The sequence below is a fragment of the Furipterus horrens genome, unplaced genomic scaffold (genome assembly GCF_987537825.1).
Source record: "Furipterus horrens unplaced genomic scaffold, mFurHor1.1.pri manual_scaffold_13, whole genome shotgun sequence".
In the NCBI taxonomy this organism is placed as follows: Eukaryota; Metazoa; Chordata; class Mammalia; order Chiroptera; family Furipteridae; genus Furipterus; species Furipterus horrens.
Genome location: NW_028327183.1, coordinates 58,787,256 through 58,858,017, shown reverse-complemented (window position 1 = coordinate 58,858,017; position 70,762 = coordinate 58,787,256). Strand labels below are relative to the sequence as shown.

General features: G+C 46.8%; 4 protein-coding genes across 11 annotated transcripts in view; all 4 read right to left on the bottom strand.

Annotated features, from left to right (window-relative positions):
- The window catches only part of LOC149995650 (zinc finger protein 671-like), a 5,025-nt gene extending 1,021 nt beyond the window's left edge, over nucleotides 1-4,004 (bottom strand). The window contains exons 1-4 of one of the 8 annotated variants that reach the window (XR_016507833.1): nucleotides 3,034-4,004; nucleotides 2,492-2,621; nucleotides 1,213-1,308; nucleotides 1-910 (exon numbers count right to left, since the gene is read on the bottom strand). The exon at nucleotides 1-910 is cut by the window's left edge and continues 1,021 nt beyond it. Coding sequence is in view for 1 of the 8 variants with exons in the window: in XM_090260977.1 (XP_090117103.1) it covers nucleotides 1,265-1,308; nucleotides 2,492-2,621; nucleotides 3,034-3,225 (366 nt within the window). In the remaining 7 variants the exon portion in view is untranslated. Of the gene's footprint in view, nucleotides 911-1,134; nucleotides 1,309-2,491; nucleotides 2,622-3,033 lie in introns of those variants that run through there. The other 7 variants (XR_016507834.1, XR_016507835.1, XR_016507836.1 and 4 more) reach the window with 7 other exon arrangements.
- Nucleotides 4,005-28,637: 24,633 nt separating this feature from the next.
- Nucleotides 28,638-44,220, bottom strand: LOC149995649 (uncharacterized). The gene is made up of 4 exons (XM_090260714.1): nucleotides 43,958-44,220; nucleotides 42,212-42,338; nucleotides 37,508-37,603; nucleotides 28,638-32,629 (listed from the first exon to the last, which is right to left on the bottom strand). The coding sequence occupies exons 1-4, from the start codon at nucleotides 43,985-43,987 to the stop codon at nucleotides 30,999-31,001; spliced, it is 1,884 nt and encodes a 627-aa protein (XP_090116840.1). The 5' UTR covers nucleotides 43,988-44,220; the 3' UTR covers nucleotides 28,638-30,998.
- Nucleotides 44,221-46,900: 2,680 nt separating this feature from the next.
- AURKC (aurora kinase C) lies at nucleotides 46,901-53,955 on the bottom strand. Its single transcript, XM_090260713.1, has 5 exons — nucleotides 53,835-53,955; nucleotides 52,913-53,051; nucleotides 51,421-51,569; nucleotides 47,603-47,777; nucleotides 46,901-47,198 (listed from the first exon to the last, which is right to left on the bottom strand). Exons 1-5 carry the CDS (start codon nucleotides 53,879-53,881, stop codon nucleotides 47,028-47,030), a joined length of 681 nt encoding a protein of 226 aa, XP_090116839.1. The 5' UTR covers nucleotides 53,882-53,955; the 3' UTR covers nucleotides 46,901-47,027.
- Nucleotides 53,956-62,390: 8,435 nt separating this feature from the next.
- The window catches only part of LOC149995647 (uncharacterized), a 15,413-nt gene continuing 7,041 nt past the window's right edge, over nucleotides 62,391-70,762 (bottom strand). The window contains exons 3-4 of the mRNA XM_090260711.1: nucleotides 67,944-68,039; nucleotides 62,391-64,335 (exon numbers count right to left, since the gene is read on the bottom strand). Of these exons, the coding sequence (XP_090116837.1) occupies nucleotides 62,705-64,335; nucleotides 67,944-68,039 (1,727 nt within the window). The 3' untranslated portion in view covers nucleotides 62,391-62,704. The remainder of the gene's footprint in view (nucleotides 64,336-67,943; nucleotides 68,040-70,762) is intronic.

Genomic DNA, 70,762 nt, shown 5'->3' with positions numbered 1-70,762 from the left:
TGTTGACATCCTTCCCGGCGTGGATCATGGATGTGTTACCTGGTCCACATGACTTCTGTTCACGGAAAGCATGTCATGGAGTCCTGCTCCGTAAAAATTCTTGAGTGCAGGTTATCATCGTCCTCACACCATTGTGTTCAGAGGTCATTTTCCTAGGGAGACTTTCCTGGGAAACTGTCCCTGGGCTTCCTGAGTTTCTGATGGCCCTCACTGTTCCCTGGCTCCCCGCACTGGGAGTCCCTGGACACTACCCAAGTCAACTGACCCTAAAGTAAGGCTCTCTCCAATTGGGGTGGCTGAGAAAAGGCAGACGTTACCACCTCAGGCTGTGCTTTCTCGCCTAACAGGAATCTGAGACATACACAGACTTATCAGTGATGTCAGCACAGAAAGTCCTCCCTCCGCTGTGCTCCTGTGCGCCCCCTCCCCCAGGGGCCTGGTGATGGACAAGCCTGGGGCTGGCCAGAAGTTCTGACCCTCCCCGCAAAGGAAGGCCTTCTCTACCACATGGGATCTGCAGCTCTTCACAAACGAGGTATGGCCATTTCACTTCTAAAGAATTTCTCTCCACACCACTGCTTCTGCCTCTGATCAAGGTTTACACTGAACCTTATGTGACTCACATGTCACTGCATGGTCAATGACCAGATGGGGTTCTTTGTAGCTCACCCAGGTGCAAATATGTCTTTCCAGGCTGGACCATGCATGTCACAGGAGTGAGCCTTTTGGGTGGAAGGAGTTGCCTTGGGAGCTATCATCTGCGACACTCTTTCAGATACACGCAGCCTCATCCTCCACTCCGTGCCAGCAGTCTGGAGGAGCTAAACGCTGGTGAAGTGCATGGTTAATGGGGACAAGTGGCATCCTGTAACAAACGTGGTCTGATGCAACCAGGGGCTGGTCCATGGGACTGCGGACAGAACATGCGTTCTAGAATCAGGATGAGGAAGGGCCAGGCACCTCAAAGGTAAGAGAATGGAGACTTCACAGGAGAGAAGACTGAGTACCAATAGGTGAGACATAGGACTGGAATGGTGGGGGACCAAGAGGTACTGAGGTCAGGGTAGAAATGAAAAGTGAGCAAAGCATCAAAAACGGAAGTAAAAGTGGCATGAGTTAGCCACCGTGGCAGAAAAATGCTCGTAGACACAGCACAGACTGCTCAGGTAACATGAAGCCAGCCCTGATGTCACCATTCAAACAGCTTCTCGCCAGGGCCAGGCCTCCTTCTGGTCTTCTTTCTGCTCATGGAGCGTCTATCTTCTCAGGAACCCTGGGTAACCACATGGGACCTAGAAACGGCAAGTCCTGAAGGGAAAGAAGAGCCGGTGAGTGGCCAGAAGTGACCCAGGGTGACCCTCTCCACAGAGAAGAAAATTAAATACTGGTCTACATATCCTGGAACAGGCAAGTCCCAGGAAATGTCAGTTAGAGGAAGGGGGAAGACTCTAGGAACAGAGACAGCAAGAATATAGGTAGTCACCCCCAAAGGTAGAGCCAGGCCATGGGATCTATTGGGAAGACTGCAAGACTCATGACACCCAAATCCATTCTTTCTTCCAAAGCTTTGGGCAGATGTTCAGGCTCTTCTGAAAGAGGAGGACACAGTGCCCACTGCCCAGCCTTGGTACCCACACTACCTACTCTGGGGAGTAGCAGCAGTACCCTGATAGAACCACAAGACAGAGAGCTGCCCCTTGGGAAAAAATGGGAAGAATGAATCCCAGCCCAGGGCACTGGGAATCACACCACTCCCTGGCATCCATGCCCTTGTTAAGCACTTTCAACCGAGTGTGGGCTGGACCTACAAAACCATTTTGTAATCAACAAAATATGGCAAAAATGATGGGACTTCTGAGAACAGGTTACAAAAATACCAAATTCTATCTTGGATGTTGTCTCTTGCTCATGGAAATCGACTGCCTTGTTCCCTGCTTACAAAGACGACAACATGTTTAGAAACTGAGGAAGGACTCTGACCAACAGCCAGCAAGAATAATTAGCCCAACAGCCTTCTGCTCGTGTGCGTGACCTGGAAAGGGGATTCATCTCCATTTAAGGTCATGCCTGGAGGTGAGACAGCAGCCCTGGACAGTGTGACAAGCAAGGTCACAAAAGGCCTTGAGCTACAGCTACCCAAGTAGGATATGCCTGACTCATTTTTAAAAAAAAGACTTTATTTATTATTAGAGAGAGAAGAAGGGAGGAAGAAAAAGAGGGAGGAAAACACTGAGAAAAGCTTGTGTTGGGTACCTCTCGCACATGCCCCAAGCCAGGACCAAACCAACCTAGGCATGTGCCCTGACTGGGAACAGAACTAGTGACCCTTTGGTTTGAGGGAATGACACCCAACCAACTAAGCTACACCGGCCAGGGCGATATGCCTAATTCTTGACCCACAGAAACTGTGAGATAACAAATGTGTGTTTTCAACTTCCTAAGCTTTGGGTAGCCTGTCACGTAGCAACAGATAACTGAACCAGGGACTCACCCAGTGAGGACACGAGGGCAAAGTTCTCCAGCATCACATCACGGTACAGGCGCCTCTGAGCCTCATCAAGGAGCCCCCACTCCTCCCGGGAGAAGTACACGAACACGTCCTCGAAGGTCACACAGCCCTGCTGTGAAGGCGACAGGTGAGCCCACGGGCCGCACAGCACCTCTCCCCACACCTCACTGCTCACACAAGCACTCCCGGGTCCATGTCCCCCGAGTCTCCAACGCAGAGATACCAGGCCTGGGGCCACTAGTGCCTGCCACCTCCTTACATCCAATCAGAGTCCAGCCCTGAGCAGAACCAGGCAGGTAGGCCGACAGGTACTGCGTAAGCTACAGTGGCAGGAGGGGCCCCAAACACCCTCCTGCCAGCCGGTTCTGGTGTCGTCCAGACCAGGCCTCCCAGACATCTCCAGACTTCCATATAAGCTCCAGTGCCGGGGCCTGCAGGCTGACAGTTCACACTGCCCCCTGGTCTCCCTCCCACAGTCTCCACTCTGCAGCCAGAGGGAACCCGCGGAATGGAACGTTTGTTACATCACCAGGTCTCTGCTCCAGACTCTCAGAACGGAAGCGCAGCTCCTCAGGCGCCATTCCAGGCCCGACTTCCGCCCAGTGCTGCAGGTTCCCATAGACACGATGGAGACCCTGATCACTTCCCATTCGGTCCCACCTCCAAGCCTTCGCACATGCCTGTTCCCGGGCCTGGGACGCCATTCCCAGCGTCATTCCGTGTATGTAATCCGCGGCCTAGATTCAGGACCTTGGGCCAAAGTGACCTGCACCCAGGGACTCCACGACCGAGGAACCGGAGGAAAGGCAGAGCCCAGGACACTACCATCCGCCTAAGGAGTGGCGACGACCGTAAAGGTGTGACAGGCGGAGACCCGGAGGGGCCGTCCACTCACCTGCGCGGGATTCATCAGCGTTGCCGCCCCAACCACGGAGCCGGATGGGCTGCGAGGGGCCCTGCCAGGCGGGCGACTCGGGAGGGACACCCGCTACTTGCTGCACCCCGAGGGTCACTATAAAATGGCGTAAAACTCTCACTAGCCCCGGCCGCAGCCTTCGGCGGTGGTGCGCTGGAGACGGAGCCAAACCTAGACCTTGTGTCACAATCGCACAGGCGCGGGGGCTCCCAGCGACGTCACTCGCCTTCCTCACTTAACCTCAGAGAGATGCCCGCGCGCGCACTGGAGCCACGTGGGCCTACTCCGACCAGCAACAGCCCACGGAAGTGCTCCAGGAACGCGCAGGAACTCCCGCCCCATCCGGCAGGAAACGCCCCTCCCTTGAGCAGTCATTGGCCCACGACCAGGCAAGAGACCAGCTGCCGCTTCTCAGTGAGGCAAGCGCTTCCGCGTCTGGGCGCATGCGCCGTTGCCCTTTCCCATGGCAACCCACCCTTGACGACGCTGGGAAAACAGACCGGAAGATCCTGATTTCCAATTACGGAGGCGGGGTTTCACTTTCTCTTACAAACATCGGTAGCTCCCTGGGCCCGGAGGCAGTCCTTGCCCTCATGATCCGTGGGACTTGGAAACGTCGGAAATGCAAGCTCTGTGGCCACGCCCGTACCTAGGGAATCGGAAATGTGGGGCAGGGCGCGACATTCTGCTTTCGCTGCTTCGGGAGCCCTGTGATGCTCACTGCAGTGTGAGGACCTCCAGGGCCACCCTGACTGCAGTGGTAAACACGGAGGCCTCGCATGAGGGGCGCCGATCGCATCGTCCGTGCGCCATAAGTAAGAACCCTTGCGGGTGGTGTTGCTTTCCGCAGTTCGTCACCCGTGGTCACCCGCCTTCTGGAACTGTTACATGGAGAAGCCCAGAAATCATTCATAAATTACATTGCACTGTGAAATCTAGCCCCGTCCTGCTCCAGCTCACCTGGAACACGAAGCATGTTTGTACCCACTACATACTTCTGTGTGTGTTTCTGTACAGGATAAAACATATACTGTACAGGATTCAGTGCTCTTCTTCACTTCAGGCTTTCAAAGGGGGTCTCGAAAGCATCCCCTGTGGATAAGGGGGGAATACTGTATTCATATTACTGACATTAGCGTTAACCTCACAATGCTTTCCTATATTTGGCTGTGGGAGGTGACATTAGGGATGCTTCTTTGCAGAATCCTTGGTATTATTTATTTTAAAAATCCCCACCACCACCAACAAAAAACGACTTCCTTTGATTACAAGTTTCATATAAAAAGACACATTATACTATTTGGTTTATTTAGTTATTTCTTAAACAGCGGAGCAGGAGGGTTTCTTAAACTATAGGTAGGCATGTTGCCCAAGAGATACGTTACTGCAGGCCACACAATTTGGATTTTGGGAAAATCAGGATTAACTGCCCTCAGGTCTACATTACATGGTTTCAAGTTTGTGACATGGGACAACATCATCTAGTTCACAGTAACCAGGACCTTCCTCTCCCCTTCTGACCTTCAAGGCAGGTAGACCCAGGTACAAATATGTGATCATGAGATGGCCCAGCTGAGGCTTCAGGTCATCAGACCCTGTCCTCATCAAAACACCATCACCATCCATATATTACCTGAACCTGCAGCCTCCAAGAAAGTACTAAATCCTGGGGAAGTGTAAAATCTAGAACCACTGAGGATATCCCAAGGGTGGTGCACAAATGCGAGAACAAGACAGAATTCACAATCACTTCTGCCAACAGTCTGCAACTCTTAAATGGTTCCAAAGGAGGAAAGTTGGGACATGCTATCTTAACAGGTCAGAAAGAGAAAATGGGTTTGATAAGCATCCAGTCAGTTTATCACAACCCATCAGTTTGCTCACCTGATATATATTTTATTATTTCCCCTGTGCATTCTACACTGTAACCCAACAACTAAAACCCCTAGAGTTACTGAGCTCATCTCATTGTGAACAATCTCTAGGGTGTGCAGCTCCTTACCACCAGGAAATTATCAACACAAATTGTCCCCACCCATACGCAATATATAATGGGTGAGAGGTACGCAGAAGATGCTGAAGAAATCATCAACATAGATTTCATTTTTTTTTTAAATTAATGTCTGATCTCTTTATTTATATTACTTTATCTGTTTTTAGAGAGAGGGGAAAGGAGAAAGAGAGGGAGAGAAATATCAATGTGTGGTTGCCTCTCACGCGCCCCCAACTGGGGACCTGACGTGCAACCTAGTCATGTGCCCTGACTGGGAATTGAACCCGCGACACTTGCTTTGCAGGCTGACGCTAAATCCACTGAGCCACAGCAGCCAGGGCGTTAGATTTCTATTCTCAACAACAGTGTTTCAAGAAGGAGCACAGGTACCCAAAAGTGAAAAATGTAATAGAAAACTAACTCCCAGGAAATGAATGCTAAATGTTACATTCATTTAAGGTCAAAGGAAAGTGATACGGGTGAAAGGTCTGCAGCAACAGCAGTAATAAAGATCCAAGATAAGGATACAACTGTGCATTAATACAATTGATCATTATCTGCATAAAACGTATTATCTACTATTTGAGTGCAATAACAGAATTACCATGCAATCCCCAATAATATCTCTTATATTGTGCAAGAAGAAGGTAAAGGTATGAATTCTATGCTCATTTACATTAAGGTGTTATAATTTTAGCTTAAATGTTAAAAAACAGGAGTAGGCCAACTAAAAGCAAAGTTTAGAGTGTAAATAATCTGTACAAACTTTTAAAAAATAACAAGAAACAGAGCTGCAGCAAAGATAAGCACAAAACAAAAAGATGCATTTAAACACAAATATACCACCTAGCGCATGAAATAACTGTTTGAATTAATAGTAACTTTGGTAGGTTGAAAAAATATCCAGCAATATTCAGTTTGTAAGTCACACTTCTAAGACATAATTTTACAGAAACAGATGAAATAACACCAAGACTGACTTCCAGTCAAGATGGCAGCAGAGGCAGACAGGACTCAATTCGTCACTCAACCACACCAAAATTACAACTAAAATATAGAACAACCATCACTCAGAACTGTCAGAAATAGTGTTGACAACTACAGAATTAAAGAAGCCACATCCATTTATAAGGGTAGGAGGGGCGCAGAGGTGGGATGTGCTGGTCCCACACTCACACATGGTGGATAAAAATTCAGGAGGGATCTCTCAGGAGCCAGGAGTCCCAGACCCACACCAGGCGCCCCACCCCAGGGTTCCAGTGCCAGGAAGATAAGTTCTCACAACTTCTGGCTGCAAAGACCAGCAGGGATGAGTTGCTGGAATAAAGTGCTGGAGCCCCAAGCAGTTCCTCTGAAAGAACCCACACACAGACTCACCTACTCAGACTCACTCCCTCTGAGCTTCGGTGCCAGGGTGGCAGCTTAGAAGGTACCAGTTGTGTGCTGGGGGAAACCGAGTTGTCCGGCATCAAGATGAGCAGAGCCAATTGTCCCTTTCCTGTGCCCTCCTCTCACAGAGCCATAGAGACACAACCTGGTGCCATATCTGAGGCTCCATCAATCTGGCTAACACTTTGACCCACCTTGGCGATCCCCAGACTCTGCCCCACCCAACTTACAGGTCCACCCAAGCTGCTTTTCCATATGAATGATTGGTCTAGGCTCATGCTTCACAACTTCCTAAATCTTCTTAAACAATCAACAGTTAGCCTCCGTGAGCCCCAGGCCCAGCATTAGCAGCAGAGAGCCTAGATTCACAGCTTGGCCTTGCCTGCGAATCTCCAATCCCAGCAAAAGTAGCTCAGGCAGGGTGGCCCCCCAAAAAACACAGGTGGAGGCTAACCTTGGCCTGCACTACCTGGAAAACCCCAGGGCCAGGGCACCCTGTGGACAGCCACAGACCATGCTGGAGCACCACCACCCTGCCCCTGCACAGCTTATTCATCACAGAGGGCAGAGGTTGGTGCTAAGCGGTCAAAGGCAATCCACGCAGCTGACTGGCCTGAGTAAATCTCTCCCATTGATCTGCCAACAGCAACCAAGGCTCAACTACAAGAGGAGGGTGTACTCAGCCCATACTAAGGGCGCACCTCAAGTACCCAGCTTGGGTGATAGGGAAGGCTGTGTCACTGGACCCTACAGGACACCTACTACATTAGGTCACATTACCAAGACATGGAATCAAAGCAGCTCTACCTGATACATACAAATGCAGGAAGGCTGCTGAAACGAGGAGACAAAGAAACATGACCCAAATGAAAGAACAGATCAAAATTCCAGAAAAAGAGCTAAATGAGATGGAAACAAGTAATCTATCAGATGCAGAGTTCCAAACACTGGTTATAAGGATGCTCATGGGACTTAGTGAGGACCTCAGCAGAATAAAAAAGATCCAGTCAGAAACAAAGGATACACTAAATGAAATAAAGAACAATTTACAGGGGAATAAGAGTAGAGTGGATGAAGTCGAGGATCAAGTCCATGATCTGGAAGAAAGCAAAAACAACCATGCAGAACAAGAAAAAAAAAATCCCCCCAAATGAGGATAGTATAAACAGCCTCTGGGACAACTTAAAGAGGTCCAACATTCACCTCATAGGGGTGCCAGAAGAAGAGAAAGAGCAAGAAATTGGAAATGTATTTGCAAAAATAATGAAAGAAAACTTCCCTAATTTGATTAAGGAAATAGACACACAAGTCCAGGAAGCAAAGAGAGTCCCAAACAAGATGGATACAAAGAGACATACTTCAAGACACATCATAATTACAATGCTAAAGGTTAATTATAAAGAGAGAATCTTAAAAGCAGCAAGAAAAAGAAGTTATTCACCTACACAGGAGTTCCCATAAGACTGTCAGCTGATTTATCACACAAACCAAACCAAACCAAACCAAAACAAAAACATTGCAGGCTAGAAGGGACTGGCAAGAAATATTAAAAGTCATGAAAAGCAAGGACCTACAACCAAGATTACTTTATCCAGCAAAGCTATTATTTAGAAGGGAAGGGCAGATAAAGACCTTCCCAAACAAGAGAAAAACTAAAGGAGTTCATCATCACCAAACCATTATTATATGAAATGTTAAAGGAACTTACTTAAGAAAAAGATCAAAACTATGAATAATAAAATGGCAAAAATACATATCTATCAATAAATGAATATAAAAAACAAACTAAGAAAACAAGAATAACAGACAGAATCTTCGGTATGGAGAGCATTTTGAGGGCTCCCAGATGGGAGGGGGTGTGGGGTAATGGGTGAAGAGGTGAGGAGATTAAGAAGTACAAGTAGGTAGTTATAGAATAGCCATGGGGATGTAAAATACAGTATAGGAAATGGAGTAGCCAAAGAACTTATATCCATGATCCATGGATATGAACAATGATGGAGGTCTTGCCTGAGGGAGTAGGGGTGCTGGGTGGAGGGGGCAAAGGGGGAAAAATCAGGACAAGTGTAATAGCGTAACCAATAAAATATAATAAAAAATAATAATAACACCAAGTCTACAAAAACTCATTGAGAAATAAAGGGGGAAGAAAAGGAGGAACATCTCCCAATTCATTTTGGGAGGACAGTATTACTCAGACACCAACATCAGCACACACACAAAAAATTAAGTATTTACCAAAATGCTCATGATGTCACACAAAATTCCTCAACAAAATTCTAGCAAACAGAACGCTGTAATACAGATACAATAAAATAATTGTGTTCCATGACTTGGTGGGGTTTATTGCAAGAATGCAAGGCTGGTTCAACGTTCAACACCCAGTCAATGCAAGGCATCATATCAATAGGCTACATAGTAAAAATGACATGATTACATTAATTGAAGAAAAAAAACATTTGACAAAATTCAACACTCATCCATAATGAAAGCTCTTAGCAACCTAGAAGGAAAACTTTCCAAACAGAAGAACATCTATATGAAAAACCCAGTTATCATCATATTTAATGATCAACACTGAATGCTTTCTCCCTAACATTAAGAAGGCAAGCATGTCCTCTTCCACCACTTCTATTCAACACTACACTGGAATTTCTACGTGGTACAATAAAGATAGAAAGGATATGAGCCCTGGTTTGGGTGTCTCAGTGGATTGAGCACCAGACTGTGAATTGAAAGGTCACTGGTTCAATTAACAGACCGGGCACATGCCTGGGTTGTGGGCCAGGTCCCCAGTTGGGGGCATGTGAGAGGCAACCAATCGATGCATATATTGCAGATTGATGTTTTTCTCCCTTCCCCTCTCTCTAAAAACAGTAAGTAAATAAAATCTTTAAAAAAGGATATGAAAAGGCTACAGATAGGGAAAAGAAACAAAATGTTTGCTATTTGCTGATGACATACTGTTTATGAAGAAAATTTTGAAAAATCTACCCCCCCAAAGCTGCTGTAACTATTAAGTGAATCCATCAAAGTTAACATATACAACTTAATATTTCTCTATAACAGTAATGATCGTGTACAAACATATTAAAAACTCAATACCACATATGATGACACAAAAAAGTACCTACACAGAAATCTAACAATATGTTCAGGATCCACAGGCTGAAAGTTACAAAACACTACTGAAATAAATCAAAGATCTAAATAAATGGAAAGACATACCATGTTCATGGAATAAAATACCAACATAATAAACATTCAAAATCTCACCAAAATTACCCACAAATTGATTTCTAGCAAAATCCCAGCAAGAGGTTTTATAAATACACACAAGAACATGATAAAATTTTAATGGAAAGCCAAAGGTAAAAATGGTATGGAAAGCTAAATCGATGTTTAAAAATAAAGGTAGAGAAATCACTATCCAATTTTAAGATCTAGTGATAGCTACAGTAATCAAGATGGTGTGATACTGGCAGAGGTTAAGACACACAGACCAATTGGATAATATAGATAACTCAGAAACTGACCAGCATAAATATGCCCAAGTGACTTTTCACTAAGGAGTAAAGGCATTTCAATGGAGGCATGAGAGTCTTTTCAAGAAATAAATAGCTGGACCCACAGAACATAGTTAGGCAAAAACATTAGAAAGAAAACCTAAACCTCATAGAGTAACACAAAAATTAACTCAACATGGATCAAATATTTAAATGTAAAAGTTCACAGTATTAAACTTTTAGGAGAAAATATTCAGGACCTAGAGGTGGCTGAAGAGGATGAAGAGGTGCCTTCACAATTATGCCATTAATTAAGACATTATAAGTGGCTTGGCCTACAATGGCAATACAAATCTACAGTCATTTAAAAGTCCCTGAGGAGGGTTCAGAGAGAAGACATGATTATTTTTATATTTTCCTGGACAGTATGTTTCTTAATGTGATGTAATACTATCACATATAGCTAAAAAAGAAGAAAAAAAAGCCAAAGGAAAAATTCCAAAATACCCTGAGGAAAGGTACTTATTAGTTTTTATACTGGGACTAACCCCATGGTGACAACACTGGAATTCCGACATACCCACATGTGCATATGTCCACTTCATGTTAAAATTCTAATTTATTTGACAGTGAATTTTCACACAATCTTTTGTAAGATTAAAAATGAGATGTGTCCTGGTCAGTGTTGCTCAGTTCATTGGACCACTGGACCATAAACTGAAAGGTTGCAGGTTCGATTCCTGGCCAGGGCACATGTCTAGGTTGTGGGTTCGGTCCTGGTCAGGATGCATGAGAGGCAACCCATGGATGTTTCTCTCTTATATCAATAGTTCTCCTTTTCTCCCTCCCTTCTCCTCTCTAGAACCAATGCACATGTCCTCGGATGAGGATTTAAAAAAAAAAAAAAAAGATGAATTTTCTGTTTTCTGACTTCATCACATTCTTTAACTTAATTCAGCCACATGTTTTGTTATGGCTCTAATTCAACCCATAGAAAATTGCTGAGATGGAAGCCTCTCTAAGGAAGACTGAAGGTTAGAAATCTGCCAGGGGCATAATTAGGATTCATCTGGAGAGGTCACTCAGTGACACTGTAACAGAACCCCTGGGCTGCTCCGATTTAAACATAACCCACGGGCTGTTCAGTTAGGGGCCCGATTGCCCGCCGCCAGAATCATAACTCTCAATACCAGAGTTTGGTGAAAAGAAAAAGAACTGTTTATTTACACAAAGTCCTGCCTCCCCCTCCCTTCCTGGCCAGTCTTAGGAAAGTCAGAGACACCCTTTCCCTACTTTCCAAACACAGTTCAGCTTTACCAGCAGCTGCCAATCACTCAGTTCCGATTGGGGAGGTCCTTTCTGTGCTGTGGTGCCCGCCAGCTCTCAATGCAGGACCGCCTGGATTCTCAGCCTCCTTGCAAACTGCCTTCTTCCTGCAAACCACGTGGATCTCCTCTCCTTCTCCAAGCAGCCTGGCAAGAGCCTCTTCTTAAAGCCGCCTGGAGACCCCTGCTCCAAGCCAGATGGAGGGAGCCCACAAGAGACAGAGAGTGAGGGCGTGAGGGCCAGAGAGAGCCTCCTAGAACCAGAGCCAGCCCAAAATGTCCGCAGCTGCTTCTCTCTTCCTCCTGCTTCCTCTCTCCCCCTGCGTCCTCTCACGCAGTGGGTGTAGTAAACCGTTCTGACCATTCACAGAACCCTCCGTAGGCTCTGTCTGCTTCTTCCGTACCAGCCCACAGTCCAAGATCCCTCCCATCTTCCTGAGTCTTAGAAGTAAAGCTGATCTTTGCAACAATGTTTCCAGCCACTAGCTCCAGGCATGCAAGGGCATCCTGAAAGCTGCTTCCTGCTGCCTATCTCCCAGCCGCAAACTCTGGGGTTTGTTTTTGGACTTCACTGTTTCTGTAACAACACTGCCATCCTCACCCCACAGAAAAAGAGAAAAAAAAAGTAGATGAAGATGAAGTTTTGGGTGGTTAAAGACATGAAGAAACAGGATGTTTATTGAAAATCTGCATTCACACATACATCTTATTTTAAGGTTTATGTTTGTCATTTTCAAAAGGAAATTTAATAGTCTGGCTTCTTCTGTTTCATACACACACCTTTATCTCAATATAAAAGCATTTCATGACAAGCCTTCCTATTCCTCATAGTCTCATGTTGCTCATGGGTAGGGACAATGTTGTAGAACAAAGGCTTTCGACTGGTGTTTTCAAACATATCCTCAACAGTCTAACTCTTAATTCTGGACAGAAGTTAACGTACACACAGGACAAATAACGGATCAATGTCCTCTGATCTCTGAAAGAAGGTGTGCTTCCATGTCTTCTCACTTCCATGTTTCCTCTTGCTTTATTTAAATACCCGCGAGATAATTTTGCAGTGTAAACGAAGGAAAAAGATGTGGCTGAAGGCTTTGCTCTGTGCTCCATAAAGACTGGATCACAATTCTGGATGAATTCTCAGACGCAGAGATTCTAGACTGAGTCAATTTCTAACATGGCTCATTAGATGACAGCTGGTATCCTGCAGTAGGTTTTCTCACAGGGAAGAAAATGGGGGGGGGGTGCTCATTGGTACAAATGGTCAGACTCTGGCAAAAAATTTCCAGTTGTTTACATTCAAACCGTCTTTCCTGAACAGGAGTTCTTGGAGGTTGACTGAGGACTGTCCACTCGTGAAGGGTCTTCCACTTCTGTTCTACTTCACAGGGTTTCTCCCAGTGTGAACCCTTTTATGCCGACTGAGGGATGAGCTGCGAACAAACGCCTTCCCACACTCACTGCACTCACAGGGCTTCTCTCCGCTGTGAATCCGCTGGTGCCGCGTGAGGCCTGACCTGCGGTTAAAGGCCTTCCCGCACTCACTGCACTCATAGGGCTTCTCCCCAGTGTGGATGCTGACGTGTCGGATGAGGCCTGCCCAACTGCTGAAGGCTCTCTGACATTCTTTACATTTAAAAGGTTTCTCTCCAGTGTGGGTCCTCTTGTGCAAGGTGAAAGTGAACCAGTAAGCGAAGGCCTTCCCACACTCACTGCACACGTACGGCTTCTCTCCGGTGTGGATCCGCCGGTGCTGCTTGAGGGATGACTGGCAGCTGAAGGCTTTCCCGCAATCCAGGCACTCAAAGGGCCTCTCCCCTGTGTGGATCAAGTAGTGATGCAGGAGGTAGTCGCGCCTGGTAAAGGTCTTCCCACACTCTGTACATCTGTAGGGCTTCATTCCAGTGTGAACTTGCCTATGTCGGTCCAGGTAGGATTTCTTCTTGAACACTTTCCTGCATTCTTCACACGTGTAGAGCTGTTTTCCTTCACAAATTAAAGAACTTTTCACTGGTCTGTGTGAGTCTTGTTCAGAGAGAGCATCTCCTGGAGACAAAGGTTCCTGGATAGTCCATGAGTGGAGACCACTGCCTCTCCCTATACTGTCACATTCAGGACTCAGTTTCCCAGGGAGCTCCTCCTTTGGGGGATCTGTCCCTGGTCTTGGGTGGCCGTCCTGAACTTCTGATGGTTCATCTTGTTCTCTGCCTTGCCCCAGCTGGGCACCCCCTGAGTCTTGCTGAGTTGGTCGCTCCTGGGGTGAGAGGTCTTCAGAAAAGGCCTGGTGGGAAGGGTGGGACTCTGTGGTCTTGGGTTTTGCGCTGTCACCTGAAGGGAATTAAGAATTGAACACACAAAAGGGCTTACGAATGTTCAAAATGAAGAAGAAACAAAATCACCATTTCAGTTTGACCAAGATGAGTATGGTGGTCTGAAGCTGCTGTGCTTTCATATCTGACTCAGGTTCTTGGACTCTTGAAATCTTTCGAGGGGAGACCCAGAGGAGGGGAAAGGACAGACAGGGGACAGAGTCTTTGGAGACCAGGGGCAGGTGCAGACTAATGAAGACACTCTGTATGGTGAGTTTTCTGAAAGCAAGAACATCTCAAGGTGCTACAAGGGGCCAATGACGGGGCACTTGTACAGCCGAGATGAGTCAGAAAGGTCAAGGAGACTCCCTAGATGATGTGTGTGCCTTATGAGCTGAGTCCCACCAGGGCAGTACAAGTGGCCATACAGAGAAAGTGGGAAGCCCACCTTACCCTTAGGACACAGAATGAAAATCTGTTTTCTCAGAATCAGAGAACAACAGTGCCTAAGAGGATGGAGTTGGTGAAAGTGGAGCCCCTTGACAGGATTAGTTTCCTTACAATAGGAGTCAGAGAATAGTTTGCTTTTTCTTTCTGCCATGTGAAGACAGAGCAAGACTACGACCACCTGCAAACCAGGACACGGGCCCTCACCAGGTCTGCCAGCCTGTTGATCTTGGACTTCCAAGCCTCCAGAACTGTCTATGGCACCCTTGTTATAACAGCCCAGAATAAGACAGTAGGCTTTGAGTAATGTTCCCACTCTTGAGTTTGGTGATGTTAAGTCTATTATTTTCAAAAAGAAATGAATCAGCAAATAAACAATTTAATTAATGGGCCAATCAGTCAAGGTCTTTCATGAACCAGGGATGACAATGGGTCATAAACCAAGGTTTATGATTATTCAAGCTCTAAACCTGAGTTCCACCCAAAAAAGTTAGAGGTCACACGGGTACTGTGGTTAAGATCACGGTCTCTGATCACAAAAACCCTAGGCTCCAGTTCCTGAAGAACTCGGTATTAGCTCTGTGTGCCTGGTAAGGGACTCTAAAGTCCATAAGCCTTTATTTCCTCTTCTAAATAATAAAGCTAAAAATAGAGCCTACCTTGTAGAACTGTGGGCTGGATGAGATAAAACATTGCATATGCCATGTTTGATATGGTGCCAGACACCGAGCCAAAAAAAAAAAAAAAAAAAAAGTCAATGCACATTAGCTTTAATATTTCATTATGGGTTAGTCACAGAACATACCTCTGGACCTAGCTGGGAAACGTAGGAATGTGTGAGCTAATGGTGGAGAGTATTAACAGTAAAAGAATGGCCACAAGATGTTAAATGAGCCAACGTTGGAGTGGCGACCAGAGTGAGAGGAGTGTAAAGGTCCACTGGGAACAGGCGCAGAGAGCCCAAGGGGTCCAAATGCTTGAGTATGGTACCGCCTGGAAGTCTGTGCTGAGCTGAGCTCATGGGGCAGGGAGGCTAGGAGGAACGGCTCTGCAGCCAGCACCCCTTGGCTCTAATTCTGCCTGTAAGGACTCAGCCGATACCGGAAAAATGCCTTAGCGGTTCCCGTCCCAACTTCCTTTCCAGGAAGACAGGAGACTCTGTCTCTGCTTCCCCAGCTGTCATGAGGGTTAAGTGAGAAGATGCCTCCAAGCGCTCAGCAGAGTGCCAGAGCTTACACAGGAGCTCAGTAAGCTACGGTGAGGCTGTGTTTACAAATCAGGAGCAGAGCCGCTTCAGCGCCGTGGTGGGTACAGAGGAACCTCCCCCAGGGCCGTACAGAGCAGAGGCGATGACTTTACCAAGTGCTGGTGAGGACAGGCAGCTCTGATGCTCTCACGCACGAGTGGTGGAAATGTGAGAGGGAGCAGTCACTCTGCCCAACAGTCTGGGCGTTTCACTGAAAGCTGACTGCATCCCTACCCCATAAACTGTACCCGTCATAGAAATCAGTGCTTATGTACAGCAAAAAGCATGACAAGAACATTCTCTGGCCCTGGCCAGTGTGGTTCAGTGGTTGGAACATCATCCTGTAAACTGAAAGGTCACAGGTTCCATTCTCAGTCAGGGCACATGCCTGGGTGACGGGCTCAGTCCCCACTTGGGGGGCATGCGAGAGGCCACAGATTGATGTTTCTCTCTCTCCAGGTGGGGGTTACTCAGTAGAAGGGGCTATCGAGGTCATGAGTCCAGTGAGGCCCTGGAGACTCTACTGACTGACCTAGGTGGTGTTTACGAGGGTTTGTACGTACGCAGAAGGTCATCGTGCTGACCGGCCTCTTCCGGTTTTTGCACGACGCAGCACAGGAGTTACTCCTGCTTTAGAAAGTACAGGATGTCGTGGGAAGTGGGAGGCACGAAGTGCAAGCACAGACATCTCTTGTGAGAACAGACAACCTCTGCAGTAAGAGCGACTGTCCAGGGAAAGAGAGGCAATGCCGGGGTGAAGCCATCAGAGACATCGGCACCTTTTATTGACTTTCCCCAAGTGTGAAGCCCTGAGCATATTTTTATACTGTGTAAAGAATGGATAAAGTTACCAAGAGGCAGGAAATAAGTGAAGAGGCAACTTCCCCGAGAAGGGGTGATCTAGACTCTGGTGTAGGAACTGGCTGTGGTGAGGGTGAGACTTCCCCAGGCGGGTAAGAAGGGACGCTACACAGAGGCAACATTTAGATTTAGAAGCAACACAGGATAAAGACTCTATTTTATTTTCTTCTTAAAAAATAAAAAATTTACTTATTCATTTCTAGAGAGATGGGAAGGGAGGGAGGAAGAGAGGTAGAGACACAATGATGTGTGAGAGAAACACTGACTGATTGCCTCTCGCACGCCCCCAACCAGGGACCTGGCCTGCACCCCAGGCGTGTGCCCCGACTGGGAATCAAACTGGCGGCCTTTTGGTTTGCAGGCCGGCGCTCCACCCACTGAGCCCTGCCAGCCAGGGCCAGACTCTATTTTCGACGTGAAACTGCTGAGACAGCGGTGGCACAATGAGATCACACAGCCTCCCCGGGGCCACAAGGCTGCTGTGCGTCACAGCTTGCTCCATGCCAGGCAGCTGGAGCCGAGAAGGCAAAGCTACCCGATTCACCTCAGGACTCCCCGCAGGAGCGGTGAAGAGCATGACAGGGCCGGAAACGGGGGACAGAAGGAACACTGGTTAAAAGGCTCCACGGATGCCAAGCCTCCACAGAGACCACGACAGGAGAAACCCACAGATGCAGAGGCGCTGTCCACAATGTCCGTGACCCCGAGCCGGCCAGCTGCCGGCACCCACCTGCGCAGGAGCTTGGGGAGAGCCTTCTCCTCAGCGTCTGTAACTGCGGGTTCTGCTCCCACAGGCAGGCAAGTGTCCACTGAGGCCAAGGGCAGCCTGTTCACAGGGAAAAGAAAACAGGCGTGTGCGTGAGAATAAAGGAAGTCTCTCAGTCTAGCCAGGGACTAACAGGGCGTGCAGGGACCTGACGCGAAGCTGCTCCCACCCGTGCTGTGGCCTGGGAAACAGCCGCCGACACCAGTGCCAGCTGCACAGACAGCACCAGTTCTCTGGTTTCTCTCCTGTGTCTGAGCGGTGCCCCCACACTGTTTAGACATATTTCCTGAAGATGCTTTCTGGTTCATCCGAGTCAGGGGCTTCGACCTCCCCGTGCACCAGCAACCCCGGGAGCGCCTGGCTGCCACTGCACAGATCGGTTCAAACAAAACCTCTGGGGCGAGGCTTGTGCCTCAGTAGACGTTACACACTCACCAGATGGTGGCTGGTGGCCCACCTGGAGGGTCTCTGTCACCTCACGAACGGCACCCCTGAACATGGGTAGTCTCAGATCATCAGCACGTGACCTACACTAGCCACTCTGAGCAGAGAAATCTTTATTCCAGAAAGGGCCAAGGAGGCACCTGCAGCCCGTTCTACGGAAGTGTCTCACAACTCCTGTGAGGGAACCAACCTGAGCATCAGGACCAAGGACAGGAAGGTAAAATAAAAGTGTTTACTTGTCTTAACTGACCTAGCAGAAGAGTCCGTTCAAAATAATAGCAACAGTGTATAGGATTACGTATCCATATGGATATATCATGTGTATGTATGTATGTATGTATGTGTGTATATATATGCTTAGATATAAGTAAAATTAATGACAGCAATAATGCAAATAAAAACAGGAGGAAGGAATTAGGGTTTTTAAAAGATTTTATTGATTGATTGATTGATTGATTGAGAGGGGAAGGGGGGGGAAGGGAGGGAGAACATCAATGAGAGAATCGGCTGGTTGCCTCTCATATGCGTCTGACTGGGGACTGAACCTGCACCCCAGGCATGTGCCCTGACCAGGAATCGAACTGCCAGCCCTTTGTTTTGCAGGATGATGCCCAACCAACAGAGCCACACTAATTGGGGAAGAATTGGTCTCAAGCTACCTGTGAAATGGTATACTGTTATTTGAAAGTGGACTTAGAATAGTTACATGTATATTGCAAACACTAGTGCAACTACTAAAAAAAGTTTTAAAAAAAGTATAAGTCACAGACTAGGGAAGGAGAGAAAATGGAATAATACAAAATACTCAACTGTAACCACAAAAGGCAGAAAAAGAGTGGAAGAGAAAAACAGGAACAAAGCACAAGAACGACAAATAGAAAACAGTAAGAAATATGGTAGATATTAACCCAACTATCCATAATCACTTGGAACATCAAAGGTCTAAATGCTCCAATTACAACACAAGACCCAATTCTATGTTTTCTATAAGAAATGAACTGTAAATTAAAATACATATAGATTAAAAGTAAATGGATGGAGCCCTGGCTGGTGTGGCTCAGTGGATTGAGCACTGGACTGTGAACTGATTCCTAGTCAGAGCATATGCCTGGCTTGCAGGTTTGATCCCTGGCCTGGGTACATACAGGAGGCAACTGATCGATGTTTCTTTCTCACATTAACATTTCTCTCTCTCTTTCTATCTCTCTCTCCCTTCCTCCTTCCCTCTCCATCCCTCCCTTTCTCTCTAAAATCTGTGGGCACATCCTTGGGTGAAGATTAAAAATACATATATACACGCACAAATAAATAAAAAATAAAAATAAAAATTGGGGATGCCACATAGTGATTTGGTCAAATTAAGACATTTGCACAAACATCAAAAATCACCTAGGGACTTCCGGCCAAGATGGAGGCATAGACAGAGAAGCTGCATCTCCCTCCACAACTAAGAAGGAATAAAACTACCTCAAAACTAGAAATAATCAGAAGTTCCAGAAAATCAAACTGCATGGAAGTCCAGCAAACAAAGATATGAAAAAGAAATACTCATCCAGACAGGTGGGAGGGGCAGATCCGGGGCGGAGAGGACTCGATGTGATGGTGGCAGCAGCAGTGGCAGTGGCAGCAGTGGGCCAGCATAAAACTCAGTCATACGTTTTAAAAAGTCAGGAGGGACACCTGGGGAGCATTCCCAGCTCCTCACCGAACCTCGCAGCTCAAGGTCCCAGCACCCGGGAAAATCAAGCCTCATTGCTTCTGACTGTGCAGACCAGTGGGGGTTGGGGTGGAGGCAGAAACTGCCGGTCTCTCAGCAGAGTCCGCTTGCTTAAAGGGCCCACACGGTCCTAGAACGTCCGCAGACCCGCCCACTCTGGGAACAACGGCTGGGGCAACAGTTAGAGGGGCGCCAGTCCAATGCGGAAGTGGGAGAGGTGCCTGGAAAAGGGGTGAGTGCTGGGCTGGCGGCATTGTTCCCTCTCAGACCCTCCCCCACACACAGCGCCACAACGTGGTGAAACAGGTCGCCCTGTACTGATGGCTCCTTACCCTTTGGCTGTGACCAAAGGCAAACTATGTTTTTTGCCCCAAATGACTGAAGCTGGAAGTCAGAGGGTAGGCACACTACAGAGGCCTTCTTGAGCAGCCAGGCCTGGAGACAGAGAGCAGAATGAAGGAGGTGACAGGTTCCCAAGTTGGCAGAGCTTGGGAGGACTCACCCAGAGACAGCAGGAGCCTGCAGGTCTCTAGCATCACGTCCTGGTACAGGGTCCTCTGGGTCAGGTCCAGCTGCTCCCACTCCTCCTGGGTAAAAATTACAACCACATCCTTGAAGGTCACAGGCATCTGCAAAGTCAAACAGAGGTAGCAGTGTTGGTCTCTGGGCTGCTGGATGGGATCAGAGATGTATGTGCCTCTTTATGGAAAAGGTACAGAGACCAAACACCTCCTGAGGACTGAGCCCTGTGCTGGGCTCAGGAGGCAGACACTGCTCTGTCCTGATGACAGCAGGGTAGGAGACAGAAGCCTACTATGTGCAGCCAATGGAAAGGACACCAGGTCAAGGCCATCCTGTGCAGACTGTGAGACACAGAATGGTGAGGACTCTGAGGTGTCAGAGGAGTAGAAATGAATATCAATGATAATGAAAAAACAACACCAATAATAATTACAGCAATTGCACTTAACACTCACTGGTCCTCACTGTGTGCCTGCCTTGTGCTGAGGGTTTTCTGTTGTGTTAAAGTGACTGGTAGTCCCCAACTCTGAAGTTATGTGGAGACGTAAAGCTAAAATCTTAAAAACCAACACTTGCCTGCAGTGCGAACGCGAGAACCTCACTTTATTTCTCGGTACTCCGATCTCTGGATCAATGCAACAATTCTCACTCAGCAACAAGTTACATGAATTTACAAATATATGGGGTGACTGGCTACAGCTCGTGAGGTCAAAACCACCACCATCTTCATGCCAGTCAGAGATCTGCAGTCCAGGGAGCTCTACCAGCTCACCCAAAGTTTACATGTGTCATGAGCAGAGGCAGAATTTGAACACAGGCCCACCTAGTGCAGCGTCCAAAGTCATCATCCTGACGCTCCTCCATTACCAAAGCAAAACCACAGTTAATGAAAATGGGAAGCATTTCACATAAATTCCTTGGTTCCATTCATCTCAGACACTGTGAAAAACATTTCTGTGCACACGGGCAGAAGAGCATACTCATGATTACCCACCTCACAGGAGAGCTACCTGAGGTGGTGGCGCCTGGTTGGAAAGCGGCAAGACCAGCTCCCCTTGCCTTTTGCACCTTGGAGACTCCCAGGGAGGGTCCTCCACAAGCCATCATTGCTTCATCCTACCTGAGCCCCGACAGCACGTACCCCTGAGAAATGAATACTCTGGGACCAGGGACAATGCTGAGAACAATGCAGACTGTGCACTGAATCAATGAAACCAGAACAAAATGACATCTGTTCTGGCTGAGGAGGGAACAGTTAGCAAATGACCACACGGCCCGGCCCTCCCAGGACATATCCGAGCAGATGGTGAAGAGGAGAGCGCAGAGGGACGGTGGCATCCTCACAGGTTCTCTGGGGACTCCTTAAACCACCACCTTCTTCCTGTCCCCCCACTTCCACCTGCAGAAACGCCATGCCCCCCATTCATGCTGAGGAGCACCTATGGGAAGGAATCTGGGTCGGTTTGCAAAGTTTACTTTAGGTGCCACCTACAGGCCTCCTTATACACGGCTCCTAGAGAAGAGGGGAAGAGTATAGGCTGTTGGGGAGAGAGAGAGCGAGAGAGAGATGAAACGTCCCAGTTGCTTACATACCCCTGACTACATCCTCTCACGCAGTGGGTGTTGCAACCAGTTCTGACCATTCACAGAGCCCTACGCAGGCTCTTTAGGGTCCGAACCACCCCACAGTCCAAGTCCCCTCCCACCTTCTTGGGCCTTGGGAGTATCAAAGCCATTTCTATAACAAAGACACCACCCACCAGCCTCAGGCACGTGAAGGCATCTGGAAAGCTGCTTCCTTCTCCCCATTCCCCAGCCACAAGGTCTGGGGGTTTTTGGACACCCGTGTTTCTGTAACAGGGGCAGTCGCGAGGTAAAGGCCTGAGCAAGGACAAAGGCTGCGGATGGAGAATAACGGGGCACAGAGGCTCATGTGCCCGCGCAACAGCGACCCTGGGAAGACCGGAAGGTCAGAGGTCAGCGGGGGGCGGGGTAGGGACCCGCAGATCCCAGTGGCAGCGGGGTTTACAGGCGCGACGGGAGCCCTGGGAAGGAAGCACCACTCCTTCCCGTCCTGACTGAAACCGTGTCCACGGTGCGACACTGCGGTAAACAAACGAAGAGGACAAAGAGGAATCTAAGGGCTGACGGGGGTCCACCCTGCCCAGGCGCCCTCCGCGAACCAGCAGCGTCCAAAGCGTTCCCACGCACCTGCGCCGGGTGCACGCACGCGACCGCCATGTCGGGACCCTGTGGACAAAGCCGGGTCCGGAGAGGCGGCGATGGAGGGAGGTCCCACCGCCGCAGGTGACCGTCAAGAGCGGGTGACCGCGGCTGACAGTCGCACTCCGAGCTCAGGTTCCTCGTGTAAGACGCACACGAGGACCAGGGCGTCGCTTCAGGACTGCGGGTACCGAGGTCCGGGGCTCCGACAGGCGCTCACGGGGCGTGCCTTCCCGGTTCTGGGTCAGGCAAACCGCCCGACCGGCCGCTCCAGATCCCCGGGCCGGGAAAAGGTGATTGGGCGCAGGCAGATGACGTGTCATCGGTGGGACCGGAAGCCCCGCCCCCACCGGCGCGGCCCGCAGGAAACGGCCCTGTCTTGGGCTGTGATTGGGCCAGCGCCCGCGCAGACACGCTTCGCGCTGCCTCTTGGTTTCTGTAGTTTGACCGGACAACCGGCTGTGAGGAGCTGTCCACGCCCACCTTCTGCGAGGCCGAGGCCGGGGGCACCGCGTCAGACCCCCCTCTTCGCTGTCGGCACAACTCGGGGAACAAGGGGCAAGGCGATCGAGATTCAGGAGGCAAAGACCTTCGCCCGGAGCCGAGGCAAGTGCAAAGACGCGGCGTCACCCCTCGGCTCCCGATCCTGTCCGCAGGTACGTGACCGCCGGAAGTCCCGCCCTGACCCTTTACCAAACGCGCGGACCTCACCCTCGTGGACCAAGACCTTTATTGGGTTTCCCACGAGAGGCCAGTCGGGGCCGGGAAAACAGCTTAGGACTGGCTCGTTGAATACTGTCCCCGACCTTGGGGAACAGGGTCTTCCCTCTCTGCCCGGTACCAGGCCCTGGGCTGACCAGGACGGAGGAGCATTGTCTCTGGGAGACTAAGAGCCAGAAACAGGAGGTGGCCCAGTTAGGGGCTTCGGATTGTTTGACCTGCAGATGAAGGACATGGCCCCTATGAGTAGTTCGCTCTCTCTTAAAAAAGCGGCTAACCCGTCAAAGAGGAGTGCCCCCACGCCGCAGTGAGCGAGGCCCTGATTGCAGATAATCAAGAACAGTTAAGAGAATAAGAGTTAATACTTTGGAACTAAAGCATACGATATTGCATGTAAACTGTAACTGAAGAAATTACTTAAAACACGAAAAAATATATAGTAAATACACTGTGAACTGGGTAGCCATCGAAGGACTTTGAGCCGAGCGGTGATGTCATCTGATTTATTTTAAAAAGATTACTCCGGGTGCTGCGTGGAATTGAAGCCCATGGAAGCAGCAGAAGAGGCAAATCTGTTAGAAGTCCTCTCTGCCTTCCAGATGTGTAAGGATGCTGCCCTAAACCGATGTAGCGATAGGGGAGGTGGTTTATCACAAAGTACAAACAATAGTGGATTGAGCGTCGGCCTGCGAGCTAAGTGTCGCTGGTTCGATCTTCCAGTCAGGGCACATCAGAGAAGGAAAACTCTGACTCCAAAAAACCTCCGCTGCCTTGCGGCATACCTCTTCAGGGGAAAGGCTAGGGGAGTAAACCCCGACAGAAAATCCGGAGCCGGAGTCCCTAAGGCGGTTTGACGTTGTAGTCAACACCGGCAACTCCTGCGGCGCACCTGAAGCCAAGCTGTATTGACTCCGTCTTTCCCTTGGACCCTTCAGCTGCGAAGAGAGGGGGGGTCTGCTGCATGGGCAACAGCAGACCCTCCATATCACCCTGCCCAAGCTCTGTAGCTTCAGCTTCACTGGAGAGGACACTCCAGCGTCATCGCAAGATGTCGATTCAACACGGGAGGAGACAGATACCGTGTCACTCCTGAGTTGGACTGCACAGCCATTCTCGGCGGTGGAGATAGACTCTTGAGAAGCTACACCATCGTCTCTCGAGACGGACGGCTGCCGACGACGACGACGACAAACAATAGTGTCAGGGCAGCCCTGCTCTGAGAAATCGCCCGGAGACTGCCGTGGGAACAGATAACGGGTTTATTGAGGGAACAAAGGAAGGGGGAAGGGGGTTAAGGGAAAAGGCAATTCCCTGGACTGACTCAACAGCCCGTAGGAGCAAGGGAGATGGAGATGGTGGTGGAGGGGGTGGGGGTAGCTCCCGGTCCTCCTCGTGGGCCCATAGGAGCAAGGGAATAGGGGAGGGTGATTCCCGGTCATCCTCGTGGGCCCGTAGGAATCGCCACGGGCACTTCTGCGGAGACCTTTTTATACACCTTTCGGTAAGGGGGAGTTTGCTTATTGACATGTTCAGTAGGTCATTTACATCTCATTGCTTTCCCCCTCCCACACCAGCTTAGTTAACGTATCACGCTAAGTCCATTAGCATTTCCTCTGGGAAAGTTTCAGTCTATCAACATATCTTTTAGGAAATGTTAAGTCCAGGGCCAGATTGATTACCAAAGTTCAGGTGTACATGATCTGAAAAATAGTTGATCAAAGAACACAACGAGTAATCAAATTAGTACAAAAATAGATATGGACGTAATGACTTTATAGGATAGTTAGCTTGTTTCTTTAAATCTCTCCATTCCTCACACTGCCTCCTTCAAATGTGAGGCATATTCCTGATAATACTATGGTGTATCTGCTACAGAAGTGCTTCAAGACATGGAGATACTCAGGCAAATATGATTGTTTCGCTGTCACAGAGCCCAGGCCAAGAGCCCGGAGGTTGGTTGGACTGTAAAGGGAAGGATTAACTGGACAGGCCTCGGTTGCCCAAATGCTACACATTCCAAGGGAAAACCAGCACTTGACCAGCCCCACGAAGACCACCGGAGCCCCTTAGTTGCCTGGTACGTGACCCTGGATTGATTAGGGCAAGGAGACAGTGGCTCCACGGGTGAGACTGTGAAAGTAGGTGAGGGCTGGGGGCTCTGGATTGTTAGTTTTAGTGTAAAGGCATGCTCAGAGGGGAGTCTTCTACTACTTCTAGCAATCATCTAGCCTTGCAAGCTGTCTCTCCCATATGAGCAAGGTGCCAGATGCCACAACATTAGAACAAAAACATGTTTGATATGTGGATCTTCAGATTATAAACAGTGGACAGGAATTTCCTTAAAGTCATCCAGTGGATAAGAACAGGGCCAGAAAGGAAGTATAACCAGGGAGTCTGACTGGAGGGCTCATTGCCCATTTACAATTTAGCTGAGAGCATTGAACTATGAGATATGGAACATACCCATTAGCAAACATTATAAATCTTTAAACCTCGAAACAAAAGGATGACAACACTGAGTACTCCAGAGGCACCACAGCTTCCCACAACGGAGACAAGGAAGGCCGCCTATGAGCCAGAGGGTGAGTACAAAGGGGAGCTGCATCCAGAGACCAGGTTCCTGTATGTCTTCAGCACCATGTCTCTGTAGAGGACCCTCCCACCCAGCTCTCACTCCCTCCTAGTGAAACTCATACAAATACCTATGAATGTGACTAAGCCTGCAACAACACTCTTTAACCTCAAGTTATGTATTTAATGATACAGGAGTTGTTATGACTCCATATTCTTTAATTTTATATTTCTTGAAGCAAAGGCTACAAGTTTCAACAGTGGAAACGAAGAGTAAATTAGAAATTATTAACCTCCTTGAAATGGAAATATATAGCATTAACTTGGCCATTACATCTTTGTAGAAATAATTGCAAGCAAAGGGGATATTTGCAAGCTGAATCACTTACAGACATATGAGAAACAAGGTCCTTTATGATCTTTCTCTGTACTTTGTCACCACTAAATCGAATCCTACCTGCTTGGTAAGAATTTCCACTGCAACTTAACTGATTGTTTTAGCTACAGTGGTTTACATGTATATGAGCCTTTGCCTCAAAGCTATTATTATTTTGTTGTAGCAAACTGTATATAATATTTGTTAGACATCTGAACCTACTCAACATTATTGTACCATTCTAGTGACTGTGAAGAGTTAACAGAGCAGATGTTAGACTGCTCTTGAGTTTGAAAGTTTGTCCTCAGTGGAGTTTGGGACCTTAGGTTTCCCACCATTTCCAGAAAGGATGAATGGCACAGTGTGCCTACTGTTTGTGTAAACACTGTGGTGTATGCTGGGGACCTGCTATCTTCTGGACGTCTAGAATCTTGGCTATGTGCTAAACAAAGAGTGCTCAGTAAAATCCTAGGGCACTGAGTTTCTAATGAGCTTCCCTAGTAGACATTTCACACATACAGTCATAATTCATTGAAGTACTCAGAACTCCTAAAGCTTGTCCTTTATTTCCTCTGGACTTCAGTCCTTGAGCCTTTTCCCTTGGCTAAGTTTGTATTCTTTCGTTATAATAAATCACAGCCATTGAGTATGATAATATGTTGAGTCTTCGGAATTGTCGTAGTAAATCATCAAACCTGGGGTAGGCTTGAGGCTCTCTAAGACAGTTATTCATTATGACTTATAGTCTTACAGATCTGGCTATAAAAGCCTGTGTAGTTTCTCTTCAAGGTCATCATGTCATATAGTGTGCTGACTATACACACAGGTTTGTATAAGCGCTCTGTAAGGAACCCAAACACTGCAATAAAAACATAGTGTTGTGTGTGGCCATTCGCTAAAGCATACACATTGAGTGTCTACTACGGAAAATAAAAAGTTACAAAGAACAAAATGAGACTGGCTGGATGCAGGGTGGTGGGAAAAAATGGCTGCAAGGTGTCTGGCTTGGACAAGACAGAACAGGATTCACTGAGATGGTTTTCAGGCACCTCAAACACGTCTATAACCAAACACATACCTTAGCCCTTCCCTGCCTTCCCCCAACCTCAAACCCAGACACCTGTATTTTCTACAGAGATACAACAGATTATGCAGTCATTAAAGAGCAAGTTTGGTTTGCCTTGCTCAGTATGAAGGAATGGCCAAGATGTACTGTCAAATGAGAAAAGGTTACAGCTAAATGAGCGTTATTTTATCCGTTTCAGTAGCAATGAATGGTGACCGGGAAAACAAAGACTCACCCTGTGAGAAGGAACGCAAGAAAGTGATAAGGGCATGGATTCTGCAGCCACCCTGACTGGCCTCCAGTCCCTAATCTCATGCTTCCTCATCAGCTGTACAACTTGGGCAAATTCCTCGACCTTTCTGTTCCTTAAAGTTTCCTAATCTGTAAAATGGGAACATGACCTACTACATAGACTTGTTGAAAAGGTTAAAAGGTGATGTGGCTAAAGCATTCAGAGCAGTGGCTGATACAAAGTAATACCGTATGTTTGCTTGCCCTTATGATTGTGATGATGCACCCAGCACCATGGCCACATGACACACGCATAAACTCAGTGTACATGAATATGGAGAAGGCATGGAAGGATAACCAGTAGGCAACAGACATGAGAAACATTCAACCTGGAGGTATGGATTTGGGAGAAGTATGGACCATTGTGAGTAAAATACCTTGAGGAAACAAATCAGTGAGAAAGCAATGACCATGGGTGAGTCCTAAGGAAGCACAGTGGTTTAATAGATGCAAGACACACATCCTCTGGAAGAGAACGGAAGGAACTCAGAAAGCAGGTAAGGACCTTCAAGCCAGAGAGGAGGGCAACAGTAAAAAGGTGCAGTAATGGAGGTGGGAAGTGGGGGAGGGCAAGGGGCAGAAGGGAACCTTGTGAGACCTGCTTAAGTCGGGACAGTGGTAAAGGCCATTAGTTAGTTGTCATTGGAGAGAAAGGGACAACATGGATACAACAGTAACACAGAAGTACGTGAGAGGAAGGAAAAGGGCAGAGCTCAGTGGGCATGTTTGCCAGAAAGTGCCTGGGGATGAGAGTACAAACTTCAACATAGGTATTGATTATGAGGAAAGAAGAGAACTGAGAGGGGAAAGTTAAGATACCAAGCAGTGGGGCCATAAAACAAAAGACAGAGATCCTAGACCTGTGGTTCTCAAGCAGCCTTACAGAGGATTCACCAAAATAAGACTATATCATGGGTAATAAAACAAACCACAACAGATTTAAACAGCCAGGTCAAACACACAATGAACTAGAAATCAATAACAAAAAGAGCATGGAATATGCCAAACTGGTTTAGAGAGGAAGTCTTGAATGAAGAAATATTTAGAACTGAATGAAATTAATTAAAACATATCAAAACTTGTGAGATGAAGCTAAAACAGTGCCTTGAGGAACAATTATACAATTTAATGCTTACATTAGAAAAGTAAGTATCAAGTCAATAATCTAAGCACCCACTTCAAGCAACTACAGAGGAAAGTACAACCAAAGCAAGTAGAAAAGAGAATATAATAAAGATCAGAAAATCAGTGAAATTAGGAACAGAAAGACTATGGAGCATTAACTAATATGAAGTGCTAGCTTTTTGAAATGATCAAAGCATTGATAAATGCTAACAAGATTGACAAATATAAAAAGTTAAAACATTTCCAGTATCAGGAATAAAACAGTGTATAAACAAAATTGCCATCAAAAGAATAAAAAAGGAATACTTGAGACAAGACAATTTAAGTGAAATGGTTTAATTCCCTGGAAAGAACAATGAAAATTCATCCAATATGAAGTACAGTTGTTCCTCTCTGTATTGTGATTCACTTATCGCAGGATTTCTTAAAATATTATATTTAATTACTTATTACGGATTTCTTGCTATATCATGGGATTTTGCGGTACTGTACAGTAAATACTAAAAAAAATGTAAGGTTCCTACTTCGCGGATTTTCACCTATCATGGGGGCCGTCTAGAACGTAATACCCGTGATAAGTGAGGGATCACTGTAGATACTCTCAATAGTCCTATCCATATTAAATAAAATAAATACATAATTAAAAACATCCAAAAGAATACCTCCAGGACTAAATCGTTCACTGGAGAATGCTACCAAACATTAAAAGAACAAATAAAATCAATTCTATACATTGTCTTCTAAACAATAGAAGAAAAAATTCTCGACACATGTTGGGAGAGGCCAGTATCAACTGGATACCAAAACCAGACACTGACAGTACAAAACAAACAAATAAAAAACAAAAAACAAAAACACAAAAATGGAATTAAGAAAGAAAAGCCCTAAATATTACCTTTCATGAAAATAAAGGAAAACTTCCTCAATAAAAATGCCAGCATGTTGAATATTGTAGTATATAAAAATAATTATACTCCATAACAAGTGGGGCTTATTCCAAGGATACAAAGCAGATTCAATATTGAAAACATCACATCAATAGGCTACAGAAAAAAACAAAACATGATTATATCAACTGATAGAGAAAAAGCATTTGACAAAATTCAACACCCATTCAAAATAACAAAAAAAACTCAGCAAATTAGGAATATGGAAACCTTCTAAACTTGATAAGAAACCTTTATGAAGAAAATTTAAGACTAACATCATATTTGATAATGAAAAAATGTTTTTCCTCTAATATCAGGAACCAGGCAAGGATATCTGTCTCATTACTACTATTCAACATCATATTTGAAATCCTAACTAGTGCAATAAGACAAGGAGAAAAAAAAGGTACACAGAGGAAAAGAAAGAAACAGAACGATCTCTATTTGCAAATTATACTTCTATGTAGAAAAATCCCAAGCATTAAAATAAATGTTGAGTTCTGCAAGTTTGTAGGATGCCAAAAATAACATTCAAAAATCATTATATTTCTATACTACCAAAGATTTATAAAAATTGTACAAGAACAATTATTGAAATTTATAAAATAGTAATGAAATAAACAATACTGAAGTGCAGAGACATACCATCTTAACTAACTGGAAGACCCAACACAGTCAAGCTGTCTATTCTCAATAAATTGATCTGCCAACTTCATTCAATTTCTATCAGAATTTGATAAAGATTTTTTTTTGGTTAAAAATAAAAGTCAAGCATATCTAATAAAACTATATAGAAATTCAAAGTAACTCGGAGTGATAAATACGTTTTAAATAAAAAGATGGACTGAAGAATCAGTTTAACCACTTAAAAAATTTACCATATAACTACAGCAATGAAGTAAACGAACAGTACAGGACCAAGAAAATGTCTAAGTATTAGGTCTTTAACCCTTTGAGTGCCAACACCGCTGTGAGTGATGCTGACAAATATTCCCAAAAGTGCCAGTGTTGCTCCCAGCGATTCTTTTCTTTCAGTGGCTATAACTGTAAATAACAATGGAATAATTCGTATTTTATGTTTTGTTCTCTTTTTTTGTACCTCAGGTTATATTTTTTCTCATGTTGTCCAAATTTCAAATTACACATGGCACTCAAATGGTTAAAATCACATGAAATCAAACCCTTAAACAGTGTTAACTGGTGCAATAAAATGTGACCATATGTGTATTCTTATCTCCTCAACTAGAAAGGTATTTGATGATTCAAGCCTTCATACTTCTCACAAAAATTAAGCTCTTTAAGATTAGAGACAAAGTTTTAGAACAAAGATGTTCAATGAAAGTTTCCAGCCTGCCCTCAACTGTCAAACTCTGGACACTGGAGAGCAATGAATGTATATACAAGACCCATAAAGAACCTAGGTCCTTGACCTCTGAAATAAAACTCTCCTGCCAACCGTACTAAGAAATCCATGACAAAGTGTCATAGGCGTCACAAGGAGTCTGAAACAAACTGGTTGTAGTTCATCTTCTCTTCTAAGTCTCTCCCTTCTTTTCAGAGAAAAAAAATTCCTGAGATAACACTGCAGTGTAAACCAAGAAGAAAGATGTAGCTGAAGGTTTCTAAGTGCCTGATAACGACTGGGTCTCTCTCCTGGATGAATTCTCAGATGCAGAATAAGGCTCTAGGCGGGATTGAGTTTCATATGCCTTGCGAGATGACAGCTGGTATCTTGTTTTAGGTTTCCTCACAGGGAGGAAAATTGTGGGCTTTCTCTTTGGTATGAATGATTAGATTCTGAGTAAGATGTTTCTTCTGGCAAAACGTTTTCCACAGTGTTTACATTCAAAAAGTCTTTCCCCAACAGGAGTTCTTGGAGGTTGACTGAGGACTGTCCACTTGTGAAGGGTCTTCCCACTTCTGGTACACTAACAGGGTTTCTCCCAGTGTGAACCCTCTGGTGCTGACTGAGGGATGAGCTGCGGCTGAAGGCCTTCCCACACTCACTGCACTCATAGGGCTTCTCCCCCGTGTGGATGATGGAGTGTCGGATGAGGTTGGTGCTCCAGCAGAAGGATTTCCCGCACTCCATGCACTCATAGGGCTTCTCTCCGCTGTGAATCCGCTGGTGCCGCGTGAGGCCTGACCTGCGGTTAAAGGCCTTCCCGCACTCACTGCACTCATAGGGCTTCTCTCCAGTGTGGATGCTGAAGTGCCGGATGAGGTCTGCCCGATTGCTGAAGGCTTTCCCACATTCTTTACACTCAAAAGGTTTCTCTCCAGTGTGGGCCCTCTTGTGCAAGATGAAAGTGGAACAATGGGTGAAGGCCTTTCCACACTCACCACACACGTACGGCTTCTCTCCGGTGTGGATCCGCTGGTGCCTCTTGAGGTACGACCTGTGGTTGAAGGCCTTCCCGCACTCGAGGCACTCGAAGGGCTTCTCCCCGGTGTGGATGACGTAGTGGTGAATGAGGGCCGCGCTCTCACAGAAGGCCTTCCCGCACTCGCTGCACTCGTAGGGCTTCTCCCCGGTGTGTGTCTGCTGGTGCCACATGAGGTACGACCTGTGTTTGAAGACCTTGCCACACTCGAAGCACTCGTAGGGGTTCTCGCCACTGTGGATGATATAGTGCCGAATGAAACCTGGCCTATCTCGGAAGGCTTTTCCGCACTCTTTGCAGACAAAGGGCTTTTCTCCAGTGTGGCTCCTGTTATGCAAGACAAAAGTGGAGCGATGGGTGAAGGCCTTTCCACATTCAGTGCACTTATAGGGCTTCTCTCCACTGTGGATCCGCTGGTGCTGGGTCAGGTGTGACTTGCGGTTGAAGGCCTTGCCACACTCCATGCACTTATATGGCTTCTCCCCCGTGTGGACCATGTGGTGTTGAAGGAGGTAAGTGCTCTTACTAAAAGTTTTCCCACACTCTGTGCATTCATAGGGCTTTACTCCAGAGTGAATCCTCTCATGTCGAGCAAGGAGGCGTTTCTTGTTAAAAACTTTCCCACATTCATTGCATTTGAAGATATTTTCCTCTTCCTGAATTATGGGGTGTTTACCAAATTCACGTGAGTCATGGTCAAGGAGGGCACCTCCTGGAGGAACTGACTCCTGCACAATCCTTGAACACACACCATCAGCTGTCCCTAAGCCACCATGTTCAGAGCTTGGTTTCCTAGGAGGCTTCTCCTTCTGTTGGTCTATATCTGATTTCAGCTGTCCTTCCTGCAATTCCAATGGCCCAATCTGATTCTTGGTGTAGTGCGCCCGGGAGTCTTCTTGGAATTCAGCTCGTGTTAGTTCCTGAAGTGAGGCTCCCTCAGATGGGGCAGTTTCACAAGTAGTAGGTTCTGTGGTCTTGGGTTTTCCTTTCTCACCTGAAAGAAATCCAATACACAACAAGGCCTGTTAGTAATGCCAACATAGGGGGGGAAAAAAGCATTTTAGTGATTAAAAAAAAAAGGGGAAAATAGTGCTTCTGTGTCTGCTGTTTTGTTACTTCTAAATACCAAGTCTGCAATTCCTTTCATTTCTAATCTTTGGACCATTCACACCTTGAAAGGGAGACATAGGGAAGTAGCTGGATTAAAGAGCAGAGTGCTGGAGAGGACACAGTCAATTCCAGATTGGTTATTTATGCAAGTAGGTAACTCGTTTGGGCCCCTACATAGTTTATGCTGAAGAGATAACTATGATCAAGGCTTGGCCACACTAGAAAGACTAACCATATGATTAGAGGGTTGGGGCCCTGAGCTGTATGATAACGGGGCTTCTGGAAAAAAATGGAGGGAGGGCAGGAGACTGAGTATTATGTAGGTAATTAGTCAACCAACTGTGTTTATGAAATGAGTCAATAAAACTCGGAACCGTGAAGCCAGGTGAGATTGCTAGGTTGGAAAATCTTCACGTGTGTATTGTCAACATCAATGCTAGGAGTTTAATGAGTCCCCGAGGACAAGGCAAAGCATGTTTGGAACTCCTCCTAAAACTCTGAAAGATACCTGATGCAGATCTGCTGGACAAAGATCTGTCTATCTATTTAAAAATATTTTTTAAAATTTATTTTTAGAGAGGGAAAGGGAGGAAGAAAGGGAGAAAAACATTGACATGTGAGAGAAACATTGATTGGTTATCTCTCATGCCCCCAACTGGGGACCTGGCATGTAACCCAGGCATGTGCCCTGACCAGGAATCGAACCGGTAACCCTTTGGTTCACAGGCTGGCACTCAAGCCACTGAGCCACACCAGCCAGTGACAACAGTTTTTTAAAATACCATCTTAAAGAAGTTCAAAGAGCTGAAGGAAGATATGAAAAAAGTAAAAATAATTATGTATAAACCAAATGGAAATGTCAATAAGGAGCTAGAAAACCTAAAAAAAAAAAAAAAAAAAAAATGAATTTCTGAAACAGAAAAGTACGATAATTGAAACAAAAAATTTACGAGAGGGACACAAAGGAAGAGTTGAGTAAGAAGATAAAATCAGCAAACATGAAGACAGGAGAATGAAAATTATCACTTGTGGAACACAGAAGAGACTGAAGAGCCCTGACTGGTGTGGCTCAGTGGGTTGAGCATCGTCCCACAAACCACCAGGTTGCAGGGTTGGTTCCCTGTCGGCACATGCATGTGTTGCGGGCCCGGTCCCTGGCTGGGGATGTGCAAGAGGCAACCAATCAATGATTCTCTCGCACACCAGTGTTTCTCTCTCTCCCTTCCTTCCCCTCTCGCTAAAAATAAATAAATAAAATCTTTAACAACAACAACAACAAAGGAGACTGAAGAAAAGTGAACAGAGCCTCACAGACCCACGATGTGCCACCAAAGGAACTGATATACTCCTGATGGGATTCCCAGACGAAGAGAGAAAGGCTAAGAATACTTGATGAAAGGGCTTTAAAACTTCCCAAATTTTAATAAAGGTATCAATATAAATATCCAAGAATCTCAATGAACTTCAAGAAAATTAAATTCAAATAGTCTCACTCCAAGAAAAATTTTAATCAAAACATTGGAATACCAAAGATAAAAAGAGTATCTTGATAGCATGCATGAAACAACTCCTCACATAGAAGAAATCTTCAATAAACTTATCAGCATAGTTCTTGTCAGAAACTTGAGAGGCCAGAAGGGAGTGGGTAAATATACTCAAGTGTAAAAGAAAAAAACTGTTAACCTGCAACCATGTATCTGGCAAAACTGTCCGTTAAGAGTGAGGGAAAAATTAAAACATTCCCATAGATAAAAGGTGAGGGAGCCTGGCTGGTGTGGTTCAGTTGGCTGGAGTGTCATGCCATACGCCAAAAGGTTGTGGGTTCAGTCCCCAGTTGGGGTGCATATAGGAGGCACTTAATTGATGTTTCTCTCTCACACTGATGTTTCTCTCTTTCTCCCTCTTTCTCTCTCTCTCAAATCAATAAACATATTAAAAAAAAAAAAAAAAGCTGAGGGTGTTTGTTACCACTAAACCAGCCTTGCAAGAAATTCTCAAGGAAGACCCACCTGTGGGGTGAAATGAAAGACCACTAAACAGGAACTCAATGTCATGCAGAGAGATAACAATCTTAATAAAGATAAATACATGGGCAATTATAAAAGCTAGTATTGTAACGATGGTTTTTAAATCCACTTTTTGTTTTCTACATGATTTAGAAGATGAATGTTTTTTACATTTTTAACCTAAAAGCTAGTATTATTATTTATAAATCCATATCCAGTTCCCTACATAATTTAAGAGACTAATGCATTTTAAAAAGTTATGAGTTTAAATTTGGGGGCATACAATAAAGATGCAATTCTGTGGCCGGAACGACAGAGGGGTGAGGACGGAGCTGTCAGTGAGTATTGTTTTGTGTTACTCAAGTTTAGTTGGTATGAAATCAAATTCGTGTTGCAACTCAAGATGTTAAGTGTAATCCTACAAAGAAAATAGCAATAGGAGACTATAAGCAAAAGCAAAGAGAAAATAATTTAACCATTTTACTTAAAAAGAAATCAACTAAACACAAGACAGTAATTCCAGAAATGAGGGAGAAAAAAGCTATCATGCATGTAGAAAACAAATATCAAAATGATAGAAGTCTCTCCATATCAGTAATTACTTTAAATGTAAATCAATTAAACTTTTCAATGAAAAGAGACTGGCAGAATTGATACAAACTTCATGATACAAGTATATGCTCTCTACAAAAGACTCACTTCATGTCCAAAGACACAAATAGAGTGAGAGTAAGAAGATGTAAAGAGATATTCCATGGAAACACTACCCAGAAGAGAACAATGGTGGTTATATTAACATCTGACAAAGAAAGAGAAATCAAAAAAGATAACAGGGGACAATGAAGGACATTCTATACCCAAAAGGATTTGTTCCAAGAAATGCCTCATTCAGCCATTTAGTCACTGTGCAAACATCCTAGAGTGTACTTACACAAACTTAGGAGTTACAGCCTACAGTATTTACACCTGGGCTGTGTGGTACAGTAGATTTCTCCTAGGCTACAAGCCCATACAGCATGTTAGTGCACTGAGTACTGTAAGCAATTTTAATACAATAGTGAGTGTGTATGCACCTAAACATATCTACAAGCAGAAAGGGCACAGCACAAATACAGTATAAATGGTTACACTGCAATTACAATCTTTTTGGACCACCACTGTGTATGCAGTTATCACTGACCAAGAGGTTATGTGGAGCATGACTGTATTAATAAAAAATATAATACAACAAAAAGACATAATTTTAAATACTTACATACTTAGGGATAGCCCATCAAAATATATGAATCAAAAAGTGACAGAATGAAAGGGAGAAAGAGACTTCTACAATAGTAGATGAAGGCTTCAATACCCTGTTCTCGATGATAGCACAACCAGACAAAAGGTAAGAGAAAAAAATAAAGGACTTACCATAATAAACCAACTAAAGCAAACAGACATATAACATTCCACCTAACAATAATAGCATACAGTCTTCTCAAGTATGCATGGGACATTTTTCAGGGTGGACCATATCTTAGGCCAGAAATTAAGTCTCGATAAATTTCTGTTATATATTTTTTAATTGTTGACTACACTTAAAAGCTATTACAGATGTTCCTTATCACCCCCCCACCAAGTCCTCACTCCCCCATCTCAATAAATTTAAAAAGATATCAAAGTATAATTTGTTTCTAATGAAAACAAAAACTTAACACACCGAAACTTAAAGGATGCAGTGAAAATAGTGTTAAGAGGAAAATTTGTAGCTGTAAGTGCTTACATTAAAAACAAAAAAAGATCTCAAATCAATCTAATTTTACAATTTAGCGAAGTAGGAAAAGAACAAACTAAGCTCAAAGCAAGGAGGAAGAAGGAAATGATGAATATTAAAGATAAATGACATAGAGAATAGAAAAATAGGGAAAATAAAAAAACAGGCCCTACTCATAACTCAGCTGATTAGAGGGTCATCCTGATACGTCAAGGCTGTGGGTTCCATCGCCAGTCAGAGCACATACAAGAATCAACCAAAGAAGGCATAAATAAGTGGAACAACAAATCAATGTTTCTCTCTCTAAAATAAAAAAAAAAAAATCAATTTAAAACATTTAACCAAAAAGTTGATATTTGAACAGATCAACAAAATTTTAGCCAGATTAACTATCCAAAGAAGAAGAAATTCAAATTACTAAAATGAGAAATGGAAGTAGACACAGTCCTCTCAATTCTACTTCCTCAGAAACAGTGATAATAATAAAGTGTAACAGAACACTGTGAACAACTGTACACCAACAAACTGGAAAACCTAGATGACATGGACAAATTCCTAGAAACACAAAACCTACCAAGACTAAATCATGAAGAAGTAGAAAATCTGAATAGACCTATAATTAGTAAGGAGATTGAATTACTAATCAAAAACCTCCCAACAAGGTAAAACCTTGGACCTGATGGCTTCACTTGTGAATTATAGCAAACCTTTTTAAAGAACTAATACCAATTTTTCTTAAATTCTTCCAAAAAATGGAAGCATAAGAAACACTTCTAGACTCTTCTGGAGGCCAGCATTATCATGATTTCAAAGCCAAAGCACTACAAGAAAGCAAAGCTGCAGGCCAATACCCCTCGTGAACACTGATGCAAAAATCCTCACGCAGACGGCAGCAAACTGAATCCAGTAGCATATTTAAAGTCTCCCCCAAATCCGCGACCAGTGGTCTCCTGAAGATTTCAAGACTGCAGGGTCTTCCGTTTGCCCCCATCTTGGCTCCTACCTGGACAGGTGCTTTGGGAGAGGTCCTTCTTCACCATCCACAGCTCCTGCCCGTGCTGCAGTGGGTGAATCAGCTCAGGATTGGGGACAGGGCACCCTGTGCATGGGAAAAAAAGAGAACACAAGGATTTCTGTGAAAAGAAATAAAACCTCTCAATCCAGTCTGGGCCTTGAGGATGTGGACAAGATCTCAGAATGAAACTGCCCCCATCCACATGAACAAAAATATGACATGTGACCTGGAAACAGAGATATGCCCTACTGACAGAGTTTTTACTCCTAACAGATCAAAAAGTTAGTATCTAGAGCAGTGGTTCTCAACCTGTGGGTCGCGACCCCTTTGGGGGTCGAACGACCCTTTTAGAGGGGTCACCTAAGACCATGGGAAAACACATACGTAATTACATATTGTTTTTGTGATTAACCACTGCTTTAATTATGTTCAATCTGTAACAATGAAAATCGTCATCGTCGTCGGCAGCCGTCCGTCTTGAGAGACGATGGTGTAGCTTCTTAAGAGTCTATCTGCACCGCCGAGAATGGCTGTGCAGTCCGACTCGGGAGTGACATGGTATCTGTCTCCTCCCGTGTTAAATCGACATCTTGCGATGACGCTGGAGTGTCCTCTCCAGTGAAGCTGAAGCTACAGAGCCTGGGCAGGGTGATATGGAGGGTCTGCTGTTGCCCATGCAGCAGACCCCCCCCTCTCTTCGCAGCTGAAGGGTCCAAGGGAAAGACGGAGTCAATGAAAATACATTCTGCATATCAGATATTTACATTATGATTCATCATAACAGTAGCAAAATTACAGTTATGAAGAAGCAACGAAAATAATTTTATGGTTGGTGGTCACCACAACATGAGGAACTGTATTAAAGTGTTGTGGCATTAGGAAGGTTGAGAACCACTGATGTAGAGAGTATAATTTTAGTCAAAGGACTATGACAAGCAACTTAAATGCATCATAAAGTTCCAAAAATAACATGAATTTATGGAGTAATTCCAAACAACTGACATTTAAAATATTGGCTCTCTTCTTTAAAAAAAAAAAAGATTTTATGTGTTTATTTTTAGAGAGAGGAAGAAAGGGAGGAGGAGAGGGAGAGAAACAGCAATCAGGTGCCTCTTGCATGCACCCCAACCAGGTGCCAGATCCACAACCTAAGCACGTGCCCTGACTGGAATCGAACCGGGGACCGTTCGCTGTGCGGGACGATGCTCAACCAGCTAAGCCACACCACTGGCCAGGGCTTGAGTCTTTTCATTCAAAACAAGATATGCGCCAGGGCTGGGGGGCGAGGGGGGGAGGGGAGAGGGGAGGTGGAGGTGGAAGAGAGTATGGGGGAGATAAATGGTAATGGCAAAAAATACAATAAAAATGAGCAAAAACAAGAAAATAAAACAAGATATGTATGTGTCTTCATTGATCTGGGCCTTTTTTAGATCCTAAGTTTTATATTTTTTCTGCTACAGACCACAGATAAAATGAGGATTCTCTCTCAGGATTTCCTCATAGCATCCCCAGCAAGTATGTACTGTAATCAGTACCATTTTATAGATGCAGAACCCACGGCTCCAGCAAATAACACGATTTACCAAAGAGAACAAGCAGCCGTGGATGGAGGAGCCAATATGGAAAGCCAGGTCTAGCCTTCTCTGCTGCCTGTGCTGTGTTACCACAAAGCAGCCCAACTCCGCTCCAGAAGGTGCTGAGTTCACACTGAGGACGAGGAGGATCCTGATGAGGTTACCACCAGCAGTGCCAGCAGTGGGGTCCTCGGCTGCTGGCCTGCACACAACCTGGCCACACTGGGCCTTGTCCTCAGCCTTTTCCACAGGTGACCCATTTAGCCTCGCCACACTCCTAGGAAGTAGATGCCATGTTACCCCATCTTGCCAAGGAGCACACTAAGGCACAGACAGGCTCAGTAACTTGCTCAAGGCCACACAGTTTTTAAGGAGCAGATATGGACTGAACACCAGGGCTCTGGCTGCAGACACTTGTCTCCCAAACACTCCACTTAGGAAGAAACAGGAAACACCCTTGTGTGGCGCCAGCAGCCTGAGACCAGTGCAGGAAGGTGGTGAGGCAGGGACCTGAGCGAGGAGACCCATCCTCAGGGAACAGGGGTTGGGGGAGGAGCAGACTTAGTGACTGTAGACCTCAGAAACTCATCAACTACTAAAAGATAATAAAACTGAGAATCCATGATATGGTCACATACAGAAATTTACAAACATCAAATACTGTCTTCAACATTTCACAAAAAGGGGATTACAGTGCTCTCTCATTTATCGCGGGTATTACATTCTAGACCCACTGCAACAGGTGAAAATCTGCGAAGTAGGAACCTTACATTTATTTTAGTATTTACTGTACAGTACCGCAAAATCCCGCGATGTAGCGAGAAATCTGTGATAAATAATTAAATATAATATTTTAAGAAATCCCGCGATGCAGTGAGGCCGCGATAAAGTGAACAGCGATGTAGAGAGGGGCTGCTGTACTACAGAAATACAGAGAACGGCTTTGAACAATGAAGGTGTGCGCTTCACACTGAGTAAGTGAATCTGTATGAGGGGCTCACAGCAGCAGTCACATCTTCCTGGCTTCGCCGAGGCCTGCGACACTCTGAGAACTGAGTGGCTGGAGCAGGAAGCATTGGGAACAGGCCTTGCCCGCAGCCAGTGCTCCAAGGACCTGGGCAAGCTGTGACTGATACTAGCCGCTTCTCTTAAAAGTGGCCCTCTTTTTATTTTTCTTACTTTCCTTTAAAAAGGGACTCCTGTATCACTCTGGTAAATGGGAAACACAATCACCTGCCTCGATGGCGAGTCAACCTCTAAGTGCCGCAGTGAAACCAGCAATGCAGGCTCTCTTGGAAAAAGGAGAATTAGAACAGTTGGAGGTGGGGGATAAGACTCAGCTCTGAACCCAGATTTTCTCTCAACAACAATCAGGAGGCAGGAAAGAGAGAAAATGAAGGCACAGCTTCCGCAGGGTGTCTCTCCACGCCCCTGAGGAGGTGCCCACCCACCCCTCGCATGACTGACATTCAGGTCCAGGAAACTGTCTGCTGGGGAGGTGAGGAGGGAGCGTGTCCTGTGCGTGATCAGGACGCTCAGCAGGGCTCCGCCCACTGAGTGGCAGAAGCATCCTCATCCCAGTTGTGACGCTGCCAAGTTTCCCCTGGGGAACAGCACTGTTCTCGACGAGGACCACTGGCTTAGGCAGACACTGGCGGGTGGTAGAGAAGGCACGTGTGACCGCACAGGAAACGGCCGGTGAGGAGGCAGGCGGTGATTGGGTCAACAGGAGCGACCTTAGGAAAGGCTGAAGCGCCCAGACACGCCCCAAGCAGCCGGACCAGCAGTGCAGAAGGGGCAGAGGGGCAGGTACACGCATGGGGAGCAGCAAAAAGCCCGCTTAACTGGGGCAGGGTGAGCTGGAGGAATGTGTGTGAAGGTGAGCAATGAGGTTGGCAGGACAGATGCGGACTTGTAATTTTTAAGTTTGCTATAAAATAAGTATATCAAACATTTTTAAAGTTTGTTTAATCTCTTCCCGTTGACACAAAGCACGCTTCCAGCTCCGTAAAAGCAGGCGTGCTTCACCCTAAGTCCTGGGTTCTCAGCGCTCCTCTGCCCCGAGCTCAGTGCTCCAGAGACTGTCTTCAAGCACAGGACCCCCTAAGCTGGTCCGTCTCAACCTGGCACTCTCGTCACGTGGGCTGGACGGTTCTTTGTTGAGGGCGGCTGTCCTGCCCGTTGTAGGATGTGGCAGCATCCCCGGACTGTGCCCACTGCATGCCAGTGCCACCCACATCCCAGCCGTGACAATCAAAAGTGGCCACAAACATTGCCAAATGTCTCCTGGGGGACAGAATGCCAACCGTTTAGGAGCCCCGGGGACTCAGGAAATGAGAGACCATCATGAAGATACAGGAGCATAAAGAAGACCCACGACCAAGACCTGTGTTCAGAACGGTGCCTGGTGGCAACGAGGGCAAAGGCCTCCTGGGAACCCGCCTGCATGGCCCTGTTCTGGGAGGTCATCCCATCGCTCAGGGCCCCGACACTGGCCTGTCGGGACACTGGGGCCAACCAGGCTCCCTCGTCACATCCCCCTCTGGAGTGCAAAATAGGAACCTCAGACACAGGCCAGTCTGTGCTGGGCACTGGGGCGAGAAGTCCGGGGAAAAACGGGCTCAGTGGCCCCTGCTGCCTTGAACACGCCCCAGAGAGCCCAGAAGCAAAGAAAAAAAAAACAGTATAAGAAGCAAAATGTAGGAACGAGGAATCTGGGGCCACAGAGGGGGCCAGTCCTGTCACCAACTCCCTAAGCAGAAAATGCCTTTCTGAACAGCGGGACATGAGCGGACCCAGAGACAGAAGCCAGGACAGGAGACCAGGAGCCAGGGCCTAATCTGGGGGGTTCCCTCAAGGGCCCCAATGGACATCCTGCCTTGGGGTTCTGCACAACACCCCCTTCCTTCCACCACTTTCTGGAATCAAAAGGGAACCTGTGTTTCTTGCCAAGAGACACAGGGAGACCAGGCACGAAGACGTGAGTCTAGAAAGTGCCTGAGGCTGTGGGAAGGTGGAAAGAGCTCCTGAGACCTTCCTGAGCAGCAGGTCTGGAGCCAGAGGGTGGAATGAGGAAGTGGCAGGGGACCCCCACATGGCAGAGCTGGGGAGGACTCACCCAGAGACACCAGGAGCCTGCAGGTCTCCAGCATCACCTCCTGGTACAGGGTCCTCTGGGTGGGTTCCAGCTGCCCCCACTCCTCCTGGGTGAAGGTCACGGCCACATCCTCAAAGGTCACAGACACCTGGAAAGTCGAAGAGAGGACGTGGAGTTGGCGTTGGAGCTGCTGGATGGGAGCTGAGTCCCGGTAACCGTGGGGACGGACATCAAGGCCCAGAGCCGCGAGCACCCCCTGGGGGCCGAGCTCTGTGCTGGGCTCAGGGGGAGGTGGACGTGACACAACGCGTGGGTAAGAAGCCGCCCACGCAGGAGCCACGGTACGTGACACCACACGGCGGAAATGACGTGCGGACTGTGCGCTGCAGACAGCGAGGGCTGGAGGGCGTCAGCGGAGTGAGGACAAAGCGGCAACGACAGTACCGGTGACGGTCGTCAGAGGTGCCTGAGCCCCACTGGCCCTGCTGCGAGCCTGCCCCACGCCGAGGGCTGCACATCATGTCTTTTTTTTTTCAATTACAGTTGACATTCAGTATTACAGTTATGCCATGTCTTAAAATGACTAAAAGCCCCCAGCTTTTTAAAAAAACCTATAACGAATAAACTGATTATCTTATAAAAATCGTTGTGTAGAAATATGGGAATACAAGGACAAATATTTGCAATCAGGGATCTGGTGGTCAACAACCAGGACAATTCATCATCAAGAGATAGAATCAAAGATTCCAAACCCGTATGACAAGTCCCCGGCTCTGAAGTCATCCTGCTCACCACTGAGTCCCGACTGAACACGCTGCATGTGGCGTTTGCCTTGGTCATGTTACTCCCGCCACGACGTTACACCACATTCCACACACTCTCCTCTGTCATAAACGTCCTGCAGACACAGGACCACAGACCCACTCATTGAACACAAAGAGCTCAGCCACCGCACTCGCAGGTGCACATCTACCATTTAAGTCCGCCTAGGCCGGGGGTGAGGGGTGGCTGCAGGTGGAAGGCGGTATAGGGGAGATAACTGGTCATGGAAACCAGAAATACAATAAAAAGTGAACTATTAAAACAACAATAAGTAGATAAGAAAACAAACAGACATTCCCCGACATCGGCTCGTGGACTCTCACCTCCACCTTCCATGCGCACCTCTGTTTTCTAGTTTCATCCTCCCTCTCAGTTTTCTTGACTTAATATTTCAATTAAACGCTTAGAAATTGCTAATAAATTAACGCGCGGTACACAGGGACCCTGCGATCGCACTCATTTCTGATAAACTGACACCCCGAGCACAGTTTGGACAGGCAGCCGGGAAGAAGAATAAACACAGACGGAACCGCCACATTCAGTGCCAGATGCCGTATCTCCACAGACTGAAGTCTCGGACGTGCACTCAGCACGGCATCCGGCACCGCGGGCTGGGGGGCGGCTACCGACTTCCTCAGAAAGGGGGCAGCTGTCAACGGGTAGCGAAGCCGCTGCTCAGTGGCCCGGCTTCCTGCATCGCCCGCTGCAGGGGAGCGGCGGGCTGCGGGCCCGAGGCCCGTCTCCCCGTCCGGCCTGGCCTTCCGGACACCCGGACACTCCGCCCCCCGCGCTCTCAGCCTGGAGAGAAAGTGACCGGCCGGCTCCACTCTCAGTCGACGACGAGGACAAAGAGGAACTCAGTGGCCGCCTTAGCCGCCACCTCAGTTCCGGAGCCGCCTCCGACCCGGCGGGGAAGCTACAACGCTCGACCCACGCTCCACTCACCTGCGCCGGGTCCACGCACGCCGCCGCCATCGCGGGACCCTGGGCAGCGCGCAGGGCCCGGAGAGGCGGCGGCCGAGGCGGGTCCCGCGGGCTCACGCGACCGTCACCTTTGCCCTGCCCTCGGGGTGCCCTCGGCCGGCGGTCGCACTCTCCGCCGCCGGGGAAGCTCGCGGCTCGTTCCGAGGGGCGGCGGTGCGCCGGAGCCCGGCTGCTGCTCCTTTTGGAAGCGCAGCACCTGACCCGGCCACAAACAGCGACCGCCTCCCGACAGCTGGCGTGGACGGAACCGTCGCGCTCAGATGACGTAGGGCTCTCAGCCCCCCACAAGTCCCGCCCCCTCCAGCGGAAACGCTGGGTTGTCATTGGTCTAGCGGCCGCCGCGCACGCTCGGCGCACAGTTTTCTGGGTAATGTAGTTTTGTCGACAAACAACTGGCAGGGGCTGTTCGTGCTGGAGTAGGTTGTCCGGAGTTTAAGGCTTACCCCACCCGCCTGGCTGGGTGATCCGATGGTTAGAGCGTCGTCCATTTAAGCTAAGGTTGCTGGTTGATTCTTGTATGTACCCTGACCGGTGGGGCTCAGTCGGTTGGGCGTTGTCCTGCCGGGGGCGGGTTGCAGGTTCCATTCCTGGGCTGGACACGTGGCTGAGTTGCGGGTTCCTTTCCTGTCCGGGAGTAGAAGAGGCAACATACCGATCTTTCTCTCCCTTTCTTTCTTCCTCCTTTCCTTTCTCTCTAAAAATAAATAAATAAAATCTCTATTTAAATAAATAAATAAATAAAAGGCCCTGGCTGGCGTGGTTCAGTGGATTGAATGCCAGCCTGTGAACCAAAGGTTCGATTCCCAGTCAGGGCACACGCCTGGGTTGTGGGCCAGGTACCCAGTCGGGGGCGTGCAAGAGACAACGGCATATTGATGTTTGTCTCCCTCTTTTTCTCCTTCCCTTCGCCTCTCTCTCAAAATAAATAAAATCTTTAAAAATTTTTATTTTAATTAACAAATCATGGAGACTTAACAATCCAGTGTTAAATGATATGTTGTAGAACTGTTTACATGCAACCTGTGTAATTTGGATAACCAGTGTCACCCCAATAAATTCAATGAAGGAAAAAAATCAGCCAATCAACGCATAAATAAGTGGAACAAATCAATGTCTCTTTTCCTCTATAATTAATAAAAAGAATTTTTTAAGGTTATGGAGAAATGTCACTAAATTAGCACTCAAGAAACAATGTTATCCATTACTGGCGATAGTAATTTGCTCATACTGAAAGACATAATTGTCCTTTTCACGTGAGGTTGACCCTTCTGGTTAAATTAAATGACGTTGGACTATGATGCAAAACGTTAAAGTTAAGATTTTTATATTCTGTCATGGGAAATGGAATGTCTGAAATCAGTGGTGAGGAAAGCTATGCAGTGACTGGAGAACTTAAAAACCCCTGCTGTAAAGCATGGCAGAGTTCCCATTCTTGATACATACATCATCTGGTCGTCAATGTGGAGGCCCTAGTTGGTTTCTCCATCCTCATCTATTATCCAAAATGTGCCCAGTGATATAAATTTACCCAGCACCAGAAACGAGTAATATTGCAGGATCCCTAAGTAGAGTGATCCCTCATTTATCGCAGGCGTTACTTTCTAGAACCCCCCGCGATAGGTGAAAATCCGTGAAGTAGGAACCTTACACTTATTTTAGTATTTACTGTACAGTACTGCAGAATCCCACGACATAGCAAAAAATCCGCGATAATTAAATATATATTTTTAAATCCGGCGATACAGGAGGCCACGATAAGTGAACCACGATACAGAGAGGGAGTACTGTACTGAATAGACCAGTTAATTTATTAGGAATTACCAAGTGTTTAATTGAAATATTAAGAAAACTGATAGGGAGGATGAAGCTAGAAAGCAGAGGTGAGCACGGAAGGTGGGGGTGAAAAACCACGAGCCGAAGTCTGGGAGCGCTTCAATGGTAGATCTGCAATACAGTAGTTCCTCTCAATATCGCGATCCACTTATCGCGGCCTCACTGTATCGCGGGATTTTTTAAAATATTATATTTATTTATCGCGGATTTTTCGATATATCGCGGTTTTTTGCGGTGCTGTACAGTCAATACTAAAATAAATGTAAGGTTCCTACTTCGTGATTTTCACCTACCGCAGTGGGTCTAGAACGTAATACCCGCGATAAATGAGAGATCACTGTAGAGGGGCTGTGCACCTGCGAGTGGAGTGTCTGAATTATTTGTGTTGAATGAGTGGGTCTGGTCAGCAAGGGCTGTGGTCTTGTGTCTGCAGGACGTTTATCATAGAGGAGAATGTCTGTAACGTGGTGACGGAAGTCAATGTTACCAAGGCAAACTCCACATGCAGTGTGTTCAGTCAGGACACAGCGATTACAATGTCTGCAATGAACCAAATGCACGTTTGTTCTCCCAGCCGAGGAGTCCAGGTGTTTACTCTGGTGACATTACCTTGTGGATAAAGGGAACAACTGCCACATGAAACTGACAGAGGATATAAGGGAAGTTTGGAAAAACGTTCCCTAAATTGCTGTCCGTGAAGGGTGTAGTTGCAGAAGAGAGGACATTTATTATTAGGGATGATTTATTCTGAAGCAATTAGAAAATGATACACCCTGAAGGTGCTAGTGAATCCATTTGAGAACTAGGTGCGCTGATATGCAGTGGGACATTTTATCGTGAAGACGGCAGCATGTTGCATGTCAGTATGAGGAGAGAACCTCTGGGCTGACCAGTCCAGTACTCCTGAAAATGTGGCGGTAAGTTGAGTCCAGGAGCCACTGTGCAAGGTGGCAGGTTAGGCACCACTGGAGTGTTTTATCTTCAGAAAGCAGAAAGTGGTTAACTCATCTCTCAGGGGGCCAGGAGGAGCATCATTTTGAGTGCCTTACTTACACAACTATAAAGACCTGGTGCAAAATAATTAATCTTTTATTAATTAATATCTCATATTTTGAAAGAGAAGAAACAAAAGGCAGAGAAGAGAGCGAAGTCAGGAAGACTCCCTGAACACGCACACAGGAACAGGGGCGGACAGGTCTCAGGACACCATCTGAGTAGATGGAGGCATCACCCTCCGAGAGTGGGCCCGAACCCAGGGGTGCTGCAGGATCTCGGCCAACGGCAGCCGCTCTGAGGGCTGGTATCTGAGAAGCTTGCTGATCAAGTCCTGGGCCCCCAAAGGTATTGATGGAAGAAACCTGAACTCAACCTAATGAGGCAGGAGAAGAAACAGAAGAATGGTTAATTTTTTGGTCCATGTTCTATCTAAGTTCCTTCAAGGCACTGGATCAAAGGAGACAGGGTTGGTGTACAGCGATCCCTCACTTACCGCGGGTATTACATTCCAGACCCCCCGCGATAGGTGAAAATCCGCGAAGTAGGAACCTTACATTTATTTTAGTATTTACTATACAGTACCGCAAAATCCCGCGATATAGCGAAAAATGCGTGATAAATAATTAAATATAATATTTTTTAAAATCCCGCAATACAGTGAGACCGCGATAAGTGAACTGGGATATAGAGAGGGACTACTGTATGTCCCAGACGGTGCATACCCACCAGCCACCATTGACTGGCTTCCCCATGAAGGCCCAAATGTGGCCATCTCACCTTGAGGATACGTCTGTAGGTCTCCGAATAGGAGGGGCTCTCAAAAGGTGGATTTCCCCCCAGCAGCTCATAGCAGAGCACCCCAATGCACCACAGATCCACCTTCTCATCGTATGTTCTCTGCTCGATCATTTCTGGTGGCAAGTAGTCTAGAGTCCCACACACCGTCTTTCTCCTAGAGGAGGGCAAGGAAGAGTGCTGCCCAGAGGCCCAGAACAAGGGAAACCTTCCTTCCCCAGCTCCCAGTGAGATGGGAGACCTTAGGAAGTCCTGGAGCGTCCTCTCCCCAGCATGGGAGTTTGGAAACAACAAGTTTTAATATGGATCAAGGTTTAGAGAAGGCAAGTACTGGGCCCCACCAATTTCCATATTTTGAAATTACTCATACAATTATTTAACTCATGGCATCAAGAAAGATTTGGGCCCTGGTTGGTGTGGCTCAGTGGACTGAGCACCAGCCTGTGAACCAAAGGGTAGCCAGTTCAACTCCCAGTCAGGGAACGTGCATAGGTTCTGGGCCAGGTCCCCATTTGGGGGTGTGAGAGAGGCAAACAAACATTTACGTTTCTCAGCCTCTCTTCCTCCCTCTCTCTAAAAATAATAAATAAAATCTTAAATAAAAAAAAAGATTTGGAGCTGACAGCTGGAGGCGGGGTGCAGCAAAATTGAGCAAAAGAGAAAAAACTCATGAACACGGACAGCAGTGTGGTGATTGCGGGGTCAGGTAGGTGGGTGGAGGTGGAGGGGGGGATACATGATGATGGAAAAAAATTAAATAAAAATATAAAAGCAAAAGAAAATATATAGATTTGGAAGAAATTGATTATGCCTTAAGAAAGATCAAATAAGTGAATTATGGCTTATTTACCCAGTAAACGTCCTGAAATCATGGAGCAATGGTTCTTTATTTGCATGAAAACTTATTGGTACAGTTACGTGTTAACAGAGATTAAAAAATAATAGAAGACATGGTTAAACCACATGCTTTGTTTCCAAATATGTAATACACACATTTGAAAAAGGCAGTACAGCTATGTGCCACTTAACGACGGGGAGAGATGCCTCTGAAGGACACACGACCAGGTGACTGCATCACCGTGCGAACATCACGGAGCTCACACCCCCCGGACAGGCTCACCTACCACACTCCTGGGCTGCAAGGTGTAGCCTATTGCTCCCAGGCTACAAGCCTGCACTTCATCTTATTATACTGAACACTGTAGGCAACTGTAACACAATGCTAAGTATTTGTGCATCCAGACAGAGAAAAGGCAGGAAGAATGAAGGATGAAAGATAAAGTGGTGCACGGTATAGGACACTTAGCACGAATGGAGCCTGCAGGACTGCAAGTTGCTCTGCGTGAGTGGGTGTTGAGGGAATGTACACTAACATACGTTTTATAAATACCGCACACTTAGCAGGCCACTCACCAGTGTCAGCCAATCTTCTATTGTTCCTTTGATATTTAAAGAAAGGAAAAGGAAAAAGAATTGCCTATGGTCTGCCATAATTCTGCTGATATGTGAGTAGGGCAATGCCCAGCTCCCAAACAAATATATTTTGTCTTTTTATTAAGAACCTGGTCCTTCCATGAATCACCTGTCCTAATCGTTATGTTTGGATTGAGAACTTGAAAATGTAGAGTAGGCTTTATAATTATCATGTGGATGTCATCTCTGTGATTTTGAAGTAAAAAGTAGAACTATATTGTATTCTACATTAAAATACTGTATACTTAGGCTACTCTAAATTTATTTAAAAAATTTTTTTCAGTAGTAAATTAACCTTAGGTTGCTGTCATTTTTTTTACTTTATAACCTTAAAAAATTCTTCCTTTCAACCAAGGACATTTTTTCATGGCTTTGGAGAGAGAGAAAGGAGAGGGATAGAGGGACAGAAGGAGTGGGGGATGGGAGGGGGGAGAGGGAGAGAGGGGGGGAGAGAGAGAGAGAGAGAGAGAGAGAGAGAGAGAGAGAGAGAGAGAGAGAGAAACATCAGTGTGAGAATCAATTGGTTGCCTTCTCATATGTGCCCTAATTGGGGATCAAACCCATAACCCAGGTATGTGCCCTGACAGAGAACGAAACCCACAACCCTTCAGTCTACGGGGTATCATTCCAACCTAGTCACACTGGTCAGGGCTTTACTTTATAATTTAAAAAATTTTTTGACTCTTTTGTAATAACTTGGCTTAAAACACAAACACACTGTACAGCTGAACCAAAAAATTTTTTCTCTATATCCTTATTCTATAATTTATTTTCTATTTAAATTTTTTTTTCCTGTTTTAGAATTTTTTGTTAAAAACTAAGACAAACACACACATTAGCCTAGACCCAGACAGGTCAGGATCAGCAATATCACTGTCTTCCACCTGCACATCTTATCACACTGCAAGGTCTTCTGTGGCACTAACATGAATGCAACTGTCATTTCCTATAACAACGCCTTCTTCTGAAACTTCCTGAAGGACGTGCCTGAGGTTCTTGTTAAGGAGGTGTCACTCTTTTCAGTAATATATACATTTTGGTTTCCTTTTTTCATCATAGATTTGCTTTTAAGCAGATAATGCACCATGAATGTTCCATTGGGTCCATGTTTTCAAACTTTTCAAGGAGCTTGTTGAGGTGTGCAAAGGCTTCTGCTCAACCCTTCCCTATGAATTTTCTTGGGGGTTGTTCTTCTGCAGATTCCTTTTCTCTTGCCTCTTCTTCAGCTGTGTGTTCCTGTTCCATTTCCAACAACTCCTCATCAGTCAGTTCCTCGGGAACCATGTCTGGGAGCCCCTCAATGTTGCCCTCATCCACACCCAGGTTACAGTTGTTTGCCATCCGCCCTGCTGATTTTTGCAACCTCCTCATCCTTTGAAGTCACAGAAGAACCTCTTAAGTGTCTTCTTCCAGATGCCACTGATACACTCCTCAGTGACATCATGCCAAGCCCAATCAAGGTTCTTATTTATTTATTTATTTTTAGAGAGCGCGGAAGGGAGAAAGAAAGGGAGAGAAACATCAGTGTGTGGTTGCCTCTCGTGCATCCCCAGCTGAGGACCCGACCCACAACCCAGGCATGTGCCCTGACTGGGAATCAAACTGGCAACTTTGATTTGCAAACCAGAGCTCAATCCACTGTGCCACACCAGCCAGGGCCCAAGCAAGGTTCTTGATGCAGTCATAGACGTAATCCTTCCAGAACTGCAGCAGTGTAGTATAATAATTACACAACCCAGTAACATAGTCATTTATTATCATTATCAATTATTGTGTATTACATATAGTTGTATGTACTGTGCTTTTATATGACTGGCAGTGCAGCAGGTTTGTTTACAACAGCATCACCATGAACATGTGGTAATACATTGCATTACAATGTTATGTCGGCTACGTCACTAGACAACAGGCATTTTTAACTCCATTATAATCTTATGGGACCACAATCATATATGTAGTCCATTGCTGATCAAAGAAAGAATCATTATGTAGTGGGTGCCTACATTCAAATACAAACCCAGGTTTGTATCTCGGTCTTACATGTGAAATGTATTAAATTGGATCATTCATTTTAAAAAAATTACTTATTTTTAGAGAGAGGGAGAAAGAGTGGAAAAGAAACATCAACGCAAAAGAGAAATATCAATTGGTTGTCTTTCACACACACCCCAACCAAGGACGGGACCTGCAACCCACGCATGTGCCATGATCAGGAATCTTAACTGGTGGCCTTTCACTTTGTGAGATGATGCCCAAAAAATGAGCCACACCAGTCAGGGCATTCCTAACTAGTACCCAGGGCCCACCCCACCACCACCTTGACTTACCTCAGTGAGGGGGTGTGCACAGACCACCCAAAGTCTGCGATCTTTACCTCACCCCTGAACCCCAGCAGCAGGTTCTCTGGCTTAATATCCCTGTGAATCACCTTATTCTCATGGCAGTAGGTCAGGGCATCTGCCAACTCCTCCATTATCTGTGTGAGCAAAGAAAAAGAAGTCTGGACCTGGCTTGGCGGTGCAGGTCGTTGGAGCGAAGTCCCATACACCAAAACGTCATCGGTTTGATTCCCAGCCAGCAGGGAGGCAACTGATCAATGTTTCTCTCCCCCAACCCTTTTCCTTTCTCTCTAAAATCAATGGAAACATGTCCCAGGGGAGAATTTTTTTAAAAAGCAGTCTGAAAAATGAAGCCTGCCACAACTTTCCTGAGATGACATACTCATCTTGATTTTATAATTATAGTGGAATCTTTTTCTTTAAAATGTCTTTTATTTAAAAAAATTTTTATTGCCCTGGCTGGTGTGGCTCAGTGGATTGAAAACCAGCCTGAGAACCGAAAGTTTGCTGGTTTGATTCCTGGTCCAGGCACATGCTTGAGTTAGGAGCCAGGTCCCCAGTTGGGGACATGTGAGAGGCAACTGTTTCTCTCTAGCATAACGATGTCTCTCCCTCTCTGTCTCCTTCCCATCTAAAAATAAATAAAATCATTAAAATTTTTCCTTTTTTATTTATTGATTTGAGAGAGAGGGAGAGAGAAAGACAGAAACATTGATCTGTTATTCCACTTATTTAAATATTCATTGGTTGATTCTTGTGCATATCCTGATCAGGGATTGAACCTGCAACCTTGGCTTATCAGGACAACACTCTTAACCAACTGACCTACCCAGCCAGGGCTGTAGTGGAATCTTTTATTTCCTGGTTACAGACTCCATTACTCCCTTAACAGCACCACAATTTTTGGTGAGAGAGGATTTCCTCTCCCTCATTTTATGCCCCAGCACAGCAAGTAGCCTAACACAGGATCTGTGCTGGGCCAATTCGATGATCTACTACAGGACTTGAAGCCTGAGGAAATACAAAAGCAGGAAGAAAATGGGAAGATCATTCATTTTGACAGGAAGCTGACCAACCACTCTTACTGGGATGATCTCAGCTCTGGTTCCCCACCTGGAGCCCTCTAGAAATCACGTTTCCTATTTCTAAGCCAGGTTCCACTCACTGATAGAGCAAACTCCCTCACAGCCTATCAATGTTTCACTACACAAGGCAGTAGAGTTAGATTCTATTGCTTACAACCAAAGAATACAAATTGATTCACACAACTTGTTTATATTCTGGGAGTAATTTGGGTATCCAAATGTGAAATTGTAGGCGACGTGTCATTATATAAAATTCATAGACTAAAACTCAGAGGTAAAGAAAAAAGCAATCTGGACATTCATGACAGTCAGAAGGAGTGACCCCTCAACCCTCACCAACGCACAGTAAACTCATAAACTCCCAAAGCCCCCAGTCACCAGAACCCCAACCTCACCGTGGCTGTACGGTGCTCATCTAAAGTGTGGTTCTTCTGCAGCTCCTTGTAGAGCTCACCCCTTGGAGCATATTCCAGAATCAGGTACACACGACGTGCATCATGGAAGTAGTTGTACAGGCGTAGGATATTGGGGTGTCTGGATGAGAGATGGCGGAAGGGTCAGACTCCTCAATGAGGCCCAACTCAGGATGCTACTGTTACAAGTGACTGTCACACAAGAAGCAAAATGTACTAGGACCAGAATAATATTAGCTTGATCGGGGAAAGTATGAAGGGAGAAAAGGGAATGGGCATTTGGTGCATGACACAAGGAGCTTTATATGGCGTTAACTGTAATGAATTACTGAGAAAACATCTTCCAGGTGAAAGCAAGAGCCTATTTGGGGCTAGTTCGAGGGAAATGCTGGGTTCAGATGTCAGAGATAAAAGAGGACACAGAATGCCCTGACTGGGTAGCTCAGTCAGTTAAGAGCGTCATCCAGATATGCCAAGGTTGCAGGTTTGATCTCCGGTCAGGGCACATATAAGAATCAACCAATGAATGCATAAATAAGTGGAACAACAATTTGATGTGTGTCTCTCTCTCTCTCAAATCTATGAAATAAGAAAAAAAATTAAAAAACAAAAGAAGTGCCCTGGTCAGGTGGCTCTGTTGGTGAGAGCATCACCTGTATACCCAAAGGTCATGCAGTTCAATCCCTGGTTGGGCCGCATATTAGAGGTGATGGATTGGTGTTTCTCTCTCCTCCCTTCCCCTCTCTAAAAATAAATAAAATATTGAAAAAAAACCCAAAACACTTTCTTGCTAAAAAAAAAAAAAAAAAAGGAAAAGTCAATTAAAAAAAAATTATAATAATAAAGGCACAGAAGACCAAGGGTGGGGACCAGGGTGGGACTACCCTGCCCCGCCAGTCCTTACTGGAGGTGCGACTGGATCTCGATTTCTCTGCGCAGCTGGTGTTCCATCCCTTCCTTCTCCAGCTGGGACTTGAAGAGGACTTTCAGAGCCACGATGAAATGGCTTTCCTTGAGCCGAGCCAGGTACACATTCCCAAACTTCCCCTTGCCCAGAGGACGCCCGATGTCGAAATCGTCAATGGCGAGGCTGCGGCTGCGGGCGAGGGAGGGAGAGGAGCCTCAGCTCGGGAATTCAATGGCGGGCGGGCCTCGAGGGCGCACCGGCCTCTTCCCGTCACCAGGGCCCAGCTCTCAGTCCCACGAGCGCGCTCGCTTTTCATCCCTCCGTCCCACTTCCCTTCCTCTTGTGGCTGCAAAGCCTCAGGCACTCACGTGGGGGACGCGCGGGGCAGCGCAGGGCCCTCGGCAGCTGCTGAGAAAAAAGAGACGTCAACGCTTTCTCGGGCGGCCCCGCCCCCCACAGCCGACCCCGCCTTTCCTCTCAACCCTCCTCCCTGTCACCTGCGGGCTGAGCGAGGCCCGCCTTCCCCGCAGGCAGCGGGACACTCGGGAGAGGCGGTGGCGGGAGGACGCCCTCCTGGGCCATGCGGAGCCGGGTGCGCCGGTCCGGCTGGTGCTGAGAAGCGGCCCGCGGAGGTGACACAGGCTGAGGTAACTCTGCCCGTCCCGAGCTGCGCCCGTGCGGACGCCGCCAGAAGGTTCCTTCGGGACTCAGCGACGATTTGGGAAACGGCGGCGCGAGGCTGACTAGGGCGTTTATAGTTCGCGCCCTGGCCCCATTGGCTGAGCGGGTAGCTCCTGGCCGACTCCCATTGGTTGAAATGTATGAGGCTTAGCCAGTGTGCCCAATAAAAGACAGGAATGGGAGCTTCCTCCCGGGAGCTGGGGGCGGGGAGGCAGGACCTAGGGCAGTGAGCCAATGAGACAGCAGCATGGAAACCGGAAGGAGGCGGGACCTGGGGCGGTTGCGGGGAGACGCTGGAAGCGGAAAAGGAAGGAGCGGAAGAACGGCTAGAAAAGGTGAGAGGTATGGCCCAAGTGCCGGCCCCCGGGCTCAGTTGGTTAGCGCGTCCTCCCCGTTACTCCAAGGTTGCAGGTTCGGTCCTGGGTCGGGGCACATACAAGAATCAACCAGCGGAGGCATCAGTAAGTGGAACCACAAATCCGTGTTCCTCCAAGGAAATAACAGAACAAAACGCCCACAGAGCAAAGGCCCCGGTGGATAATCGTGCAGGTGCATATTGTGAATGCATGAGTGCGTGGGCGCATTCAGGAGCTAAGTGACAGGCCGCACGTGTGAGTGACTACAAAGCGACCCCCGGAAGCTGCTGCGGTGTCTGAGCAGTTGGGAAACTCCAGAACCACGTGCGCACCCAGACAGCCGGCGGTTGAGGGTCTGGTCAAGTTCAGGCCAGTCCCCAGGGCCCCATCGATCATGCGCATACGTGAGAGCTCCCTGAAATCTGGGTCTCTGTCCCCCATATCCTGGGCTCGCGAGCTTCCCAAGTCCACCCGCACACCTATTTATTTGTTTTGGCATATTGCAGAAGTTTCAACAACATTTGAGTTTGAATTCCTTTAGAGAGGCAACAAGTGAACTGTTGCCAGAAATATTTACTTTTTGAACATGGATATGTTTTTTAATTTATTGATTTTAGAGACAGGAAAGGAGAAACATCCATTTATTGTTCCATGTATTGATGCACTCATTGGTTGCTTCTTGTATGGCCTGACCAGGGACCAAACCTGCAACCTTGGTGTATTGGGTGATGCTCCAACCAACTGAGCTACGCGGCCAGGGCGGGGAATTATAATAAAAATAAATAAATAAAAACTCCCAACCCAGAAAACCTCACCATGAAATTAGTAGAGAAATAAAACAGTTTATTGTTGAAAAGCATTAAACCAAAACGTGATATGCATGAGAAATTCACTAACATTGAAAAGACAGCAGTCTCACCCTTTCATAGAGCCAAGCAGACACATCCTAATACATGTTTTCAAAATAATTAGTCCTGAAGAAAACATGGCAGCAATATTTGTTACACGTGGTTCACCCAAAATGTCCCTGGTTATTGAAGACTACCTGCCCTTACATTGCTTTTCTATAAAACAGAACAAACGTCCCGTTTCTTTAGGACACAAGGTGGTTTTGCTACTTGGAGCAAAGTCGCCCACCAGTTAGGCTCCTCCCCTTTCACAGGAACTGGGAGATGGGACTGAGATCTCCTTTGATGTCTTCATTTCAGAGATGGCTGCTAGGTCTGGAGAACGACATTCCTAGGTTGGGAGAGTTCTGGGGTGTTTGAGGGAAAGCAAGAAGGCTAGTGCGGCTAGAGCTGCTTCTGTAGGGGGTCAGAGTGGTAGAAAGTAAATGGAGACATTGTATAAAACCTTGTCCATTGTCAAGAGGTTGTAATATGTAATGTGTTCTAAATGTACCTGGGATTTGCTTACCCAGGTAAGACATGCAGCCTTGGAAGTGATTGTCATGAAGTTTATGTTCACGGATCTCTATGGAGCAGGAGTCAGGGCGCGCCACCTAGGACCCGGTGAGGGAAGTACCAGGGTGGTTCACGGGGCAGAAGCCCCAAGGAGAAACCATGGCCCAGCCTCTTTGCTGTGTTTTCTGCAGCAATGAGAAGGCAGGGCAAGTAAGCACCTTAGGATTGGCTGGGTTGAAAACTATTTTAGGACTTTGGAGCATAGGAGGTGTCGCTTGCCTGGTACCTGGCCGTGGAGCTTTATAGGGCACAGGAATATTGACTCCTGGAGTTCAGGAGCCAGAGAGAGGCAGTTAGTTTGCATATGAAGGGCCAGCTTCAGGCAGGCTGTTGGATGTATCTAAGAACAGACTAGCTCTGGGAGGGGCGGTTTCTCCCCAGTCAGCGAGGCCCCAAAGGCTAAGACGAGATTACAGAAAATAAATAATAGTTATTACACTGTGAAATAGGTAGCCCTTGTACGGTTCTGAGCTGAACAATAATGTAGTTTGATTAGTGTATTAAAGGGTCAGTCTGGGTGCTGCATGGAAGTGAGAAAATTAAAGAGTATAGGAGGGGCAAGAGGAGAGGAAGGTCTGTTAGAAAGTTCTCACTACTTTCCAGATGGTGAGGGTAATGACTTAAGTCAGTGTTGTGAGAGGGGAGGTTGTTTATCACAAAGTACAAATAACAGTTGATCAAAGGACACGAGTAATCAAATTAGTACAAAAAGACGGATATGGATGTTAAAATTTTACAGGACGACCTGGCTGTTTCTTAATTTCTTGAAATCTCTCCACTCCTCACACTGCCTCCTTCAAATGTGAGGCATATTCCTGACAACACTGTGGTGTGTTACAGAAGTGCTTCGTGACATGGAGATGCTCAAATGCGGTTGTTTTGCTGTCATAGAGCCCAGGCCAAGGATTAACTGAACAGGCCTCAGTTGCTTAAATGGTAAACATTCCAAAACAAAACTGGCTTTTGCCCAGATCCATGGAGATCATCTGAGTCCTTGGAATATCATGCCCGGTAAAAGTGATTTTTATGCCTAAATCTATACGTCGGCGGCGGCGGCGGCAGCCGTCCGTCTCGAGAGACGATGGCGTAGCTTCTTGAGAGTCTATCTGCACCGCCGAGAATCTATAGACCCCATTGTTATCAGTTTGACCATGTAATTTGTGCTAACAATGTGATTCATGGTGAATGGTGGGATTTTGTATCTTTGTCTGCTCTGAATTCTGGAGACAGTGTCCATGGTCAGTCTTCTAAGAATCACATGCCTTGATTTTTAAAAGTTTGTGGCCCTGGTTGGGCAGCTCAGTTTGTTAGAGCATCGTCCAGATATGCCAAGGTTGCAGGTTCAATCCCTGGTCAGGGCACATACAAGAAACAACCAATGAATGCATGAGTAAGTGGAACAACAAATCGATGTTTCTTTGTCTCTCTCCCTCTAAAAATCAATTTTGAAAAAACTTAAAAAGGAAATGGTGGCCTCAAGAGCAGGGCCCAGACTTAAAAGAGGTACCTGAGGGTTGAAAACCAGAGGTAACCACGCTGAGTCAGGGATTGCTATCCTCGGTAAGTAAACAACCAGGTAGTGCTGAGGGGAGAGTGAGTGGTTCATAATCAGGGAGAAGTGAGAGTCATTTTATGAATCCAAGTCATGTGAAGACGGAAATACCCAAGTGGGAACAGCAATACAACCCAATTCAGATCGAGATCTCCAAGAAGTCAGGATGGAAGAATTAAATTTCAACTTGTTCAAAGTAAAGAAGATAGCTGAAGCTAAGAATGCAGATAGGGCCTGGGGAGGAGCCGCAGTCAGAGATTAAAGGGCCTGGGAAAGTCTTTAGAAGTTTCAGAACTGAACGGGTGGCTTGAGGTGGATTCCCGGTCAGGGCACAAGCCTGGGTTGCGGGCCAGGTCCCCAGCCGGGGGGTGTGAGAGGCACCTGATCAATGCTTCTCTCACACGTGTTTCTCCCCTCTTTCTCCTTCCCTTTCCCTCTAGAAATAAAATCTTACAAACCAACCAAGAAAAAGACTTAAAATGTATGAACTTGGGAGTCACTGCCGTCCTTGGCTGGAGTGGAAGATGGCATTGCAGCGAGGAGGATCACGAGGCAGGGAGGTTTGAGAAGTGGAGAGGGAAAAAGGAAACAGTGAAGTGGAAATAGCACACAAAGGAGCTCCTCACTGAAAGGCAGGGAGGGAGGGAGGGAGGAAAAGACCAAATGGCAGTCGGAGAAGCTGAGATATAGGGAAGGTCACAGTGGTGATGATGTCTGACACTCAGGCCAGTGTGAGGACAAGTCACCAAGGGTGAGGGACAAAGGAACATACAGATGAAAAATAGGCTTATAGGCAGCTGAGGTGCCAGGTGAGGCCAGTCAGGTTGGTGACTACGATGGGGGGAAGGGTGATGACAGCCTAAGTGTGATTCCAGGGTTCAAGGAGCCAGAGTGAGAAGGGAGCCCTTCAAGTGGATGAGGGCTTGCACCTGAAAGCAGGGACGTGGAATGAATGGGGAAGGGCTGCGGTGTTAAGCAGTAATGGTGAAGAGGACAGCTGCCAGGGCCTTGGGGGAAGGAGAGTGATGAGGATGCTACGCACAGAAAACAGGACATGACATATCGAGTGGGGCAAAAGTAGGTTCACAGTTGTGAGTCCATCTGTGGCTGAGTTTGCTCTGATTCCTTTCGCTGTGGTAAATCCTAGCAGTCCTCCTAGCAAATCATCAAACCTGGGGTAGTCTTGAGGACCTCTGACATAATCGTTCATTAGGACTCGTAGGAATAAATAAAATTTTACACATTGGTCCTTTTTAAAAGCCCACAGGGACTCTCTTGGAGGTCAGCACGTCATGTACTGTGCCAACTACATACACACAGCTACCTGTGAGCACTCTGGGAGGGACCCGACACACTGGAGAATGAACACACAATGTGTGTGGCCATTCACTCACACACACACACCTCGAGTGTCTGCTGAGGAAAATGAAAAGGTGACATGAACAAAATGAGACTGTGGCTTGGTGCAGGACGATGACAGAAAAATGGTCTGAACAAGACAAAAGCCAGTGGGATTCACTGACATGTTCAGGCACCTCAAACACAATGTCTAAAAATAAGCGCCTGTCTTATCCCTGCCCTCTGAGCCTCCCCACCTCCAACCCAGATGTTCTCTGTATTTTCTACACACATTATGCAGCCATGAAGAATGACTCTGGGCCCTGGCTGGTGTGGCTTGGTTGGAGCATTGTTCCATAAACCGGAAGGTCGATTCCCAGTCGGGGCACATGCCTGGGTTGCAGGCCAGGTTCCCCAGCTGGGGACATACAAGAGGCCACCGATCAATGTATCTCTCACATGGATGTTTCTTTTACTCTCTTTCTCCCTCCCTTCCCCTAAAAAGTAAATAAATAATATCTTTAAAAAAAAAGTCAGCAAAGATATTAAAAATCTGAATACCTCCAACAGGATTGGGCATTTATGGACATCCCACTGATGGACAGCTGAACACATATTTTTTTCAAGCAGCCATACAGAACATTCAAGAAGATAAATCATATCCCAGGTCATAAAAAAAAAAACAAAAAAAAAACCTTCAACTAATTTAAACAGTGAGACCAAATGGGAAACTAGAAATCAGAAAAACAGCATGAAATACTGCCAACATTGGGAAATAAAACATCATACTTCTAAATAATCCATGGATCAGAGAAGTCTTGAAAGGAATCAAATATTTAGAACAGAGTAAGTTGTAATAAACATGTTAAACCTATGGAATGAAGCTAGAACAGTATTGTGAAGGATATTTATAGTACAGGTGACCCCTTAACAATCAGGTTTGAAAGGCACAGGTCCACTCGTACACAGAAATCTGCCTTATTCAAAAGTCAAGTGTATTTTCAATCGGCAGTTGGGAATCGGTGTATGTGGACGGCTGAGTTATATGCTGCTTTTCAACTGTGCAGGGAGAGAGAGTGTGTGTGGTGGTGGGGGTCGGTGCCCCTAATCCCTACAATGTTAAAGAAACAACTGTACTTAATGCTTACATTAGCAAAGAAAAAAGTTTCAAATTAATTATCTCAATACCCACCTCAAAAAATACAAATAACAAAATACAGTCAAAGCCAAACAGAATAAAGAATATAATAAAGATCAGAAGAGAAATTAGTGAAATTAAAAAGAGAAATAGAAGAAAAGCAATCATATAAAGTGCTGGTTCTTCAAAATGACCAATAAAATTGATAAATGTCTAAGAGGACTGACACATTTCCAAAATGAGGAATAAAATAGGATATAAGTACAGACCCTGCTGCCATTATAATTAAATATTAAACAGGGCTATAAACTAAATAAAAAATTTAGATGAAATGTACTAATTCACTGAAAAGGACAAACTATCTAATGTATCCAATATGAAATATATATTCCCAATAGTTCCATACTTAACAAAACCAGACAATGACAGTTAAAAAAGAGAGAACTACACATCATTATTACTTAAGAAATTATAAGAAAACTTGCTCAACAAAACAGAACCAAATGGAATGCTTTAATGACATATAAAAAGAATTACACTCCACAACCAAGTGGGGTTTATTGCAAGAATGCAAGACTGGTTCAATATTCAAAACTCAATGCAATATTGTAATATCAACAGACTATATCAGATGATCACATCAATTGATGAAGATAAAGCATTTGACAGAATCCAGTATTTATTCATAACAAAAAAAAAAAATCTCAGCAAATTAAGAATAGAGGAAAACTTTCTAAACTTGATAAGAAAAACTATGAAAACAATTTACAACTATTATTGTACTTGATGAAGAACTGAATGTTCCCCCACTAGTATCTAGAACCAGTCAAGGATGTCTTTTCTTACTATACTACTCCTATTCAACTTCATACTGGAAGTCCTAGCCAGTGCAATAAGACAAGAAAATGAATTAATAGGTATACAAATTGGGAAAGAAGAAATAAAACTGTATTTGCAGATAACATTTCTTAGTAGAAAATCCCAAGAATTCTATCCAAGGAAATGGCCAATAAATGAACCCAGCAAGGCTGTAGGATACCAAAACACCCCCAAAACAATTACATTTTTGTGTACTACCAAAGATCGTGTGAAAAATTAAAATTTAAAATCAATGCTACTTACTAAAACTCAGAAACAAAAACCTAGATATCCTAACAAAAATTTTCAGAACCTGTATGTTGAAAATTATAAAATGCTAACAAAATAGATCAAGAATGACTTAAAGAGAGTTAAGATTTGTTGTTGTTGTTGTTGTTGTCAAGAATAGACAATCTAGCCTTGGCTCGTGTGGCTCAGTGGACTGGGCATCAGCCCGTGAACCAAAAACATGCTGGTTCGATTCCCAGTCAGGGTTGTGGGCCAGGTCCCCAGTTGGGGGCATATGAGAGGCAACTGATTGATGTTTCTCTCTCTTTCTTTCTCTCTCCGTCCCCCTCTCTCTAAAAATAAATAAATATAATCTTAAAAAAAAGAACAATTTTAAGATTTATATGAAAAGTTAAAGAAACTAGGAAAACAAAGTCAACTTCAAATAATATAGAGAGGAATCACTTTACTCAATTTTAAGATTTACAGTCTAGCTACAGAAATAAACAATAAATTGGGACTATGAAAAAGTTTTAGGTTTCAAAACCACATAAAGAATGGTTGGTTTTTTTAAAAATCAAAACCTTGCCCTGGCTGGTGTGGCTCAGTAGATTGAGTGCTGCCCTGTGAACTGAAAGGTCGCCGGTTTGTTTCCCAGTCAGGGCACACCCCAGGGTTGCGGGCCAGGTCCCTAGCTGGGGCTGCGTGAGAGGCAACTGATCGATGTATCTCTTGCACATTGATGTCTCTCTCCCTCTCTTTCTCTTCTCCTCCTTTCTCTAAAAGTCAATAAATAAAACCTTTAAAAAAAAGGGCAGCCTTACTAGTCTTAACTGCTACAATAAAATATGCCCATTTATACATGTATCAAATTCTTAAATACCTGCTTTCAACTGACTCTCTTAACATTGGATAGCAATGAATATATACAAAATAAAGGATCAAGGCCCTTTCCCCTAAAACAACATTACTCTTAGCCTAAGTAAACCAGGTAATCCATGACAAAGTGCTGCAGGCTTAACAGAGAAGTCTCCTCTTTCTTTAAAACAAAACGAACAAACAAACAAAAAATTCCTGAGATACACCGCAATGTAAATTAAGTAAAAAAATGGAGGGGAAGGTTTTCCTTGGTGCACAGTAAGGCTGGTCACGCCCTCATAGGTGAATTCTCAGATGTAGAATAAGGCTCCAGGCTGGGTCAATTTCTAAAACGTGTCTTTTCATGGCAAGTGGTGACCACCAAAAAAGTTTTCTCATAGCGAAGATTCTTGTGGGGTTTCTCTTTGGTATGTACTATCCGATACTGTGGCAGATGTCTTCTCTGGCAAAAGATTTCCCTCGGTGTTTACATTCAAAAAGTCTTTCCCCAAAAGAAGTTCTCGGAGAGTGAGCGCAGTCTGGCCACTTGTGAAGGGTCTTCCCGCTTCTGGTACACTGACGGGGTTTCTGCCAGAGTGCATCCTCTGGTGCTGACTGAGGGATGAGCTGCGGCTGAAGGCCTTCCCACACTCACTGCACTTGTAGGGCTTCTCCCCCGTGTGGATGATGGCGTGTCGGATGAGGTTGGTGCTCCAGCAGAAGGATTTCCCGCACTCCATGCACTCATAGGGCTTCTCTCCGCTGTGAATCCGCTGGTGCCGCGTGAGGCCTGACCTGCGGTTAAAGGCCTTCCCGCACTCACTGCACTCATAGGGCTTCTCTCCAGTGTGGATGCTGAAGTGCCGGATGAGGTCTTTCCTCGTGCTGAAGGCTTTCCCACATTCTTTACACTCAAAAGGTTTCTCTCCGGAGTGGGCCCTCTTGTGCAAGATGAAAGTGGAACAGTGGGTGAAGGCCCTACCACATTCCGTGCACACAAAGGGCTTCTCTCCGGTGTGGATCCGCTGGTGCCTCTTGAGGTACGACCTGTGGTTGAAGGCCTTCCCGCACTCGAGGCACTCGAAGGGCTTCTCCCCGGTGTGGATGACGTAGTGGTGAATGAGGGCCGCGCTCTCACAGAAGGCCTTCCCGCACTCGCTGCACTCGTAGGGCTTCTCCCCGGTGTGTGTCTGCTGGTGCCACATGAGGTACGACCTGTGTTTGAAGACCTTGCCACACTCGAAGCACTCGTAGGGGTTCTCGCCACTGTGGATGATGTGATGCCGGAGAAATCCTGGCCTGTGTCGAAACACTTGCCCACACTCTTTGCAGACAAAGGATTTTTCTCCAGTGTGTCTCCTGTTGTGCAAGACGAAGTTGGAGCGATGGGTGAAGGCCTTTCCACATTCAGTGCACTTATAGGGCTTCTCTCCACTGTGGATCCGCTGGTGCTGGGTCAGGTACGACTTCCGGTTGAAGGCCTTGCCACACTCCAGGCACTCATAGGGCCTCTCCCCAGTGTGGATCATGTGGTGTTGAAGGAGGTGCGTGCTCTTAATAAACGTTTTCCCACACTCTGTGCACTCGTAGGGCTTCACTCCAGAGTGAATCTTTTCATGTCCAGCAAGAAGGTGTTTCTTATTAAACACTTTCCCACATTCATTGCATTTAAAGATATTTTCCTCTTCCTGAACCATGGGATCTTTACCAAATCCACGTGAGTCATGGTCAAGGAGAGCACCCCCTGGAGGAACTGACTCCTGCACAGTCCTTGAACACACATCATCAGCTGTCCCTAAGCCACCATGTTCAGGGCTCCCTGAGAGCGTTTTCCCCAGGGGGTCTATCCCCGGTTTCAAGTGTCCTTCCTGCATGGACCCTTCTGAAGGCCCGTCCCGATCCTTGGTCTGGTCCACCGGTGAGTCCTCTGCAACTTTGTGTGTTCGTTGTTCTTGGAGTGAGAGTCTTTCAGATAGGGCAGGGTCACAGGTGACAGGCTCTGTGGTCCTGAGTTTTTCTTTGTCACCTAAAAGAAATCCAATACACAAAAAGGCCTGTTAGTAATGTCAACACAGAAGAAATAAAATCAGCATTATAGTGAAAAAAAAAAAAGATGAAAATAGTGCCTGTGTGTGTGCTGTGTTTTGCTACCCCTGAATCCCAGGATGTGATCTCTTTCTGTCCTGGATCCTACACTGTTGGCCCCAGGGGACTGGCTGGATGACAGGACAGAGTACCTGGCTATAAGGGACACACTGCCACAGTTCCAGACCAGACATGCTGCCCAGAATAATGACACTGTGTGTTCTCAGTTTCCTCTGAGCAAGCACATCCCACGTTGTCACATGAAAACTTAGGAAGGATATCTAATGCAGCCCACATGGAAGATGGGAAGTGTATAATGGTGCAAAGCTAACTCTCCCCAAAGAGAAGTGTAATCTTTGTCCCAACTCTGAGAAAGTAACCTCTAAATTCTGGGTATTTCCAGAATGGTAGGTAAATCTGGGTTCTTCACGAAGGGCCCCTGGAAACAACCTGATTTATGACGACAGATAACTCATGATGGGCCCCTACATGGTTTATGGTAAGGAGATGACTCTGAGTAAGGTCTGGCCGTATCAAAAAGGCCAACCATCTAATTAGAAAGGTGGAGCTCTCAGCCACAGGTATCAGCAGGGCCTCTGGAAAGGAGGGCTAGAGAGTGAGTCCCACTAGCAAAGACTTAGTAAAATGAAGTCGCAAGGAAAATGTGGGTACCGAGGACCCAGGGAGCCTCCTCGGCGGGCAATGCCTCCGAGCTCACGCCGCCAGTGATCGATACAAGTTGCCAAGGATACAAAACCTTTGTGTTTGGAACACTTCTAGCCCCATGTTCCGCATCTATTCTAATTTGGACCCTTTGTCTACAATAAATATGATAGTGAGGGTAGGGGGTTTTAGGGAGTTTTCTGAATCTTTGGCAAATCACTGAACCTGAGGGTGGTTTTGGGAAGTCCCTGAACTTGAAACTAGTGCCAGAAGCCTTGGGCAATTTTTTTCCTTTTTTTCTTTTAAATATTTTATTTATTTACTTTTAGAGAGAGGAGAAGGGAGGGAAAAAGAGAGGGAGAGAAACATCAATGTGCGGTTGCCTCTCGCACACCCCCAACCAGGGACCTGGCCTGCAACCCAGGCCTGTGCCCTGACCGGGAATTGAACAGGTGACCTTTCGGTTCACAGGCTGACACTCAATCCACTGAGCCACACCAGCCAGGGCAAGCCTGGAATTCTGTGACCTTCACCCTTAATAGGTATCACTGTGCAGGAAAAACCAGGGCTTTCCAATGGGAGGTGCCCATGATATAAGTCCCACTGGCACCCTAAGAGCTGCCACACAGAGAAAGGGGGAAGGGCACGGCAGCCATGGGAGACAGAAGGGCACTGCAGAGTGGGAGAGGACAGTGCAGAGAAGCTGGGACAGGGAGGACTGCCAGGACAGGGCTCACAAGGTAAGCAGGACTGCAGTGAACATACTGAGTCTGTATGCCTGAGGAACAGTTTGGTGAAGGCTGGCAAAATACACATGATCTACATGGAGAAAATGATAACATTACAGACAAGGTCAGCCCTGGCTGGGTAGCTCAGTTGGTTAGAGCATTGTCCTGAAATGCCAAGGTTGTGGGTTTGATTCCCAGCCAGGCACATACAACAATCAACCTATGAGTTGATTCTCCCTCTCTAAAATCAATCAATCAATCAATCAACCAATCAATCAAGACAAGAATTATCAATGAAGGATTTAATAATACAAAACCAACAATTCTACACAAGTGAATATATAAATTCAATAGTTCCCTGTAAAGTGCCAGCCGGTTACCATGGAACCTGACGGTCTGACTGGATCTGCAAGGACGACCAGAGAGAAGAATAAGGGGCGTTAGGAGGAGGACGCCTTCTTTACCAGGAAACACCAGATTTAAGGGTGGTGGTCCTGGCGCACAAACAGGCCCCGGAAGAAGAACGGACAGCTCAGGAAACACACACACACACGGAGCCAGCGGATGGCAGGAGGCAGAGCAGTCGGTGGTAAAAGCAGAGAACAGACAGAGCTGGAGAACCTGGTGATGAGGAGGACCCGTCTCTACTGCATTCAAACGCCGCCCCACATCAAAGAGGTCAATGTCAAATGCCAAGTTTTAAAATTTAAAATGAACAAGAATATCTTTTGATATTGGAAGTAAAGGAAGATTTTTCTGTCCCATCCAGGGAAAGGTGCGGAAAGCTTAAACTGAGTGTGGGGACGGGTCGGACGGAGTGACGAAGCCAGGAGACAGACGTGAGGGAAAAGGAACGGGATGGGGAAGGCCAGGTGCAGGGACCAGCGGTGGCGGAGGCTGAGTCCTTCTCCTGGGTCCATCCAGTCTCTGAGCTGCTTCAATGCCAGGACCGCTCGCTGACACTGGGGAGGTGGGAGGAGCACCATGGGGTCCTTGCCAGGCACACTGCCTTTGGGGGCCTTTGAGACTTTCAGGTAGAGAGGCAGGAGCAAGGGGAGGGCAGAGGCTGGGAACACACTCTGAGGGGCTGCCAACACTCACAGGCTGGCTGAGCAGCCCAAGGGGGCAACAGGGGGACAGAAGTGACTCTGAAGTGGCACAGAGGATGCCCCAGAGCCCTCGGCAGCTCATGTGTGGGGCAGAGGTCAATGTCACCTTGCGGCTTCACCACACAGGAGGTGCAGGAACAAGGGGGCGGCCTGGGTTTCTCACGGACACTCGGGATGGGTGGATGGAGAAGACGGGACGATGGCAGGCAGAGCGCAGCTGGAGACAGTAACCGGACAAGCAGACAGGCCCTTTTCCTCAAGAGTCCAGCGGGAAACATGACTCACTCACTGCTCATTATAATAAGACACAGTCACGCCCACAGCTGGCTCCTCACAGCTACTCAGGGTGGCTCAGCTGCTGTGTTAAGCAGGTTTGTGCGTTAATGCAGGACGTGGCCACATCCCCAGACAACCGCTGACAAAGACCCCATCACTCCCAGCATCTTCCAGCAACAGGCCGGGGTAGAAGCTACGCTCACCAAACCCTCTGCTCTCGGATAGGACACACGGCGTCACCGCACGTCCCAGCCCCATACACCCAGCGGTGGGATGTGAGGGGCACCTGTGTGTAGGGGAGCAGGTGTGACGCCCTCCCTTCCTCTCTCCACTCTCCTCTGCCAGCTGCAGGGTGTCAGGACAGCCTGAAAGCCACATGCTGATGACAGAGCCAACACACGTCCCTGAACAGCTGTGTGGTGCAGAGCTCCCTGCAGACCCCGGACCCTGCTGTGACTGGGAAAAAGGACTCCCACATGCTGAGCGCTGAGATCCCGGAGTCTGCCTGCTCCGGAAGCTAGCTGTCACGTACGCAAAGACACAACAAGACCGTGCAGCTTCGTTACGGCCACAGAGCTGGTGACTGGCAAGCCAGGTTTTGAGCCCCCAGCCCTTAATGCATCCTCCACGAGGTCAAAGGGCCCACGGTCCAAGGCACCACGGCGTCCAAAGCACAAGACAGGCCACAAGTCCCCCCAGGGGTCCATGGCCTGTGGTCTCCTCAAGGTCTCGAGGCTGCAGGGTCTTCCATTTGCCCCCATCTTGGCTCCTACCTGGACAGGTGCTTTGGGAGAGGTCCTTCTTCCCCATCCACAGCTCCTGCCCGTGCTCCAGCGGGTGGATCAGCTCAGGATTGGGGACAGGGCACCCTGTGCATGGAGAAAGAAAGAAAACATAGGACTTTTATGAAAGGAAATAAAACTCTCAATCTAGTCTGGACTCGAGGATGTGGCTAAGACGTCAGAAGGAAGCCCCTCCCATCTCACCAACAAAAAGACACGCGACCTGGAACCCCAGGCCACAAACACCATTACTGCGGTCTGAACGCTAAGGCAGCGATGCTGGCTAACCCCCTCACTTCCGTCGCACGGCACTTCAGGTCTGGTCAGCGGCTGCCGTGAGCACCTACATCACAGCCCCCGGGATGCCTGGTTCACATGCAGCGGAAACCAGATCTCTGCAGGCGAGGCCTAGGTCTCGGGAGACGTGAAAACCTCCCCAGACGCTTCTGGTATCGACAGGGTTGAAAACCCTGGTCTCCACCAGCTCGCAAGGGGCTAATAGTTTGAGGCGGCAGGTGACCGACACCGGCCACTCCTTTCTCCCCAACGGCTGACCGAGGGGCCCCGCTGCTCTGCTTGTCCTGCAGCATCCGGAGACTTCTGTGGGGTGACTGCCTCGGGACTACGGACAAAGTGAAGACACAGACCCTGGGTTAGCACGCGCCAAGCCCGGAGCCAGCCCCACCCTCAGGTTCTGGTTAGGTGAGGTAACAGGACAATAATCCCTTGCAGGGTGAAGACCCAGCTGGTCTGTCCCACGTGGCTGAGCACGGACACAGGGAAGAAGGCCCAGGCGTCGCAGACAACTCAGTGAGATGCACCACACCCAGTGACAGCTTCTCGGGCAGCTCCGGAACCACAGCCCAGGCTCGTCACAAAGCACATGTGCCCAGGCTCAGTGGTGGCGCAGGGGACAGATGAACGAGGGCTTCCTTCAGCTCTGCAAGGGCTTTCTCCCTGCGGCCCCAGGGCCTTGGCACGCGCCAGCCCTTCTACTCGGAAGGCTGTCTCAGCCCACCTCGTCCCTTCCTCCTATAATGCTGCATGTCTCAGCTCAAGTGTCGCTACCTGAGATTTTGCTGAACTCTGGCTCCTGGGTCCAGGCGCTTCCTAACGTTCATACGGCATAACCATTCCCCAAGGACTGTGCTGAGCAATTCAGATGCCTCGTGCCGTTAAAACTGAAATAACTCTATGGAATGGTGTCGGACCAGGTGTGTGTCTTCAGTGACCCCGATCTGCTCAGACCCTATGCAGAGCTGTGAAGGAGTGCACCTCAGGGCGCCTGCAGTTAACAGCTATGATGGCCCAGGTCTGCAGGGGCTGAGTCCCTGGCTGCCACTGTGTCTGGAAGAGGCCGACTGCATCTGTGGTCCACACACCAAGTCTGTGCTGGTGACCCAGGGGCAGCCTGAGCCAACCACGCCGAGGTCAGGGGCGGCCACTCAGCTGAGTCACCCCTCCCATCCTGCAGGAGACGGACATCCCTGCTGACAAGGCCAGACATGGGCCCCCGGGGGATGTAGGGACCCACTGGCACCACAGTGTGGGACACACTCCTCACAGACGCCACGGCACAGAAGAGGCCTACACTGCTTCAAGGGCAAATCTTGTCACAGTCGCCTGTCTTGTTCCTACTTTCCCTTGGGACACTGGAAGAGGTTTCTCATGTCATCTGAAGTTGTGACGCAGCCCACATGTCTGGCACATGAGCGAGGGCAGCTACCTGTTTTTCAGGCCCCAGGTGGCCGAGGCTGCCGCCACCGCTCTGCTCCCCAGATGGAAACCAGCCCCCCTGAGGATGCTGCAGACACCCCCAAAACAGGGGCCACTTGTGTCAGAGGCCACCTGGGGCTGCCGGGAGGTTATCCCACGTACATTCAAATAGCAGAAATTGAAATGGTCAGGGACAGAGGTGCCCCCCAACGCCCAGCCCCCAAAACAACTGTATTTGGAGGAAAAAAGAGGGGAGACAGAGGAAGGGACTGCTCATGCTGCCAACTAGGCCGTCCCAGGAGGAGGCAGCTGCCCGGAGGCCCCAGGCCTTTCCCATCCAGCCCCGTTCTTTTTTTTTTGTTTTGTTTTGTTTTAATCAGGAGACAAACTAAAAACCCAGGCTAAAGGCCAAGAGGAAAAAAAGGTGGAGGGGACATTAACCCTTACCTACCAAGCAAATGCCAGGCCTAGCAAACATAAAACTAGTTCTAGGCTATTCACTGATTTGAAAACAGTAACAAAAAACAAACCAACCCCCTAAATGCGGTGAGGGGGTAAGAGGTAAATGAAACAACACAGCACGTGACTAAGTTAACACCGTCTGTAACGTGATCGGACTGGAAACCCAAAATTTACATGTTAGGTTCATATAACTTATATAGCAAATCATGTATAACAAGTAGGTACAGAGTAAGTATTTAAAATTTATATGCTAAATATGTTATATCTCAAAACCAAAACAGGGCACTATCGGCTTTGTGTCTGTGTGACACAGGTTAAATTTAAAATCGACAAACTTCATGAACTTAATATTGGGGCTCAAATCCCAGTCACAGCTGGGGTTCCACTAAATTTAAACACTGTACTCCCCAACCTTAAAAAGCAGCTAACTGGGGAAAGAAAGGCACAGCCCTGCCTACATTTCCCGCGATGCCCACAGCCCCCCGAACACCCCACACTGGGCACAGGTGCTCGGACACAACACGTCATTGAGGTGGAATCTGGGCACTTACACAGGGGCTGGAAAAACAAGACCCCACAGACCCGGCCACGAAGAGAATACGGCCCAATGTAAGCTGAAAAAGAGCGTCTGG

Bases quoted from the DNA above. Each gene is read 5' to 3' on its own strand.
- LOC149995649 (XM_090260714.1), bottom strand. From the start codon at position 43,987: ATGGCGGCGGCGTGCGTGGACCCGGCGCAG. The intron at 42,339-43,957 runs GTGAGTGGAGCG...TCGACTTTCCAG, and splicing joins CGTGCGTGGACCCGGCGCAG to GTGTCTGTGACCTTTGAGGA. The intron at 32,630-37,507 runs GTAGGAGCCAAG...GATTTCTTTCAG, and splicing joins CTCCCAAAGCACCTGTCCAG to GTGAGAAAGGAAAACCCAAG.
- AURKC (XM_090260713.1), bottom strand. From the start codon at position 53,881: ATGGAACACCAGCTGCGCAGAGAAATCGAGATCCAGTCGCACCTCCA. The intron at 51,570-52,912 runs GTGAGGTTGGGG...TTGCTCACACAG, and splicing joins ATGAGCACCGTACAGCCACG to ATAATGGAGGAGTTGGCAGA. The intron at 47,199-47,602 runs GTGAGATGGCCA...CTGCCTCATTAG, and splicing joins CCTACAGACGTATCCTCAAG to GTTGAGTTCAGGTTTCTTCC.